Below are 53,164 nucleotides of genomic sequence, written 5' to 3'. Positions count from 1 at the left end.
TGTGCAGCCGAACAGAATTTAAATTAATGAGAGAGTTCCTGCTACTGAAAGTGTCGATGCTCATCCTCCTTGGAGCATCCTGCTTGGATGCCATTCCTTGTCTGGTCCCTGGGTGAGAGCAGCCCTCGGATGCAGCGGGAGGCAGGATGGGGTTTGTGAAGCCCATGGGAACATTTGGGAGCCGGCAGCTGGATCATGGGGGCTCGGAGAGCAAGCGCAGTACCTGCAGCACTGCCACATGCAGATACCCCATGGGAAGGTGACAACGTGGGGAAGGAGGGTCTGAAGCCCGGAGATCTCTCCAGATGAGTGCCAGAGCCAGCATTTTTGTCCCCTAGGGCTACTACAGCACGGATGGCAAAATCTTAGTCTCTGGACCAGGAGATGAATCCAACCAGAATTCCGATCACACGTGTGCCTCCAGGCTGTTTTACCATCAGTTCCTGAAGCTTGAAGCAGGGGCAGTACTCCAAGGATGCCAGCCAGCCACACTCAAAGGTCAGGGCTGGGGTATGCGAGGTCTCAGGGAGCCAAATCGGGGTGTGGGAAGCAAATAATCTATCCCGAGTCCCCGTGGAGAGCCTAACAAGATGTAAAACACCCTCCAAAGCACCCATCAGAGCAGTAGCATCATCACCTCTGAGCTAGTTTGACAGCTGCAAATCACCTGAACAAAAGAGTTTCCAAGCTTTTGGTCCAGATTTGGTTTGATGAACAGTTCCCTATGACATCGGTCAGCCGGTGAGGTGACTCCAGTGTGACCTGGGAGGGGAGAGCCGCTGGGGAGAGGTTGCTGTGACAGTACAGGTGGCTCGTCCTCATCCCTGCTTCAAATAAGCCAGCGAGCTGCTGGCCAGGGCTGAGCCCTGCAGCTGGAAGGAGCTCCCACAGAATTTATTCCTGTGAAAGCAGCATAATCACGGCACTGGTCTCCCAGCCTGGCACGAGTGGAGGGCTCAGGGAAGGTGGGAAGGGAGAAGGGCGTGGCGTGGCTGGCACCCAGCGATTAGATTGCACCATCCTGTGTCAGAGAGAGGGCTGGGGACATAGCAGGGCAGGGGGGACATGCCAAGGGCTGCCGGAAGGAAGGAAGGAAGGAAGGAAGGAAGGAAGGAAGGAAGGAAGGAAGGAAGGAAGGAAGGAAGGAAGGAAGGAAGGAAGGAAGGAAGGAAGGAAGGAAGATGACTATGCCCTCGCAGGATCACTCTCCCAGATGTTTTACGTACCATTTCCTTGGAGGACAGGTTCAGCCCAGATGTTCACGGAGCTGCAAGGCCCAGCGTGGTAAATGAGTATAACCAAGGGCATGATCTTGCCCTTGGGGCTGTTTGTTCCTGCCTGAGGGCAGTCTCCTGCAGGCACGGCGGGTCTGGTGCAGCACTGCTCCTGCTTTTCCATCCAGCAGCTCCTTATGGGGTCATGTCAGGGAATGGCTCCTCCTGGGGTGCTGCTGGGGGTGACTCTGGCTGGGCTGAAGGACACTCACATCTGCCCTCCTCCCTCATGCTTTTCAGCCTCAGCTGTTGTCTTGCTGTCTCTTCTGACTTTGGTTTTAGCCAAACGGAAGTTTTCCGTCCCTTTGGAAAAGGAGATCAAAGCCTCTTGTGATGCAGCCAGCAGCCCTTGTCTGGTGTTCTCCTGCCAGGAGCCGGATTGCAGACTGAGACCCTTAAAACACCCGCTTTTTTTGTGCCATGGTATTCCCAATCATCCACAATGGGATTGACACTGGAGCGTGTTCCCATTCCCAGGTTTTTTTGATCAAGTTTCTGTGAGAGGAAAGAAGAAGAATAAAACCAGCGAGTGGCTTTGCTAACAGACGCTCACACCGTAGAATGAAGTTCCTGAGCCTCTACCAAGAGCTTTTTTTTTTTAAAAAAAATGAAGTTGGCAGAAACAGATAAATCCTTTTAGAGGCATTAGGATGTTATAATATTTATTGATCAGTGGGCACCAACCCTGGTTTGTGCACTCTGATACACTTTGCCAATTGAGTCAAGCGTGGTAATAAATGCCATGTCCAGCAAGTGGATTAATAATGGAGATGTGATGTGAGGGAAATTGGAAGAGTGTGGTACCTTCAGAGAGAAAGCAGGATGGCTGTTGCATAATTTACGCCCAAAGTGAGGTGTTCTACCACCGACAAAAGGCCAGCAGCCCTCTGCTCTGCACAGTAATGGCCTAGCGGGTCTCTGCTTCAGCTCTCTGCCCATTCCAAAAATCCCTAAGGGCAACTCCCGTGTAACTACAGCTGGCAGCAGGGAGACCTGGAAACATTTGAGTACATGGAAATAAAGTACTTGTTTGTCCCTTTCTGTAGGAGCCTGAGATGGCAAAAACTTTCCCTGGCCCAAGCCCAGAGTTAGAGAGTATTGAATTAATCATCACTGCCAAATTGGGTTGGATCATATTGTAAAGTGTCATGCTGATTGTGTCAAATCATTTTAATTTCTATCACATTTAAAGAGATATATAACCATATTCAAAATTCAAATGCTGCTTCTAAAGTAATATTTGTTTTGAGTTGGAGGGAAAATGTTTGCATAGAAAATGTCAGATTTGTAAAAATTTGGATATTTTTAATTCACCCACTTCACCATTTTTCTTTTTAGTTTCAATACTCATTAAAAGTCACTTCTTCCTGCCAGAACCCCAGTTTGAAAGAAATGCCAGAAAGCCCTGAATCACTGGAAAATCCCAAAGTAACTCCACCAATTACAGCAATGGACAAATGTCATAGCTACTAATAAGAACCCAGACCTGTAAAGTTGTGGTCAGTAAGAGCTGGCAGTTCCCATAAATCAGGTGGTTCTGATTCGGGTACCGGGATCAAGTTACAAATGCCCGATGTTTGACTGCCCCCACCCCTCTGTTTACATTTATTTGTAAACATTTGTTTCTTGTCAGACCGATGTTACCATTCATGGCCATAAAGTGGAGTTTTCCCGAAAGAAGGGAAGCAGCTGCAGCATTTCCCAGCTCTGGTGCAGCATGAGACAAAATGCTCTGTGCTTTACCCTCAGCCCACCGTGGGGTGTGGAGGTAAATAAGGTGGTGAGGACACCCTAAACCCAACCAACCACTGTGTTCCTACACAAATAAAGGTCGTTGTAAGCCTTTTGTTCCTCCCTTGGTCCTTAAGGATATTTGCTGTATTACAGCACTTCATGACTCAGATGTGAATTACTCTTTACTCGGAGGCTATTTGGAAGTAAAATACATTTAGGACTATAAACATAGATTCGAAAGTCTATTTTCAAAAAACGTGCCTGGCTCATTATTGGTGCAGGGCTGCTCTTCCAAGGTGCTAATGCAAGAAAGAAGATGGTTTAGTCTGAGTGCTGGAGCTTTGGGGAGTTGAACATCTTCATTTGTGTGTTTCCTCTTGAAGGAGGCAAACCATTTTGATATAAAACCCGCACCAGTGTAAAAGCAGCATGGCTGTCTGAGATTCCTGAGCCACCAAAACTAGCTTGTGAAAGAGGCAGAAATCCTCAAGTAGAGGAATAGGTGTGGGTACATTGCGTGCTCATCAGCTGGATCACAACTGTATCATTTAACAGAGGGTTTTTCCTACTTTGTGTGTTGCAAGTGTGTTTCATGTTTGTGTGAATACCAGCAGACCTGTCTGGTTTTCTGGTTGGTGGCATCCCTCCTTCATCCCACTTAGGTCCGTGCTGGACTGGCTGGGCAGAGCTCCAGACTCCTGAGCCAGAGCCCAGAGCCCAAATCTCAAGGATTAGTAGATGCTTAAGCACTGACCTTGCCAGGTGCTAGAGGTGCTGTATGAGCCAAAAAGTCCCACAACACTTAAGAAAAGCAGAAACTACTCATCCCCAGGGAAATTTATTCCGCTCTGGGATGGGTCATTAGAGCAGGATCAACAAACCCACCAAGACACCAGGGAAAAACCGGCCCACGGAAGATTTTCACTCCCCCCGAGACAACCAATGCCAGCACACGGCACTTACCAACTTCAGAGTGAGTATTTAACCTGTGAAATAGAGTCCTTTTGTTCACACACAGAACTCTCAATGTTTACTGAGGTTTTCTGGGTTTCCAGCAGGCTGTGGGTGGCTGAGCTAATTATGGAACGTTTTCTGCAACTCATCCTCTCCTCGAAGCTTAATGGTCTTTCAACAGTCCCAGCGTCCCTCCTGGGCATTGTGTCAGGTTTAATTTTGTTTGATTTCCATTTGAAAAGCAGCACTGGTAGCGCGGGTGTAATGTTTGCGTTACCTCTAATCATTCATCCTTAGCCACCCCTGGACTGATAAGGAGGGAGGAGCGGGCAGGAAAACCGGAGCGGTTTTCCATAGTAGCCATGGAGTCGGTAAACACGGCGGCACTGCGGGCTCTCAGTCCTGACCAGTGCATGAGGAATGTGCTCACCTGCCAGCAGGCAGGGCTGCCTTAAACCCAGAGGAGGACGGAAAACACTCTTGCCTGCAGCAGCAGGGTAGGATTAGGGATTAATGACACTGCCGTGACTGGGAAGGGCAGACAAGGAAGACAGGTGCTTCGTTTTCCCGGCTGAAGAGCCTGGAGCAGGTGCAGCCTTCGGGCTGGTGGAGGAGACTCCTGCTGAGGGGTCCCATGGCCATGTCCTGCCCTGTGACACCGCAGTGACCGCGTTTTCCCCGAAGCTGCTCGGGGCTCACCCACCGCAGGCGGCTCCTCCGAGAGCAGCGGCCATTGGGAGCTCCCATCAGCGCTGCAGTTTTGCTTTCCCTGGCTCTAGAGAGAAAATAACAACCAATCTGGAGTAGGTTAACCAGAATAAGATGAACCTAAAATTAAGTGAAGTGAAAACAGCAGAGCTGTGCGCAGTGGTAGCGGTGTTTTGGGGGTGGTGTGAATGCCGTGAGCAGGTGTGTAGAAATAGCTTCCTCCTGCTGCTGAGGACTCCAGGACGGTGTAGATAAATGTAGACGAGAGATCTCTGAAGTTAGGTTTTAGAAGATGAGGTTTATTGTAAGGGATGTGGGGGCCTTGCTCTGAGCTGCCAGGCTGCAGCTCATGGCAAGGCCTAGGAAAGTGGGGGAAGGGAGAAGTAGGGAGAGGAAATTCCAAGAGAGGAAAGTCCTCAGGGAAGGGTGCAAGCAAAAAGAGAGCAAAGAGCAAAGAGACCGTCCAGCCCCTCTGGGACCCCTTATCAGGGGTCTTCAAGGTGGGCTGGAACAGGACTTGGGCCAATGGGGTTACAGATACCTGATACTTCAGGGGAGGGGTACAGGTGTGGGATGAACCATACATTGAGGGGTGAGACAGAACATTCCATTTGACCTCTGGGTCTGGCTGCAGGTAACTTTCAGATGGTCACATAACTGTTTTCCCAGAGATACAGTATCTAATACATCTCAAACATCAAAACTTACTTTCAATTCTATCTCACTTACAGGTTTCTCATTCTCAGAATAGAGGCAATCATATTTATAGGGTTTTTTGGCTTCTTCCTCCCCAACACAGGTGAAGTCCAAAGAATCTTTCCCAAGCTGTGGTTGCGATTTCCAAGTAAAGCACAGAAACTCAAACACCGCCTCCCCCAGTTTCCATCAAATGAGTCTAAGGTGGCAAGTACCAGGATAAGCAGGGGCCACACCTTCGATTTTGTCTCTGGGAGCAGCAACAGTGGGGACTTTCCTGCAGTGCGTCAGCACTAACAGCCCAGATCTGCCCCCTGAAGCCGTCCCTTGCTGAAGGCAGAGCCCCTGTGCCAGCCTCTTTCCAGCCCTTGTACTCTGTGAGTAAAGGCACCTCTAAAAGGCAGCTCCAGCTCCTTCCAGAGTGCCTGAGCTGGGAACACTCCCAGTGTGGATAGCAGGCAGCTGCAGCATGGCCAGGCTGGTTTCTCCCGGTACATCCTCCCCCTGTCCTCCCTGCGCCCTAAACACTTCCAGTGCTGCCCTTTTCCAACCAGAAACACCACAGGTTCTGGGCAAAGCCTCTCCTGTGTTTTACAGCCCTTCTGCTCTGTTCAGCTCCAGGGCCAACCTTGTGACCAGGCATTGCTCACTGCCCTGGGCTGGCATTCCTGCCCAGGGCACTGCCACCCCACTGCTCCTACAGCTGGAAATGGCCCTACCAGCATCCCTGGGGAGGGAGAACCATCCAAACCCCGCGGTGCTGCTGCTGCTGCACAGGTAACCACGAGGGCACCGGGGTAAACAATGGCACAGAGAGCCGCAGGGAAGCGATGGACAATGGCACAGAGAGCCGCAGGGAAGCGATGGACAATGGCACAGAGAGCCGCAGGGAAGCGATGGACAATGGCACAGAGAGCCGCAGGGAAGCGAGGCTTTGCCGAGGGCAGGGCGCAGGGTCCGCAGCTGCCCCCAGCAGCTGCCCTCACACGCGGGTTACCTGCTGCCAGCCCTTCTGTTCGCCACGCAGGGAGCTGCAGACCCCGGGGAAACAGCTCCCAAAAGAGAAGGGAATTAAAGCAAGCAAGGGCTGACCTGGGGCAGCCTCTCAACATGCCAGGCTGTGTACCATGACAGCTCCAAAGGGGCTTCCCAGCGCTCTCCCTGGAGTGGCTGCCAGCGTGTCAGGAGCAGGGGCCAGTGCTCGCAGCAGTCACGGTCACTGAGCCCAGAGGTGCTCTGACATGCTCCACTAATCTGTAAAAATAACAGTGGAGACCCCTCCTGCCCTCCTGGGGCCTTGAGGACCCCTGAGACATTTCAGGCATGGGGATATCTTTGGTTTGGAGATGTTAGCTTCCAAATTTTAGACACTAAGGATTTCTCTCAGGCACTGATGGCTCAGTGCTGGATGCAGGTTTGTGTCCCAGCTGGAGGTCTAGATGTGTGATCTCAGCCACCCTGAGGCATTTACTTGTTTCCTCCTATTGCCTCACCTTCTGGTTTTTTCCCCCAATAAATCAACCAATCAACAGGATTATTACAGTGCAAAAGAATATATGCTTGGATTTGCACAGCATATTTGGATAATCTGGCCAGGGTTTGGCCTGTGTGTGCCCTGAGTTCCTGTGGTCAGCACAAAGATGCACCTGCACTATGCACCTGGCTAATTCTGCTTGTTCTTTTCCGCTCCAGAACCCAGCTCTCCTCACTGCTCCAACAGGATTCTGTGGGGTAACACCACCCATAGGAGTCTGCTTAGGAGGTTGATCCGGTTGCTCTGCACCCCATGATCCCTGCAAGAGCACCTCCTCCTCAGCATCCCTGTGTGTCCAGAGGGTGTCCCAGGTGCCGGGACAGGACATCTCCTTGCACGCATCTTGATCCTGCACAGGACACTGCCCCTCAGCCCTTCCTGCAGCTCCCAGCTCTGCAGCTCCAGTTGTCACCTTTGTCCCACCCCGTAGGAATGTCACAGGGCTCCTAGGGAATGCAGCCAAGGAGTTCCATGGCATGGCCAAGGTGATCCTGCCTGTCCTGCCACAGAAGGCTGATCACTTCACCTGCAAGACTTAATGGCAGCCAATGGCAGCCAGTGGACCATCATGGCACGGTCCACTGGCTGCCTGGGCAGGCTGTCCCTCCCAAAGGCCTTGGAAAAACACAGGGTGTTTGGAACAGCAGTGGTGACTTCAAATGCCTGCCTTGAATAGCTCTTTGTGGTGAAACAAGTGTGAGAAATTAAAACAAAACAAAACAAAACCAAAAAACCCCAGAACCCCAACATAATAAGGAACTGCAGCAAAGTTTTCAGTCTCTTAATCCTCAGATCTTTCCCCCACTTAAAAGAAAAAGCTTTTTTTTTTTTTTCCTGAAGTAAAATGAAGGAAAGGCTGAGGGGCAAAATGCAGGAAAGAAAAGTCACTGGCTCCTGTGTGCCTGAGAGTTTTCTTACAGGATGTGGATTTTGAGGGATGCTGTGTCTCAACCTGGGAATCACAACAAGGTGCAGGGATTTGGCTCTTCCTGCTTTGTCCAGAGACCAGGGAGGGACATGCTATTATTTTAAGGTCACTTGCACAATGATGTGTGGGCTTGCACATCCCATTTTTTTTCTTCTCCTAATGATGCCGGGGGATCACCTCACCCAGGAACATGAGACCATCTGGAAAATATCATCCAGTGCATTATTCCCTGTGCTAGAGGGATATTTATAGATAAAGTAAATCATGTTGCCACGGTCCAAACAAATAAGGAGAGGCTGCAAGGCAGTGGAGTGTCTCCTCCCCCATCTCTGTGTGTGGATTTGCCCCAGGAGGGGCCACTGGGATCTTTAAAGTCCTTTCCAACCCAAACCATTCTGATTCCATGACCCTTCCAAGTTCAGCAAGTTTTGGAGAGCAGGTGGCAGCAGTCGAACCAGTCCCTCACAGGACCAGGCTCCCCCTAAGCCCCTTGCCCAAATCTGCTCCATGAAACCATATAAAATGCTCAAAAGCGTGTATATTTTTTGACACAAAATGGTCATTTCAAAGGAGTTTCTCACAAGAAGTGAAACCCTTCCCCTCAGCTGAGCAGTTCAGGCTTCTATTCACTGTTTGGATTTAGCCCATTGAACAAAATACTGCCTTTGTCTTTGAAAAGGAAAATCCATTGAGTGAGTTCAGGCCAGCTCTCATTACAGGCTTCCTAAATTTATTAATGTAAAATTACATATTCTCTTTAGATAGGCAGATAGGTACATATCTGTGTCTCCAACGTGGTTTCAGGCTCTCAGTTTGTAAACTAACGGATATAATTCTCTTTGCAGCACTACCTAGAGTGGCTCCAGGGTGTGATGTTATTATGGTAATGGAAACTAAATGAAGAGCACCTGGCTGACCTTTCCCAGCTCAGGTCTGTCTTCCCAAAGGAAGAGTGTAGAATACCAACCATTTGGTTTATCCTGTGTTTCCTTCCCATTGGAGGTTTATCTCATCATTCCCAGGAGTGCAGGAAGTCCTGTTGCAACAAAACCTGTGCTGGAATCACAGAACAGAATATTCCCAGCTGGAAGGGACCCATAGGGATCATCAAGTCCAGTTGAGGGAGGGAAGTTTTGTGTTTGGGGCCCTTGGGATGTGGTACTTTGCAAATGGCAAAGAAACAGTGATGAACCCTGTGCTGGGGGACATAAAGCAGGTAGCAGAGCGGAGAGGTGGGCAAAATGTTCTCTGACAGTTTTGAAGTTTAAGCAGGCAACAGAATTCTGTAATATGGATGTCCTCACGTTTGTTTGTGTTTTGGTTTGGGTTTTTTGTCCCCTCTATTCTGTACTGCTCTTCCAGAGTAGGACAGTACCTTCAACTGGAGAATAACAAAACTGTTGTTTTTACTTCATCTTCTAAAACAAGGCCTGCATCTTTCATGTGCTTTGGGCTGACTGTTCAGATGCAGCAGTTTTGGACTGTAAGAAGGAAGATGCTGGAATTGAGAATAAAGGATTTACTCCTTGGTGCTCAGTTGTCTGCAGTTAGAGAGAGGAGAAGCGATTATGAGCGATTCCAGTGCCTGACCAGTGCACAAAGCCAGTCCATCTCCCTGGGCTCCACATTCTGTTCTGCTGACCTGTAGCTAGCTGTCAGATTCAAGAAGCTGGAGTCTTTGTTCTTTCTGGCAAAACACTGGACTTTCCATAGGAACATCCAGCACCTTGTATTTCTGCTGGGTGACGAAATGACAGAAGATTCTTTCTGCAGGATGTTGTATAAAATTCCATCTCCTCCTCCTCTGCAAATGAACTTGGTCCAGGCTCAATGTATGGATGCAGGAAGATGCGGGGGAGCAGGGAAGAGCTGTCACCAGGTGTGTCCAGGTCTTCTCCTGCTGTTGTCTCTTTCAAAAGAGAGCCTCATATCAGTAGATCCCACCAGTTCCAGGATGTGCTTGGCACAAATTCAAGCATTTTGCTGTCTGCTCAGAATGTCAGTTTTCTCTCTTCTCTCTCTGAGTCTTGCAGTCCTGAAATGGAGCAGCTTCCCAGCAACCAGCATGGAACAACACCTGTAGCTCCAGTCATCTTTCTCCTACGGAGCCAGGGGGTGGTCATGGCATTTGTGTGCTGCAGTCTCACAGCCTTGCCAGCTTTTGGGCCCTGGTAGTCTTTCCACATTCCCCAAATGGATGGAAAAGTAAAAACTCATGTATTTTGATGATGATTAGGTGCATCTTTCTGATACTACATAAATAATTTTGATACTTAGTCTATGAGTTACAGGCATTTGTAAAAAACTTCAGCCTTTCATTCCAGCAATCCTCCCATCTCAAAGCACGTGCATCTCCAAACAGGTCTTCTGTGTGGCAGCTACATTAAAAATTAAGACTAGCGTGTTCTGCCTTATCTAGCTTTTTTTTTTTTTTCCTTCCTACAAGTGCTTCAAACCAGGTAACAAAAATGGTTTAGTTCTATTCAGTCAGGTTCAGTCTCATTTTTAAAATCCTATTTCAGAGCTTCAGTGTTTCAGGCTGCATGGTATCAAGAAATACTTTGTTAGACAGGAGTGCTCTTTGGAATTTCAGTCATTGAAACGTTCTTCTCAGTCCTAGCTTTCAACAGCTTGTTTCTATGAAATGTAAACTTCTACCACTGGGATTTAACATGCTTAATTTGTTTAGCATATTAACCATAGGCACCAGCTCTGTCAATAAACGATTCTTTTTCACTGTAATTTTTCCCACCTTCTTAAATCTTACTGCATTTTAGTCTTTAATTCCAGCTAATTTTTCTTTTCAAACAAACAGCAAAACTGCATTTCCTTGCGGGGCACATTTAGAATGTACCCATGTTATCAGAGTTGTGAGTTTGTGTCAGTTTCTACAGGAGAAAAGATCCAGCTTTTGCCTCAAAATCACATGGATTTATTTGAATGGTGCAGAGTTAATTTTCTTTCTGAATCTCTCTAAAAAACCTGAAGTGCTGTCCTGTGAAACTGGGTTAGCCTGGGCTTAGACGCCAGGCTGCAGTTCACAGGATGGTCATAATATACAGGAATCACCAGGGTGTGTTTCACAGCTGGAGCAGGGAGAGGCCCACATCTTTATCTTTCCTTCTTCCTTCCTCTCCTTTTTCCTTTGTCCTGCACCATGATGGTATTTCTTTGTCCTCTCACTGTCCTTTTGCCTGTTCCTATCTGCATCTGCTGCTCAGTCCTTCTCCCTCATTGTACCCTTCTCTTTACAACCCTCTGTCCTGCTGCCCATCCCTCTCTTTCTCCATCCCCCTGCTGTGCCTTGCCCGTCTTCCCCCCACACCCACCTGCCATGGTCATTTTCTCTCTCTGTCCTTGTTCCCCTCTTTGTATCCCTCTGTCCTTCCTGTGTGTTTACCACTCTGCCTTTTTATTTGTCCTTCTCCATGCTTCACTCATGTTCCTTTTTATTCCCTGTTGCTCTGTCCTGCTCCCTGCGCCATTGTTTCTCACTGGATCCTTCCATCCCGTTCCCTGTCCCTACTCTTCTTTAATCCCTCTCTGTCATGCTGCTCATCCCAGTTGTTTCTATTTCATCTCCATCCTGCACCCTGTTCTTCCTTTTCTTCCTGCGCCCTCTCTGCTCCCGCTCCCGGTTTCTGCCTCTCCTCCTCGTCTGCCCCTGGTGCTCCCATCCCACCGCTGGATGGGTCCGTGAGCACAGATTGGGATCATGGTGCTCCAGCCTGACAGGGAGCAGCAGCAGGGAAGAGAGGACACAACTCCTGCCACTGCCCCGAGCGCAGGAACGGAGCGAAGCCCGAGCGGGAGCATCCCAGGACACGCTGCTCCCGGGCCCTGGGATGGCCACCAGCCTGTGACAGCGAAAATGGACTTCGAGATCCCTTCCAAGCCAGGCCATTCCGTGATCCATGGAAACACTGCAATATCTCCAGGTGAATGTAGCAAAGTTTATAAATATAGGGGTGTTAACACTTGAGTTTTGTTGACATTTCTATTAATGATTGTTAAATGTGAAGAGATAACAGGACGGATAGGGAAATGGAGTTTGTCCCCACCCTTATTTTTATTATTTATGCTTATGTACATGGTTTTCATTTTTATATAGAGATGTGTATTATTATATATATGTATCGTATATATGTTTATTATATATATATAAATATATATGTTTATATATGTGTGTATATATACAAAAACATATATATATGTTTATATATGTGTATTTATTATATATGTTATAAATATATGTTTATATATTATATATATAATCTCTTTGAATCTGCCAGGCTCTGGGGAGATTTACTTTACGATGGTGTAGTGTGGGGTGTTACTGAATATTACCTAAATGGGTGCTTAAAGTGAGATACCTGCTCTTACACCTTGTTAAAAGAGAGCCTAATTCTAAGAAATAAAACTGTTTGTCTGTCCTACATGAGTTGAAAATTTCTCTAGTGTTGTGGTGTCATCCTTTGGTTTAATAAAAGTGAATTTTCTTGTAGTACTGACTTAAATAAAACAACTGCAAACTATTGGCATAATTTAGCTCCACTTTACAGCATTTTAGAGTTGTCATTTTTTGATTTGGTCTCATTTTCTCAAAACAAATCCCATAATAATTACAGCAGCTCTTTTTACAGTATTGAACACTTTTTTCTTGATTCCTGTCAACAGTGACTTCTCTCCTCCTGTACCATCCCTTGTGATGTTTTATGTGGGCTGATTTGGCTTTTTAAAAGAAAATATTTATTACCACTTTTGTCCACAGCGTTTCTGCCTTTTGCTAACATTTTCCAATTAATTAAACCTTAAGTTCATTCTTTTATGTGATATATACATAATTTTTCCTATGCATAATTATCTTTGTTATCCGAAAATTGTATTTCATGTTAAATCCCTCTTGCTCCTTAGAACAGTATGTTTTTCACCTTCAGCCTATGACCTTTTGGCGCCTTATTTTTATTTATTTTTGATCTATTACGTTAATCGCCTTATTTCTTTTCGTATCGCTACATTCTTACTAAACCTGTCCGGAATCTACCGCATCGTCGCGCTCGTGAAACTCTCCCGTGGGTAACGATGGGCTCATTCCGTCAGCAAATCCTTACTCCTGTAGCGATCATTCGGGAGCCGCCGGTGCCCCAGCTCGGCCCCGGGCCGGGAGGTGCCGGCGGCCGCCGGCTCTCTGCCTCTCCCCGCGTGTCCGTGACGATCCGGGCGCGCCGGCAGATGGGGCCGGAGGCTGCGGCGGAGCGCTGCGGCGGAGCGGGGCCCGGGGCGGGCGGGGGAGCCCCGGGTTAACCCCCGCGGCCCGCTGCGTTTTCCAGACGAGGACGCCGCGCCGCAGGAGGAGGCAGGAGGCGGGGAAGAGGCGGCGCAAGCCGTCGATTTGCAGCAGCTGGTGCCCCTGGGCGGCGTGTACCGCATCGAGGCCCTGTGTCGGGGGCTTTCCCCGACATTCAGGTGGTTTTCGAGTCTTTTGCCCTCTGCAAAGCTCTGTGCTAAACGGAAGAAAGAGACGGAGTCTTCACGTTCTGATTTTTCAAGGTTGCATGCTTCGTTTATTTTTTATCTTACAATTTTCTCAGTGCCCCACAAAGGTCTTTGCAGCTGCTCGGGCATCTGGCGACTCTTCGACTCTGACTCCGAATCCTCTCGAGCTGGGCTGTCATCTTTTATACTAATTGCTACGTATTCTTTATTTATCATTACTTGCTAATACCTATCACTTAAACTAAACAGGTCATCTCTGCTTTGACCCAATCTCTTTAAACTACTTTGTGCCACCATCACTGCTGAAATGGAGTGAGGGAAGAAGAAGCAGGAGACAAAGCCCCAAATCCTCCATCTTGCCCCCATTCACCTCAATGCTAGAAACCTAAATCTACTGTTTTTTCACCCTGTGATAAGCTAAACTACTATCTTTCACACTCTTGTGGCCTGCAATCCTTCCCGCAGTGCAGGAAGCCTTTCCCATGGACGGGGATCAAAGCCAATGTCCCTCTGGGCTCTGGGCCAGGGTCCCAGACGCCCCTGTCCAGGTCTCTGACCTTCCAGGGCAGCCAAAGAATGCCCTGGACTCCAACAGCCCCGCAGCCGCCGCCCCGGGCCCGGCGCGTCGGGGACTGGAGCGCGGTGGAGGTGAGCGAGGAGCGGGATCGGCCCCGGCCGCCCTGAGGAGCTGCTCCTGGGGGCTGCCGCTGCCCTCACCCGCACCGGACGCGACTTCCTGGGCAGCAGACTAACGGGGCGAGGCTTGCAAAGCCTCGGGCTTTCGTGTGTGAAAGGTAAAAGCGCCGTGGTACCAAAAACCACCGCTGCTTCGGCTCCGGGCCCCTCAGGCTGGCTGAGGGCTGTGGTCGCTGTGCTCTGGCTTCCTCTAGTGCTGACCTACCCACAAATCGCACTGTGAAGCTGGGAACCTTTAGTAAGCAAAATTCCCAAAAAGCCGAACTCAGAGAGCAGAGCTGTGGGCAGGGGAAGAGCCTGGGATGTTCATTCCCAGCCCCTGTGACCTCTCTTCCTCTGACACTGTGGGACAGGGTGGAATTACAGCCGCCTCTGCCTCCCAGCTGCTCCCGGGTTCCGAGGCTGTGGCTCTGCTGGCAGTGGCTGTGCCCAGGGCGTGGCCCTGCCTTGAGGCTGCCTTCGGCAGCACGGGAAGGGCTCCAAGGCCTCGTGGTGGCTGCTCTTCTGCTGCCCTCAAAGGTGCAGCTGGAAATGTGCACTGTTAGCAAACCATTTTAAATGGCGCCTTAAAAACTTTGCAGTGGTTGGATCAACTCAAAGAAAAAACCCAAACCCTTCATTTTCTTATAAACCCCTTATCTGTCCTTTTCCTCTCTTGCCAAAGCTGCTGGATGTTGGATTGGAGGTGTATCCATATTCCCCAGAAGAAGCCGAAGATGGTACACAGGCAGCAGTACAGATCACCTTGAGGCTCCCTGATAATGTGATTTATTTTCAAGTGCCTGTGATTGCCCGATGGGATCCTGAAGGTTAGGATCAAACTTCGGACATAAAGTTATTTTAAGTTTCAGTAGTGGAATTTATAACTGAGTTGTACTGTTGTCACAATCCAGCTGTAAAGATAAGGGCCAGTTTGGAGCCTAGAAATAGTTGGGGGAACTTAAATTTTAGACCCCAAATGAGTTAACACTTATTTTATTACTGCTGTTTTGGTTTTGTTTTACTTCAGCATTACTGCTAGAAGCCTTCCGTGTTCATCATTGTATCTTTCCATCCTCTTTGTCCAGGCCAGCAGTGGAGAGCTGATGGCATCAGCAACATAACTTACGAAGCAGAAGAAAAGAGCATCACCTTTGGGATGGGTGCCTTTTACACAGTAGCTCTGCTCCAGGATGCTCACCTGAATCTGCCCTATCAGGCCTGGGAATTGCAGCCAACTGGTGTGGATGAAGGACTCTTCACAGTTACTGCAGCCTTTGCATCCAGCAGAGTACTCCCCCAGGTATATCCCTGTGCCCACAAAGGTGAGTGCCAGAGAGTTTCCTGGTGGTTTTCCCCATTTTTCACTCAGGTCACCCTTTCCTGCACTGGGAGCTGCTGTGCTGCAGTAAAGCAGGCCCTGCCCTTGCCGTAACACAGGGAAATAGAGTGAGATCTGTTCTGTCTGATTTGTACTTGTGCACTGCAGGCTGCCCTGGCAGAAGTGAAGGCCTATGAACAGATGGCTCTGCTTGCAGCTGCTTTTGCTCACAGCAAGTGGAATAGAGAAGCAGGACCAGAGCAGGTTGTGTTCAAGGTTTGTGGAGTCAGACCAAACTTCCAGAGCAGATCAGCACTGACCCCTGCCCCAGTCAGACAGAAACAACTCAGCCATGAGAGCTTCAGCCCTTGCTCCAGTTCAGTGCCACACACGGCACTTGAGAGAACTCTCAGGGACACAAGTCTCAGCAACAAAGACACTTGCTAAGGAAAATGGAACTGGTAAGTCACCAAGGGAGGTTTTAGCCAGAGCTTCATGCTCTTCAGAGGCCCCTTGAAAATCAGCGATCTGCTCTGCCAGCTTTTTAAAGAACAGCTGGGACTCTCTTCCTGCCTGTAGGGTTTCTTTTGCTCCCTACTGCAAAGGAGGGAAATAAGCAACTTCAGTGTTGATCTGTCTCCACCTGTGACCTAAAGCACACGGTTAAAACTTCTCCCAGGCAGCCAAACACTCCCACGTGTGGCTGGAGAAAGGTAACACACCCCACTGCTGAAAGCTGGAGTGGCTCTCACTCTCAGGTTAAATGCAGGTGACACACAAATCTTAGAATTCGGACTCTGACAGTGGCACAGGCTTCAGCTCATGGTGCATTTTCTCCTGCAACAGGTAAGTGAACATCTTACAGCAGGCTCTGCCAAAGACAACGACTGGTCTCTTTATGTGTTCAGTGGTGAGAAAGTACAAAACCTCCAGCTCACTGAAACCAGTGAAGCTTTTTCAGAAGAGCTGGGAGAAGAGTCTGAATTTCACTCCACACTCTACCATATGCTCAAGGATTCTGCCAGCAACGAAGCCATGGATAAAGTGGAAAGAGCTGGCTTCTTGTTTATTGATTCTGTGTATCAGCTGCTCCTTGCTACCAGAGTTTTAGCATACTCTTAGATACTGCATGCTTTCCTTTAAAACTTTATTATCAAAAGCTTTCAATAAAGTTACATTTCAAGTCTTAAATCCTTTTCTAGTCAAAACATTGAAACAGGTTCTAAAACACAAACATTTTATCTTCGTTCAAGCAAAATAAATTCTTTATTCTCTTGTGGCTAGACCACCTAGACATGTTTATTATTAGCTACATTCAAAATCACTATTCTGTTGTAAACTTCAACAGAACTGAGACCCTTTCAGCTACTTTTAAAGATGACTTTTTTTGGAGTGGGAAAAAAAATACCTTTTTTTTTTTTTTCACTTCAAGTCATGCTTTAAAGAAAAGAAGTTCTTCTCTCCCCTAAAAATACCCACAACCCAACAAAACATATAACCTTCAATAAATCCCAGCTTCATCTCCCGTCCTGCCCGGCAGCGGGGCCGGGGTTATACCGGGGGAGGGCCGTTGTGTTGCAGTCCTGTGTAGGGCCACAGCAGCTGCTGCACTGACGTCCAGGAGTCCCCGGTGCCCACGGGGGCTGCATCCGCCGGCCTCTGCAGGGACAGCCCCGTCAGGAAGCTCGTGAGAGCAGCCAGCAGGACCAGGATGGACACGGACACCCAGAGGGTTTTGTTGGCGTTGCAAAAGGAAGCCTTGAAGTGGGATGTCCACACTGACATCAAACTGTACCTGGGCAGAGCAGGAAAGCACAGAGTCCTTCAGTGTTCCTTCAAAATATGCAACTCTTCCCACTCCACCAAGCCTTAGGGCAAACGAGACCCCACAAACATCAGAAGTGACAGATTGTTACTGAGCTGTGCAGGGGGAGCTTTGGCTCCAGGTATAGAACACAGCCCAGGAAGCAAATTCTTGCTAAGCTGGCCCAGCTCACCAGCCCACCTGTGCTCCCTGTACCTCACACTGGTTCTGAAGAGGATGCAGAAAAGCTGCCTTGCAAGAGTGGCAAGAAATCTTGCTTGTTAGAAAGCTCTGAATATCCTGGCCTTTTTTTTGAACCCCTCTTCCCATGTACACCTTCCAAGCGTGGCTTTAACTTGTGAAAAACACTTACATTGACTCCAGGGTCCATTTAGATGAGTATTTTCCTTTTTCAGAGACGCTTTCCTTCCTAGTTGGCTGTTCCTGTACTTCAGCAGGTGATTCCAACTGCTCATTTCTGTAAACAGAAATCAACAGTTCCAAAGCTTTGCCAAATTCACAACAGCTTGGCTTTATAGCCCTGACCAGGTGGTGAATTAAAAGCTCATTAAAAACCAAACCAGCACACCTGGGAGGAGGCTGCTGCTGAACTTACTTGGTTTCAAAATGCTCCTCTTCATACTCTGCCCAGGAATAGGTGCTGAGGAACCTCTGCAGCGAGGGACGCTTCTCGTTCTGCTTCACCCCTAGCCTGCCCCTACCATGTGTTAAACAAATTTGTCTGATTTTTCCCCAGCAGATAGAGAGCAGAAAATCAGAAATTTATCAGCAGCCTACTCATTTGGCTGACCTCAGACAAATAACTTACAAATTTAATTGCTTGAAATTAGGATCATTTAAAAAAAGCAAACCTAAATGAAACCAAACAAAACTACAGATCCATCCACTGTAGATATTTAGGTTTCACATTTTAGTTCTAAAAAGAAAAGAAATAAAGAAATGCCTCAAGAAAGTTGAGGGATTTTTTTTTAAAGCTGTCAATGCTCAATAAATAAAAAAGGTGAGCTCATAAGGCTCATTTACACATTATAGCTCATAAAACTAATGTGAAAGGTATAGCCTAAATATTATTATACCCCATGATCCTCCATAAACTGCTTGCTACATGCACAGTTAGAGTAAAAAAAATATTTCCCCCATTCAAAGACAAACCCAGGTGACTCTACCAACTGCTTGATCTCCTGCTGAATCTGTCACTCCGTTCATCCCCATCAGGTTCATGGAGCTGGGCCTGGAGGGGAAATTTGTCACACTTACTGCACTGGCATTCTGATGCTCCATCCCAGCCAGTTTTGGGGAGGTGAAGCACCTCAGCATCCCTCCAGCAGCCCCTACTTACCAGTGGCACCCCAGTCCCTGCATTCCCAGCACTCCTGGGCACTGTTGCAATGCTAACTCTCCGCAGGGCTGATGAGGGCTACACAAATAAGAGGCATTACTGGCTCTTAGCAAGGCACAACTGGGTTACCCACTGAGCACACAGAATACCATCTGGTTTATACAAGCTCTATTTAAAAAAGGGATGTAGACACCTAGCTTGAAGTGACACACAAAGAATCCAATCTCAAGTGCAGATCAAATCAGATTTTTAAAGCGGCATCTTTCCACAGTAAGTGCTTTCTGCCCACCTGAGCAAGGCTGGCTACACAGCTTCCAGCAAAACACCAAAATTGAATGTAACTAAATTCCCCATACCTCACTCACAGGAATTCTTACACTCAGTTTGAGCTACTCCCATCTCATATTTTTGTGCTAAAACCTCCTTAACTCCAAGAGAACCATACATGAACAATATTTCTTAACCAGTGAGTGAGAGCCTGACAATTTCACCTACATCTTCTAAGGGGGGCCGCTTAGAAGGTTGGTGGGGTGCCTGAAAAGTAGATCCTCCTGTTTGATGACACCAGCCCGTATTTGTGAGAGAAAAGCACCAAGCAGCAGAGCACCAGCACACAACAAAGCAAAGAAAAACACACACACACTTAAAAAATTTGAAATTTCGCGTAAGGACCATTACCTTAAAGTTAAAAGGACTTGGTAGCTTCTTGTTCATAGATTCATCTGTGAAGAGATCAAACATCAGAGATGAAGAGATCAAACATTCCTGCTTACAGGAATGCAGTGAGTGTAATTTGCAGCCTAAGGTCTGGCTTTCTGTTTGTTTAAGCAAAGCATTCTCAGAAAGCAGAAATGAGATATCAGAAAAAAGTTTCCTATTTCATTAAATAAGTTCATAACATTCAGACATTACCTTCCTCTGCAAGCATCAACTTCTGTCACTGTCATCAAATGCATTCTATTATCGAAGCAGTGTCCTCTTACAGCACTATCTTTCAGAGTCAGGACTCTGATTCAAAAGGCTCCTGCAAGGATTTTATAGTGTGGAAGGCTTCCCTTTTGGTGTTCAAAAAACACATCCTATTTTTCAGGAGAATTTAATACTTCTCTGGCGAAGCCACAAGTACACAGCACTGGCTGCAAACCTGCCTGCTGAGAAGGGGAAATTGAGGCCCCCCTGCACTTAAGGGGTTTGTAATTCTCATGTAGGAAAGGGCAGGGTGCATCTGTAGAGAGCAGCCAAAGCTCAGCTACCTAGAAATAGCTACTGTGAGCAAGCCAAGCACCCAAATTTACTGCTCACAAGGAATAAGATTGTCACCAACACATGCCATGCACTTTGCTGAAAGCCAGAACATTCCTGTGTACTTGCAGTGGTCCCACACACACAGCCTGAGAGCCATAACAGTTTAGGTAAAACTTTGCTTTTAACAGTGTTAATAAATTGCTATTCCCCCCCTCCATTTTTAGAAGAGGCAATAAAACAACCATATAATTCTATCACCTAAGATGCGGAAGGATTATATCACTATTTTGCAGCTCTAAGGGTCTCTCTGGCAGGTGCCAGCAAGGGGAAAGAGGCTTTTCCTGGTTACCTCTGTCTCCAAGGCAGCTGAAGGACCTCTCGTTCTGGAGCAGGACCTGCTTGAGCTCCTCGAGCTCCGCGTGCTCTTTGGCGTACATGCGCTTCAGGTTCTCCACATGCTGGATCATCACCTCCACGGCCTTGCTCACCCGGCTCTCCTGAGGGAGCAGGGAAAGCAGCAGCTTCAGGAACTGCCTCATGTTTGGAGAGTTCCCCCTCAAGCATCTGCTCTCCTCTGGTATCTCACTTTTATCCTCCCTTTCAAAGCTTCACTACAACCCCTGTTCCGGCACATGCTACACAGCTTTCATTTCTCTAGGGATTGCTCTTGTAAAATAAATAAATCAGTCTTCAGTTTTCCAAGCCCTTACAACTCCTCCTCATCATCTCCTCTGATCTACAAGTCTCAGCTGCCACCATGCATCTGCTGGTATTGCCAAGTCGTGTTTGCCTGCTGCTCTGGGGTACTATACACAACTACACCTTACAAAGCCCTGCTCAAATGTTATTTTCCATAGATGCAGCTGATTAGCTGCCCTTCCCATAAGGCACAGAACCATCTTTGCAGCATCAAGGCCATTGTTACCTCCCTGCTTGGTATTTTGTACATCCCACTGCTGCAAAGTCTTTGGTTGGTTGGGGTTTTTTCTGTTGGTTTTTTTTTTGGTTTTTTTTTGTTTTTTTTTTTTTTTTTTTTTTTTGTTTGTTTGGTTTTTTTTTTTTTTTTTTTAACCAGAACCTTATTATTTCTCTTGTTGGTTTTTGCAAAATTCTAGCTGCTCTCAGTACCTGGGATTCTTTATAACACCACAGAGTGAGAAGGCCAGGACTAAGCTGTACTGGCCAGTCTACACTACAAAAACCAGGTTCCCAAATCCAATCCTGGAACCAGCAGCCCAGCAAGCAGATGTGGCTATCATCCTTTTGCAGCTAGAAGACTTCAGCTTTGTACAAAGTGCTTTTAGATGGAAAGTGTTACCTGATTAATAGCTCCCAACATCTCTGCTCTGCTGGCAACTCGAGCTGCATATTGGCTGAGGAACTGCAGGCTTTTCTGCAGCTTCTTAATGATCTCCTGTGCTTGGTTATCTTCTTCACACAAAGGAACTAATGCCTAAGAGCACACATTGGTAAGAAAACTGGTGTGAGTTATTAAAAGAGAATGAAGGGTTGAGCTGATGACACTGAGGAGCTGTGTTCAGGCCCACATCAGTGTGAAAAAGCTATTTTAAGAGAGGCACTCACATTACTTATCCCATCCACCCCACCAGCCCTGGCCAATACTGACCTCTAACATGTTCACAGCATTTGTGATCTCCTTTTTCAAGTTTTCTTCTGCCAGGTCTCGGGACCTCTCTTCAAGCTTCACTCTCTTGTCCAAGGTGAACAAGTCACACTTAAAACCTAAAGACAGCCTCAGAAATTCAGCCTGTTGTGGGAAAATAAAAGACTTCAGAGGAATCCAAGTGATGCAGATGTAGATTTGGACACTGATATGACATTTGGGACTGTACCCCATGACCAAAGTTTAGGAGAGATACAGAAGAATAAGTGAACATGACCCACTTCCTTAAAGCAGGCTTTCCCATCTGCAGTGATGGGGAGAATGTTCTGCAGCCAGAAGAGGTGACATCCTGGCAGCACACTGTGCCATCTGTGCCTTTTGACAAAACTGTCTTAAATCAGCACATCCTGCCTGGGAGGAGGTCACAGCAATGCTCCCTCAAGCTTGCAAACAAATATTGCGGTAGTGACATATCTTTGTTTGGTTTTAAAGATTCCCAGATTTCTCCATCTCCTCTCTTGCAAAAATTTCCATTAGGCTTGGAAAGAGATTTCACAAGTTAACCTACACATCTAGTTTAAGCTGGATCATTCTTTTTATGTAAAAGAGGAGATTGATTAATCAGAGATCAAAGTTTATCTACAGGATCTGTTATCTGAAACACTCCAGGATACAAGAAGTTGAGACTTACCTCCACTTCCTTCTCATTTGGGGAGTCACTGCAGGAGAAGAAAAAGAACCATGAAACAGGCTGTGGCTTTAAATTCATACCTGCAGGTGATCACTGAAAGTCAAAACACTTACGGCTCATTTTGCTTGGTTTTATCTCCTTTAATGCCACCTGCAGTGGGTGAACTCCCTGAAAAGAGATCAAAAAAAAACCCGTTTTCAGACCAAAGTGAAAAAACAGCCTCTCCAAACCAACTTGTGAGAATCTTTTAAGTTTCCACAGAAGCCACTGTTCAAGATTTCCAGCGTTAAGCTCTCACCACTGAAAATATCTTGTGCGCCTCAGGTTCTATCCATTGTGAGGCGCCACAGCACTGTCACTTGTAAAAAACCCCAACAGTCCGTTCTGGGGACTTCAGCTGGCATCTCATCAGCAAAGAAATGGTTAATTGCAGGTTTTGGCTTTAGGCTATTATGTGATTTACTACCTCCCCAGCTTTTAGTGATCTCCAAAGGCAAAAGAGGAGGTGATTTGGAAAGTAAGGAGAAACAACCCCCTGCTCCTCTATATAATGGATAGCACAGAGATGCTTCTTTTACAAATCTTTGGGGAGAGCAGGAGTGCCATAACTATTTCAAATATCCCAACACTTTGCAGCTAAGAATTTTCTTCCTGTCTAGAGGAATGTGAAGCTGATTAGATTCAGTATCTGCAGAAATCAGAACAGCAGATTTTGCATGACACCACTGTTGTTCTCTTCATTTTGATCTCCCTAAAACAAAAGCCTCTGATCACGCTTGGTGTGGGTCAGGCAGCTCCCTGCACCTCTCTACACAGCTCTAGACTCAGCTTGTGCTCCTGTAATATGAAGGTGTCCAGCAAAACCCCCTTACCTTTCCTGCTGGGAACCACAGCTGGTGCTTCCTCACTCTGCTCTTTATTACTTTTCTTTTCCTGGCCCAGCTCCTAAAGGCACATCAGATCAATTACAGCAAGGGAGCAGCCACACCACCCCAGGGGTGTCCCCTCCTGTGTCACTGCTCCAACCCAGCTGGGCTTCTTGCTGTCACGAGCACTCTTACCTGGTCTTCTCTTACCTGGTCTTGCTTCAAAACACTTTGAAACACTGGCTCGTGTTCTTCCATCACCAGGCAGGATTCCTTCTTGATCTGACCTGGGCCTGTGGAGAAACATTCCCAAATCCAAAAGTAACAATAAAACACACCGAGCTTCCAACACCCACCATTTCAGCCGTGGGCCAACTGGGCTAAAAAACTGCCCTGAATGCCTTGAAAGATCACTGAGAAAAAGAGGAGGCAGCAAGGAACACTATAAAGACACATAGGAAGAAGTGTGATGATAATTATGATTGGAAAAAATCCCCATAATAAGAGTTACATGTCTACAGCTGAGAACAGAATGTACTTCCTGTAATTGAAGTCATATTCCCTTGGATAAATAAATTTTATTATTTTGCTACCGGCATGGCAGTTTTGCTGTTGTTATGTTTGCGGTTTAAAAAGGCAGATTTTAACTAATATCTATACCTTTAAGGACATCTAGAATATTTTGGGTTTGCCCCTGTTTATGCAGTCACATACAGCTGTAAGCCAAAGAAACAGCACAGGGAAAAACAAAAAGGAAAACAAAAACCAAGAAGAACTCTAGCTTCAGGTTAGAAGCCTCAAGGGGAGATTTATCAGTTCTAATATTAGGAACATTTTCTTTTCAGAGATGCACAACAGGCAGCTGGATTCTCAGACTTTAAAGCTATTGGGACTCTTTTTAATTTGTTCTGCATATCTGTTTCCTCTTAGCCAAAGGCACCTGGAGCACATATGAAAATTAACAGTAGAGGGAAATTAGTAGAAAGAAAATGCTTTTAAATGAAGGGACAGAATTAGATTTCAGGAAGATAGTACTGAGGAAAGAAACAAAACCAAACAAGAAACTGTAGTCTTATTTTGAGGTAAAGATGAAAAGATGCACAGGTATTCTGTGCTGCTTGTTCAGATCAGCTTTGCAAAACCAACTTAAATATAGTATGGACACGTGCTCCAGTTTTGGCTTGGTTTTATAGTTTTTCAGTGGAAGAAAATCATGAGATCTGGTAAGAATTATGGCTCTAGCAAAGACAGAGCAAAACACAAATGCCTCTACCCTCATCTTTCCTCTTGACCCATCCCAGCTTCCTGTACAAGAGCCTTGAAAGAGAGGAAAGCGTCTGGTGGCACTACTGAACTAAATAACTGTTTAAACCCATAAAAAACGTGTTTTCTCTTGTCAAAATTATCTGAGATTTTGTCCCCACTCAGTGTTTTGCCAGCTGAGCAAGCCCCAAGGTCTCACCAAGTTGTTTCATGCTCCCTGCCTGCAGTGCTGTGGGTAAAAAACTTTATTCCTACTCAGCTTCAGGGAGGCTTGAGAGCAGTGGCTGCTAAAAATACTTGCAAAAATAGAAATTCTCATGTTGTTGCTCTTACTCAGCTTCCTCACTTCAAAGATGTGCTGGAAGGAAACCATTTCCTCAGTGGGCAGTGCAGCAGCCACTGTACCTGACACGGGAGCAGCTGGGTCCTTATCGCTGTTTGTCTCTGTTGCTGCAGAAGTTGACACATCTTCCCCTCTCTCATGTAAGCCCTTGGATGTTCTTTGCTCCATAACAAGGCAGCCTGCAACGTCAGACAGCAGAAAACACAGCTTTTATTCTTCAGTAAACACACAGGCTTGGGCACATCCAGGACTTCCAGCGCCCCAAATTAAGGACTCACCCGGTACTGGTGCTGTGCTTTCCACTGAGGGTGCAAGAGCTTCTCGGGCTGATGTTAAGTGATCACTGCCAAAACAAAACCCTTTCAGATACTCATCCACATGATACAGATTCTTGATAAAGGATTTTGAATTTACACAAGATCTGACCTGGATGGGATCGGAGAAGCTGGTGGTCTCGACTCCCCACGGTCAATCTTCTGAGAGAAAAGAGTCTGCATCAGAGTGATAACTGCCAGTGTAAAACTTGTGTGTCAAAACTTGAATTTTCCTGGCTGTGCCTAAACTATTCCAGCAGTGAAGAACTAGCTGGTAAGTGCACAGTTTCACCCACTAGTCTAAAGCCATCTCAGGAATGTCCCACTCAGACATGTTTTGGTTCCTGACTCCATGGTTTGCTCCTAACATAGATTTTCAATGGCCAACAAGCATGTTACGGCACCACCACTGTTCCATCTGTGCATCAGGAGAGATCCATTTTCAAGGTCTGACACTCAAAACCTACAAGGAGGTGCACAGAGCTTCACTTGGCTGTAGGGATCAGACTCATTAGGTAAATAAAAGTGTTAATAGTCACAGGACGAGCAAGCAGGTGGTTCAGAACACAGAAAACTTGTGTGCTGTGTTGTACATCTTAGTGACCACCTTTGAAAGGACCCAGTTCTACAATATTATGTGTTACAATTACCCAGCCCCTTCAGAGGCCTCAAGCCTCCCTGGTGTGCAAGCAGCAGAGGAACAAAGCAATTAAAAGCTGGCAGTTTTTCTCGTGTTCCTCCAGCTGCCACAGTGCGGTTTTGGACCTGAGTCTTATCACATCGCAGACAAAACCAATATCCTCTTGAGGTTTTTAATTTCGAGGGAGGCGTTGTATGTGCAATATCCCTCTTCCTCTTTTCACCCTGGAAAGCTCCATGCAGCTTGCTCATTCGGCTGTTAGGTTGAACCCCCTTTATGGGTGGAAAATACAAGGGGGAACTGATGAGGTTTAAAGGGTTAAGTTGGCTATAACTTGTGCTGCATTATACCCACTGTTGAAGAAAATTGTCAAAAAGAACCAAACTAACCCAAACCCACTCCTCTCTCCAAGAAGAGGAGGAATGAGGCCGGACAGCTCCCGACACAGCAAGCACCCAAGAGCACTGTTGAAGAGTGTGTGGAGAAACAACAGGCAAACCACATCAGCAAGTGATTGCCTGTGTTATGGTATCTTTCCTACTGCCATAAATGGCCTCAGAGCACACAGGAAACCCAGGAAACGAGAAGAGGAGGTAGCCAAGGGCCCTGGCTACTCCTAAGAGTGACCAATTGCTCCCAGCGTCAGGAAGTGCCTTTTCCCTCCTCCCCGCCCTGTCAGAGCTGGGCTGGCTCTTGCACAGCCCTGCCTCAGCCAGGTGGATGCTTCCTCTAATGCAAATTCAGGCCATTTTTATTATTATTATTTGAAGTCTCTCGTAAGCTTGAGGAAGTGCAGCAACGCAATTGCCCTGTTCAGGCCTTTGGGTCTGCAGGAGTATTGGGGAGGGAGAATAATGTCATGTTGGAAAGAAAAGAAATCTACAGGGCTTTTAAAACTAACACACAACACCCAAATAAACAGAAAAGCCCTTGCATCACCTAGAACTGACTGAGATGTTACATTATGCTATATGACCAGTCCCTGCCCAGATTGGCCCGTGGTCAGTGGTTTTTTTTTTTTTGCAAAGATCCTCAACTCAGTTTTTTAAAACCCTAAGCTGTCTACCAGGGTTGCACACTCCCCCGTATTCCACATAAAGGGGATAAAAAAAATCCCAATAAAAGAGAAACATCACATTCTAGACTTCTTAACAAAACAGAATTACACAATGGTTTGGGTTGGAAGGGACCATAAAGATCAAAGTTCCAACCAGTGGAAGGGACATCTTCCACTCATCCAGGTTGCTCAGAACCCATCCAGCCTGGCCTTGGACACTGCCAGGGAAGGGGCAGCCACAGCTCTTCTGGGCAACCTGTGCCAGGGCCTCAGCACCCTCACAGGAAAACCTGTTTGTGCAGGGCATTAGAGAATGGCACAGTCCTTTTATGAGGAAGAACAGCCAAAGAAGACCCTGAAGCACATCCCTAATCTCTTCCCCCCAACATCCATCCTTCTGATTTGCATAATGATCCAAGGGTTCTCTATCTCAGCCCGCAAATTCTGGCCACAGTCTGACACAATTCCTCTGGAACAATCATTAACATTTGGAAGACCTCTCTGGTTTTCAGACTGTGGTACAACCGCCACATTTATAAATCCAAGCAATAACAAAAAGCCCAGGCCTCACTTGGCTCTCACGAGTGCTCCTTTATTGAGTAGCCCCTGAACTTCTATGGTGACAATGATTTGACACAAATAATTTGAGTCACTTACATACTGATCTGCTCAAATACATCTGCAACTCCAATGTAATAAAACTCCAAAGAAAACTAGGGAGACTTTTTATACTGAACAAGGATATTCAATTTTTCCTACATGCTAGTGTTCAGAACAAATACTGGGCACAGCCCATTTGCCTTTTTTCTGGGACAAGCTTTAACATTTTCATTTTTCCCCTTCAGAACATTCATGTGCAAAGCTTATACTAAGAAGTGAGAATAAGACTGGAAAACGACATTTTTGAGGCCAGCTGGAATTACAGAAAGCCCCAGAGCAACAAAGCACAGGTGTTTCACACACCTTTGCACAGCTGTAACTTTCCAGAAGGCCTGGATAAAGTAGGAATCCTTGAGAGGAGTCTCTTTAAGAGGCACTTAAGTAGTAGCAGCACAAGCTGGGAGTTCTTCACCTGCTCTACACCCCAGTGTGCTGAAACCACAGAAAGTCCCCAAAACTCTTACTTTCTACTTTGATTTACCATTACAACCAGACCATGCTGTACTCACAGGTATCACACAACAGCCAAGATCACCCTGAGGTTGGCTGCTCTTTAGTCCCAAAGGTTATTTCTAGGTTCACAGAAACCACTGACCAATATTCTTCCACCATCCTCACCAAAACTGGAGTTTGTAGAGCTCATTAGAAGCTCTGTATGGTGGAGCAGAGAGTCTAGATTTAAATAGTGAGGACTGAGGCACAGCTTAGGTGTGCTGAGCTGCAGTTTCTCTTGCTGTTGCCACAAGAAAACTGCAAGCTCAAGGCATAGATTCAGGGCAGCAGTGAAGGCATAGCTGAGTACATCAGCTGAAGGAAAGCTCCCCTACAGCAAAGATGGCATTTTTCAGCTGTTACATGGTGCCCGTGGGAGAAAGTGCAAAGAGAGGCAGTACTCCCAGCTGAAGCATCCTGTGGCTCCTTGCAGGTGGAGAAAAAGAGCTAAAACACTCAGTTCTTCCCTGGCAGAACCAACTGTTACTGCAGAACCAGCGTTGTCCCCAGCCCTGAAACCGCATTTAAAACACTCCATAGCTAAAAGCACAACCCAGTTGCAGGTGAACACGTTTGGTTTTATAACCAAGGTATTGCAGAACCATGCCCAAACAGAAGGGAACACCCCCCACAGCACCCTGCTGACCGAGGCCAGCTCCATCCACTGTGGAGCAGTGCTGATTTATGGCTGAGCCATCTGAACCTGGGTCTGGGCAAGGCACAAAATGCTCGAGCCCGTTCAAAACCACATCTCGGGCATCAGAGGCAGCACTCACCTCAGCAAGTGAAGAGTCCATCATTGCAATGGAAACAGGAAGGTCTGCATCAGTGTAGTCATCAGCAGAGCATATTTTCCACCTGGCAACACAGGCTTTATTTGCATATTGCCCAAACAACAGAGAGATAGAGTGCCCATTTTCCTTAAGCACATAACAACTGAAGTCACCACACTCTGTGCAGTCAGTCAGCTGGTCTCTCAGGGAAAGACAAATTCATCACCAACACCAATCCCTCCTCCCCCGAACAGCCCTTTTCCCAACCTCCTCCACACTGCACAGTTCTACAGAAAGCCAGTGGCAAAAGCTTTGAGAGCTGCTGAGTCTCTTGCTGCAGACTGCCTGCTTCTGCACCTTCAGGAACATCCTTATCTTTAAAATATTCACTGCAATTCACTTCAGCTTTCATAATCTCAAGCAGTTTAATCTCAATTTTAAAGATCTAAGGAGGCAGCTTGATAGGCAGGGGCCTCAGAATTCCTGCTCCTAGCTCTGCAAAAAAAGAAAAGTGACTCCTCAAAGCCAATAGGATTTTGGCACCTAATGGGAACGCCAATTGTGAGTTAAACATGGAAAACAGAGAAGAATGCCTAAACCATGTCTCAGTTCTCCAGCATGAAATAGAAACCCCCTCGCTGTATTTGCTGGTCACCAGAAGTTCCAGTAAAGAATTTTGGTGAATAGAAGCAAAGTGTTGCCCTGGATCACCAGGAGCTGATCACCAGGTGTTCAGTATTCCCTCTAAGGGTGGCTCCTGCAGCACATGGAATCTGCTAGACCCTGTTGACTCTTCCCCCTTCACCCCAAAAAGGTTACTTGGCCACCTTACCTGCATTCTCCTGATGTCACATCTGAGCTGGACACGTGTCCCACATCACACTTCTCCAAGGTGCATCTGCCAGAGCTCTGCCTGCAAGGCTGGTTCCAGCTGTGCCCAGGAGGGTTATTTGGGCAGGAGGTCTCCAAGGTCAGAGCATCTGTTAAGAAGGAAAAACATGAAGAGAGGTGGCTCCTGGCAAAGTTGGATTTAGTTTCAAGTCAATTTTTTGGCTAATTCTAAAATAATCAAGAAGCAGACCAACCAAGCAGAGATCTATAATAAAGCAACTTCTATCTTGGTAAGAAAAGGTTTGGTCGCATGGCCCCAACTTGTTTTGTAGATGGAAATTTGGCAAAATGAAACAGCCCTCTCAGAGCAGCAAAGCGCTCTGATAAAGAGAAGCAAAGAAAGTTCTACTTCCAGTCCAATCAATATGGCCTGGAATTACACCTAAACATTCATAGTCTGTGTGAGAAGAACCTCTGTGTGGTACCAGCTGGGAAAATGCTTGTGTGGGGAATCCCAAATGCAGCCCCCTGCAATGCATAGCTGTCAGTGGCTGCTTTCAATCCTCCCAAGGCTTGGGAGATGTGGGGAAGTTCAAAAAACTCAGGAATGCAGCAGAAAGTAACAAATAAATCTGCTGGGAAAGGTGGGGCAGTTCAGCCTGGAGAAGATTGAGTGGATGCTGACAGAGGTTGCCCAGAGAAGCTGTGGCCGCCCCATCCCTGGAAGTGTCCAAGGCCAGGTTGGATGTGGCTCTGAACAGCCTGGGCTAGTGGAAGGCGTCCCTGCCCATGGCAGGATGATGGAATTAGCTGATCTCTAAAGTCCCTCCCCAAACCATTCTCCCACTCTATGATTTTATTCTCAGTAGCTCTGTTACTATCGAGGTTGTTAAACTGCCCTCATCTCAGCAGCCAAGGAGCAGGACATCTCAGGGCGTGCCAGTCAGAGGGAATGGGAAGAAGAGAACTCTCACCCTCTGGATCCAGACTGACAACCATCCTGTCAGGAATATACTTGGATATATCATTTATACCAATAGTTCCTTAAGATTTTGGGAACTGTCTGTCAGGTTGACAGACAACCTCCTCTTCAGGCCTTTCACCACCAGCTCTGTAATAATGGTTCAGATTCCTGGATCACATGCATTAATAGGTTCAAGCCCACAGCAAGTTTTCCACACTCTAGCAGCACGCTCAGCACTATTGAGACTGTTCTGTCGACTCTTTCTATATTTCAGGTGAAAGAGAAACGTCCAGCACTATCAGGTCTTACCTAGCAGAGGGGAGCTGTGCCAGTGTGAAACACCCAAGGGCAGCACCCAGGGAAAGTCAGAGTACGAGGTGGGTCCTTCACTCCATGGTCGTTTAGAGCAATGGAGCTGCTAATTGAAAAAATAGAAAGTGCTGCTATTCCACCACACTGAATACATTAATGCCACCAACTCCCCCCACACACTGGTATCTGCATAATGTAACACCAACAGTTACACAAATACGTCTTCTGTGGCTTTTTTGTCTAGAAAAGCAGAAGAGCTCATATCTTCAACAGGCAGAACAGTTACAGGAAGGGGCAGGGTAATTAAACTTTACACTTGCAACGAAATGTTTTGGTTCAAGATAAGTCTGGAAATAAATCCTACATAACCAGGCAAGATGAGCCTGAGAAGAGAACCAAAGAAGCCACTCAAACCCTGTGAAAGGGGTAAAAAGGAGAAAAAAAAAAAAAAAAAAGAAGAAAAATCCAAGACACACTATTTCAGCCAGTCCAAGAGGTGTCATCTGAAGATGGCATCTGAGGAAACTTCTGAAGCGACATGTGCGCAGCTGGTTTTGATCTGATGTTGCTTAAACAATGAAAAATGGAAAACAAAAATGGAAGAAGTGCCATCTTCAGACTGATTTTTTTCTCAAAAATCAATTTATCACAAAGCTGTGTTGTGCTTCAGAGGAAGCTGGAACCTGGCTTTGCAATAGCGTTTGGAATATGCTTTTGTATGCACATAAACACCTGCATGCACATACACACAGATACTGATCTCAAATTACTTTCAGTGAACGTTTAACTCGGCAAAGTTTCTCATGAGGAAAGTTATTTATTTCCCTGAGGTGAAGAAGAAAAAAAAAAACCCCACCCAAATAACCCCAACACCTCATGTTAACAGGCTCAGCAATGATCACAGCAAGCACACTTACCTTCCCTTTTACATGTTCAGCCAACGTGGGCAGCAGAGCGTAGTCAGATTCCAACTCTGCACAGCACTGTTGTAATAGAGAGAGAGTTTAAGGCAGGCAGGCAAGGAAAAAAAACCAATACAAACCAAAGAATAAAAGGAGAAGGAGCACTACCAGTGATTCTGAGCAAAATGCAACTTTATCTTTGAAACTGAACTACTTGAACTACTTGCAGCTATCAGTTGCAAAACTCTGCAGTTGTTTCCCCTTGCTACTTTCAGCCTTTAATTTTCATGCACAAATATAAGTTCTATTCACATGCAGCTGGCCCAGTTTTGACTCTGCTCCTCTGATGCCCCTGTCACAGCCTAGGGGACATTTCAGAACCTTCTGTTTGCTGTTAAATACTTTGTTGGTCTGTGTTGAAGCCAGAGTGCTCAGATCCTCAGCTATAGCATTCCTTACCAGAGCCAGTTGGGAAAAAAAGAGTCTCTCCACAATGTTTCCCCCTCCCTCCCCTCCCCAAGTTGAAGCAAGTTAATTTTATTCAGAGCAAAGCACTCCAGAGTTATGAAATTCCCAACTAATTTCTCCACAGAGGGCCACAAATGCTTAATAACTGTTTTACTGCCTATACCAGAGTCTGGATACTGAAAAAATACTACATTATGAGGTTTTAAACATTTGTTTTCAAGCCTGTCTGCAGAAGTGAGGGCTGGCTGTGGGGCAAAAAATCACACCAACGCATCAAGGGAATGCTTCCCTCAGCCCCTTTTGATACCATCACCAATAATTGCTCACAGTGAAGACCAACACCACACCTGTAAGCCATTTTCCCATAATAATAAGGAAAATAATGGGCAGATTTGTACATAGAGCTTATGTGCATGTTAGAAAAGAAGATACCAGGTGCTGCCAGATCGTTTGCAGCTGGTCTCAGCTGTGCTGTCCTTCCACCAGAGCCCCTCCTGTGCAAGCCCACCTTTCCTGCTCCCAGCAAAGGGCACCATACCTGGCACAGCAATTCGCAGAGTCGCCTCTGCAGCAGCTCCCATCTCAGGGCATTAGCAGTTGCTATGAAGAGACATTTACAGGTCTAACAGGGTTCCTTACAACGTGATAACGAGCAATCCCATGTTACAGCATCTCTAACTACTCCTTATCAGAATTTATTGCAGTTCACATCAGTCTGGTTAAACCTGCAACAGTTTTTTTCCCAGGAAAGAGAAGACACTGGACATCTTCACCTGTAAATCACAGGCAGTACTTCCTCGCATCATTAGTGGCAGGATGCCACAGCTCCCTGTGGAAACACATCCCTTACTTACAGCCTAAGAAAAGAGAAGTGTTTGGCCTTTCCACCTGACATCCTGTACAGAAGTTGTCAAGTCCATGGGCTTGGTATTTAGAAGCATTTTCCCCTCTTACCATGCAGGTGGGAGGAAGCAAGGAGGCTGGAATGGATAGGTGGGGAGGATACCACAGCCCAGCCCTTCAGTAGGAAGAGGCACCAGACCTAGCTGGCTTTCTACAGGAACCAATACCAATATAAAGCATTTTTATTCTTTCCTTCAGTGCCAGCCTTGGTTTCTCAGCCCGGGCCTTCTTAATGCTTTGCAACTTTTTTACACATCTGCCGATTTATTTATCTGCAGAAAGACTTCTGTAAAGCAGCTGGAGTAATTTAAATCCAATGTCTTAGCCACTTTCAGGGTGGTGGTGTTTCTTTTTCTAAATTTTTAAAAATTGTTTTGATTTTTATTTTTTAGTTGCAGTGGCACCAGTCTCACACATCTGGGGTTCTCTCTCAATCTACTCAAGCTCACTTTGCAGAAGAACATCATCTATTCAGAGCAGGAAAATGACAAACTATTTCCACTGCTATGCCTCTAGCTAAGAACAAAATAAAGCAGCTGCACAGTTTGAAGGAAGCATGAAAGCAACACAAACACACACATGAACGCCAAAACACTGGTCAGAGGGGAGCGAGCACAATTTGGGGCTGTTTCTGCCCTGTCAGTGTAAAGTTGTGCCTTAGAGCTAAAGCAAAGGGTCCCAGGGAATTTTTCCTGCGAGACAAACTGTGGTTTCACATGGAGCTGTTCACAATGCAAACGTATATGTTGAGCATATGGGGTAAATTCATGCCTGAGGCCAAAACATTCAGAGGGCTTAAATCAGTCAAATCCCTTTTCTGTAAGAAAGTGATCACACTCCAGAGTTAGGAAAGAAAAAGCTGTGTGTCGCAGACTCAGACCTCTGCATTGTTTAATTGCCCACGTTATTGAGGTGCTGGTGTCAGGAACTGAGTAAGGAAGAGGCAATGTGAAGTTGCCACAGCTCTGTGGCAGAAGTTGCACGTGTACAAGGCAGTGACAGGATTGCTTTCCACTAAAGAGCAGTCTAGCACCACACAGATATTCAAAAACACAGAATGTACGAAAATCAAGTCTATTTGGTTCAGGAAGCTCCAGGAAGAGGGATAGCTTTGTTAGGGATAAGGTGGGGAGCAGCACTTTTGGTAAAGGAGTGCCTGTGCCATCCATGGAGTTACTAATCCCCCTCCTAGGGCTGGGGGTTTTGTTGGGAGCTTCTGAAGCTTTGGTGGGTCCCAACACCCACCCTCTTCTCAGCAGTGAGAGATCTCTTCAAGGAGAAGGAAAAGTAGAAAAAAAAGGGGGAAAGGAAATCCCAAATAACAAGCAAAACTCCACAGAGCATTTTACTGGATGACCTGCAGATCAACCCTGTTTTCCCTTGATGTAACTAAACCCTAAAGTACTTGCCCATGCAAAAAGCGAATGCTGGCACATTTCCAAACGTTACTCACTTTTGTGGTCTTCCACCTTCTCCTGAAGCAACTGGCAAGTGCTTGCTAAAGCTGCATTCACATCCCTGAGCTTCTGCTGCTCAGAAATGGCTTCCTCCAACTTGCTCTTCAGGGATGCTGCTTCCTCACAAGCAGAGTGAAACGCTTCAACTTGATCCTCCGCCTAAGCACAAAAGAATATTTAGGGAAAAAAAGAAAGGAATAAAAAAAATAAAATAAAGCAGCCTGGCTAGCACAAGGAGCCTCTACAGTTCATGTAAATGAAACCAAACTGCATCTGTTCTTTCTCAGGAAGTGATAAAGCTCCCTCTGAACTTCTGCATTTTTACGTTGGGGTGGACTGTGTATGGAAGCTATTTTTGGGCCCTTTTTTTTCCCTCCTCTTTTTTTTTTTTAAGCCACCACAAATATGCAATGCTGCCTCTTTCATCAGCAAACTGTTGTCACCACCCCCTCAAATTTTACTTCCTCTGCTGGTTCCACTTTTGCAGGGAGGCACACCACTCCGAACATGCGATTCCCTTCCCCGCGGGCAGCCGCGCTTCGGACGCGTCCCTTGGCTCCCCACGCAGAGGGAGCTGGGCTGCCCCTTACGTGCTTGCTGGCATCCTCCAGCTGCTTGGTGGCTTTTTGCAGCTCTAAACGCAGGGCTTCAGCCTGGCCAGCAGTTTCTTCTTGTAGCTGTCTGGCAGTTTCCATCTCGCGTTGCCTGTGGGGCGAGAGAGCGCAAACCGCAGCCCCGTTAGCGACGTTCCGGAGCAGGCTGGCCAGGGCAGGTGACACGCACCAAAAGTCAGCTGTCACACACTTCAGCTCCCCAGGGAATCAGACACAGGGGGTTTTTTTACAGCAGGAAGGGGATCAAGGCTTTCTGTGATGTTTCTGGGTACCACAGGGGAATCACCAGAGAACTGTCAAGGAGCAAGAGCTCAGCGGGGCAAGTTTCGCAATTTGGACAACAGAATGCGTTTTCTCAGGGTTTGGGAGGAACAGTGGATGGATAGAGTCAGTCATTCTAGAAAAAGATACCCTGGAGCTACTGCTGCTTCATTGGTTTGATTTCTTCACGTTTGAGAGGGAATTTCACTTGACAGCAAGCAGATGCCATCAGAACCAGTGCTAAAGAGGATGGCTTTCAATGAAACCCTACTTTTGAAAAGTAACCTTTGCCCATTTCCTCCCTAACTCACTTCAGCTCTTTTTTTTTTCATCACAAACAATTTTGACACAGAGACAGCTTTAAGAAACCAAGCCACCAGTATTTTTGTCAACTCTTTTCCAGGTGCGGGGAGAGCACGTAGGATGTGGTTCAGTGAAAGGTAAGTCAGACAAAAGTGTGATACAACTGCTCTGCATCAGCTCTTGGGCCTGCCAAGCCCTAGGGATATCCCAAACTCAGGGACAGGGCTTGGAGCAACCTGGTCTAGTGGAAGGTATCCCTGCCCATGGCAGGAGCTTGGAACTGGATGATCTTTAAAGTCCTTTCCAGCCCAGGCCTCTTTATGATCCTATTTCTAAGATCAGAGCTCATAGAAGGAACCATAGGCCAAAAAAAAAGTTACATTTTCATATTTAATGACGACTCATGGAAGCTGCACCCTTGGGAAATTGAAATATCATCTTCCCTGAGCCTAGCAACTGTCTCCCAAAGTAAAAATACCTGCAGACAGATATTTAACAGCCCTCCTGCTTCACACAAACCCAGCAGTTTTTTTAATGGCTGCACCTGCTGGATAGGCAGTGCCCTTGTGCTTTAACTTCTCAGTCTGTGGTCTCCCTGCTGTTTTCAAAGACACCTCCAAGACTACATCAGCTCAGACACGAACCTTAACTCCCACACAGTATAGACCTTGTGCTAAAACCAGATCCACTCTCCAAAACAGAAGATCATTTCCTCTGTGAAAAGGTTCTTGAGAATTCAGTAGACTTTGTTCCACAAGAAAACCCACCCCAAAATAAGATAACTAAAGAGGAAAGAAACAAAAAAAAAACCCAAAACAAACAAACCCAACCAAAACCTAACCCACCAACCCCTCAAAAACCCAAAACACATGCTTTGAAAGGGTACCTAGCAGAGAGCTCTTTTCTTAGGTGAAGTTGCTCTGTCTTGGTTCTCCTTAGGTTGCCTGCCACTCGAATAAAATCCTTGTCTAAGGACTCCTTGCATTTTTCCAGAAGCTGGAGTTTCTGGGTCCAAAGATGTCTCTTTTCTCCTAGTTCTTGCTTGAGAGCCTGTCAAATTTTGAAGTTGCCATGTGGTTAGAGGAAGAGCAGAGCCAGAACCTTAATTTACATGGTTAGAATTGAGTTCCCTGCTCCACCAATTAATATCATCACCTACATCCCACGCTAGAGTAAGGATAAAAGGTGCCCAGATACAGCAACAAAAACCATAGCTCACAAGAGGAAGTTTTAATAAAGATCATCTTGAAGGAAGCCCTAAAATTGATAATTTGGGCTTCTGTGGCCCTTTCCTCAAAGAACAGCTGAGTCCACTGGTACCAAATTGAGTTTCTATTACAGCAAAATAAATGAAATAACCAAGAACCAATTAAACCATATTTCTCTTTGTCATACACAGCCAGCAGATGACCTGTCTCAGGGATGACCCCCACCAAAAAGTCTTTTAGATTTACCTCTGGTTTGTAGAAAGGAAAAGGGTAAAAATCAAGTGTTAGGTAACACTGAACTCTATTTCTCTGAGCAGTGGCTTGCAGTATAAATTAATGAGAAGAAGAATCCAATGTTCTCTCTCTGACCTTGCTCAACTGAACACATGAAAGAGTGTCCCCAGCTTTTAAAGAATGGTTAATGAGAGTCAAACGAAGGTCAGGAAAGAATGAAGTTTCTATTTCTGGGATTCTTCTGCAATTCTAAGGGGAAAACATCAATCCTACAAGTACAGGGCACATTATCTGCTTGCAAGTTGGAGTCTAATGCTCATGAGCTTCAAAAAAGAAAAAAAATTTAAAAAAAAATCACATCAAGTATCATGCTTTAAAAAAAAAGAAAACAACAAAAAACCCAAAGCAGGTTTTTGCTGATAAGTTTCTTAGGATGACATGGGAGGTGACCATGTGCAACTGCCCACATCCTGAGGATCTGTTTCTCAGCCAAGGCAGGCAGCACTCACTCACAGAAATACCATAATTTTGACACTTAAGTGGTATAGACTTATCAGGGCACATGTACCAGCCTTATCTGCCAGTAGAATGTATTTCACAGGAAATGGTGGGCAAGGCTTCTAGTGACAAATTTTGTTGACAAATTAATTAAAACTTGTACCATGAGCTTTCTCTGAGGCTGGAAGAAGCTACTTTTAATCTCCCTCTTTTTTTGGCTCTACCGTTGTTCAGCTCCATGCACAAAATTTCACACATATCTGGCTCATTTTGTCTAGGTGAAGATCATTTTTGACATGAAGTCATTTCCCATCCCCCACAGGACCCTAAAGGATGGGACTTTTTATTTTTAAAGAATTTTGCTCTTTCTTGATCCCATTAGCTCAGTTTCCAAATGCATCACTCTTTAGAAGCCAGGATAAGACTCATTTGCCACAACCAACCCCAACCCCCACAACAAAAGTTTTTTAGCGTCACATGTTTAACAGGAATATGATCCCAATGTGAATGTAACTTCACAAGTGTTTTTCAGCTCTGACAGCTTTGAAAGAGCAAGTTTTCAGTTAAGATCAAAAAGCTACAGCAATTCATGAGCCAGCAGTTTGCCAGAGTCTACCCAAAATCACATCTGGATGAAGAAGGTGAGATGACTGCACCTTCTCCTAGGGGAGGATTTCAGGATTTACCTGAAGAGAAATTATAAATGATTGCTCCAGCCCCACCCAGGTTACATTAAGAAGTCCAGCTACACCATCCTGCAACACTAGAGGACAAAAAGAAGGGCAATTTTCTGTGCAAAGAACCAACAGCCTCCAGCAGCACATCTTCTGGTGGCACCTGCTGTCACCCAAGGGAGAAGAATTGAGGGGTTTGACATCCATCAGGGAGGATTAAACAGCATTAATGTACAGCTTGGGGTTGTTGGAGCATTCCTAACAGCAGATCAGCAGAAAAGAACAGGTTACAGAAACAGCCACGTCCAATAAAATGGAAATTTCAGAAACTGTGCTGTTATAGGGGAGAGGAGGAGGGAACAAGAGTGTTTGGTTGTGTCCACAGGCACTTGCTACTTCACAGGGAAGATATTTTTACCAGTACCTTGAGCAAAAGACTGTGCTTGCAAGCCTCACTAGAGATATAAGGAGTAGGAGAAGTACATTACGCAAGATTAAGTTGTAAAACAAGGTTTTGTTGAAATTTTTCCTGTGGAATATACCCAGTAAAAGCAGAACTCTTTGCTTTTCACAACAAAATAAGCCCTATGGAGGTTTTGATTTGGAAATTTGGTTATAACTGCTAGTTGACCTGCTTCATCTGCCCTTTCCTTCAGAGTTTTAACAAAGGAAGCTCTTGCACAAGAAAAGCCAGCGAGAGCACAACATGTAAGTGAACAGCCATTGTCCTTTTCCTCCCTCAAAATCCCCAGGAAAAGAAGATACTTCTCTCCATGCAGCCATCTCTGACCCACAGATGGGCTCTGACCTCCAGTAATAAACACACACAGCATGCAGCAGCAAGATACCCACCTGAAGTTTTTGCACAACCCCATCATTTCACTAAATGCTTCAGACAAACTCTCACTCACCTCGAGTTTTCTTTCCCAGGCCTGTGGCATGCCCTCATTGGGATCATTTTCCCGTTCTAATGAAGCCGTGACAAGCTCCTCTGCTTCAGAGACTTCCTCTTGCTGAAAAACAAAATAAACCCCCAAACAACCTCCCCAAACTCTGGCATTTTTAGTGCTCCTCTAGAGCAACTCTGCCCAGAATTACCAGGATATAAATTAGCTTTCAAGTAGGTGCCAAGTGATCTTGTTAAACTATGACCACCTCCAATCTCAAACTGTCCTTATCTTTTCAAAAGGAGCAAACATAATCTGATTATCAGTGCCTGGAGAATTCCTAATTAAATTGCTGAGCAAAGACAACACGCTTATCCATGTAGGCTTTGCCACTGACCAGGTTTTGCATGATAGTCTTGAATTTTTCTCCTGCATATTCAGGCCCCTGAAGCAGAAGCAGCACTTCACGGTCCAGTGTTTCATCCAGGGACGTCCATTCAGTCCTGATAATCTTTGAAGAGACAGAAGAGCCAGCTAGTTTGTTTTGACATCCCCTTATTTCAAGCCAGCGTCAGTGATATTTAGATTTTCCCGAAGTACCCCTGCTCCGTATTTTCTGGAAGGTCAGATCTACCGAAACTTGAGGCTTGGAAAAGCGTTTTCAAAACCATCGCATCAACGAGGGTTTAAAAAACAAAAACAAAGCAAGCCAGCCAAGCTGCTTAGTGATCCAGCATAAATATTTGTGTCAGGGTAGGGAAGAGGAAGTCAGTAATTAGTTATCTTTATTCAGAGGAGTCTCTATCAAGTGATGAATAAGCCGAGCCCTTTCCTTACAGGTGACTCGTTGGAATCGTGTCTCACTGCAGTGTTTGAAGGGCAAACACAGTGATTCACTGGGACTCTGGGGAGCTGAAATATGGGATGATGCCTTAACTCTTCTACTAAGCTGTCTATTCGAGCCTCTCTCTCCTTTCTGGGCCTGAGGTTTTAGTCCGTTTGAACATTTTTGTTGTCGCTGTATGTGCTAGCTCTTTGCAAGTACACCTTGTACAAAAATAAGCAGAATTCACTCAGGAGCATTTCTCTGCTGTCAGCTGTGCTGCACAGCTTGTATCTGAAAGGAAAACAGCACTTAGGGAAGGAAAGGACTCCATGGATTGTCTAAGGAACTGGGAACAGAATAGCTCAGCTTAAAAGGAGAATCAAAGCCATAATGGTAGCAGGATGCTCTGCCTAAACTGGTATAAAACAGCTTCAGCAATACCCTAACTTGCAAAGATTATCAGTGATGGATTGATAAGGGGGTAACATGCTGCTGTTGGCATTGGAGAAGGCAAAGACCAGCCTGATTCCTCAACCCCAAAATCAAAAATTCTGAGGATGTGAAGAACAATGTTTCCCAACAGAAACCAGCACCAGTGAGGAAGTGGCAGGCAAAGCTCCTGACAAAGGACACAACTGAGCTGGAAAGATCAACAGTTGATCACTTTACGCCATAAAAACCTAGCCCTACTTCTTAAAGTCAGGGGCTTCTGCCACACCCCTCTAGCAGGAAGTGCATGGAGATCCCTCCCTCAGTTGGGGATACCCCTCAAAGTTACTCCTCAAAGATGAAAAAAAGATTTGCCCGTGGTGATCAATATGGGTGAGTAACAACGGACTCTATTTAACAATTATTAGCTGAGAAATTATTGGTTTAATAGCTAGTGCACTGTACAAGTGGCTGTAAGTAAATATTTCTGAAAGTCTTTTAGTCTAATCTTTATCTTCTATTTACATAAATAGCTTATTTTATATAATATAAAATATATTTGGTTTGCCATCAGAGGTGCTATCAGAGTTTCTTAACAATACATTGGATTAAGACCCAACAACTTTATCAAGATGCTCACTCTAATGCTGAATTTCCTTTCTCACTACAGGCAATTTCAAAGAAAGAAGTCTCCTCTTTCACAACTGAAAAAATTATTGTTCATGTCTGGCGTAGGCAGCACAAGAAGCAGACTGTCAGTTACTTTCCACAGCATAAAAGCCTTTATGTATTGGAAAACTGATATCTTCTCCCATCAGTCTGTTCTTCTGCCAGCTAAATGCATGACCCAAGCCCCTCCAGATTTACTTTGTAGAGCAGAGGGGAGCTGGAACTGGATGATCTTTAAGGTTCCTTCCAACCCAGGCCACTCTGGAATACTATGAGCTAGTTTTTTTACATCTACAAGTGTTTTGTTTGCTCCTCTTTGGACTTTCTCCAAGGTGCTTGGAACAATATTGCAACCTTCTCATTCTGTGCTTACATGCTAGGATTAATGGCTTCAGATTACAGTTATCTAATCATCTACAGGGAATGAGTTTTATTCTGCCTCTACTTATACAAGACAACTGGGAAGAGATTAAGGTTTAATTCATACCTCAGAAGATTGTGCAAGCTCCAGTTCACAGTGCAGTGAATCCATCCCTTCAGGAATATTACTGTTAAATTTATACAACAGTGGGAAACTCAACCCATTCCTAAAAGAAGCAGTAAAAAAATATGTATCAGTCTTTTTTGGATTTCTGATGAACTGCCTTTCCTGGGATTTACCCACAATACTCACGAGATCAGCTCTTGCTGCATGTGTTGGATATTCTCCAGCAGTTTATTTTTTTCAGCCCGCAGAGTCTAAAACATCCGTGGGGTTTGGTTAGAGGCTGACTTTACCATGAAGAATCAGCAGAGCCCAAATCAAACCAAATCCCTACCTCTATTACGGAGGAGCACTCCACAATGGTTAATCTGAGTTCCTTGATGTCCTGCTCCTTCTGCAGAGATTGTGGAGAAAAGAACAATTACAAAAAAAATTATATTCTATCCTCCATCACTGCAGTAAGATTTAGCTTGAGCAGCGACCTGATTATGACATAAAAATAGTCGTGAACTCAAAAGAATACAGTGAGATATCTTGCATGTTAACTCATAGATGGCACTCAGATGGCCCTTCCTACCTAAATTCTGAAATTAAGGAGACAAATCCTCTTTTCCACATGACGTACTTTTTTATTCACCTGGCTTCAGGTCCACTCTAGTGGATAGAAGCACTCTAGTTTTACCTTGAAACATGGTCTGTATTATATGCCAGCATGAGTTTTAATCCCTACTGACCCTTTGAACAAGTTACAATGTTCCAAGTTTACTTGTTTTTCATTATTAGAGTGAAGCGCTCTGTAGATTAAATATGACCTAAAAGAAAGATTAAAAAAGAGTCAGCCCTCATGGCAGGACTGAGGAATTGCTAGAAGGACAACCTTTCTTAGCAACTAGCAATGAGCTCCAGTCAGGTTATGCCATTCCAACAAAAGACACTGCACAGACAGCAGAGCATTTATAAAAACTGAAATTTCAAGTAGGAGCTCTTGTCCTCTCACACTTTTATGAGTCCTTCCTACTCTTTCTTTAAAAATCATTGAAGTTTTTGAAAGAAAGGGAGTTCACAGAAAGCTAAGCCGGAAAAGCGATATTATAGATATGACAGAACCCAGTTATCCTAATTCTGGCAAGTCAAATCAGTTTCGCACACCAGTTTCTTCAAAATTATACCAACCACTCACATTTATCCACATGTAATCTAGCAGTCTGCTTTCAAAACTCCCATTTAGTCAATAGACTAAAAGAGTCTTGTTGAAATAAAATTATACTACTCACAAAAGCCTTGAATCATTCGAATAGGAGAAAGTGAAAGCTACTTAAAAAAAAAAATAATAAATTTGTTTCCTTAAGCTGCTTCTGAAAAAACAAGCAACCAAACCAAAACTATTAAAGCACTCAGCTACAAAGTTATCACCTGGATCACACCAGAGTTCAGTTCTCTTATTCACTATTCGAATTTATCTGCAATCACTTTGCAGGGAGAACAACAGCCAAATATTTAATCAGGAGATTTATAACACATTCTGCTAAGTAGAAACTCCACGGGCATAGAAGGCTCTTTGCATAATTCATGACTCCAGAGAGTACCAGCACGTTTGTACAGTCTTATATCATTTCTACTATAAAATACATGTTTAAACATCAGAAACACTCGCTCCTCAGCAAAGCCTAGAAAAGTGCACCTCAACAATAAAAGGACAAATTTCCTTTTCCGTTGGGCTCCAAGTCACTATTGGGCTTCTAGTGCCAAACAATTTCAGTGAAAGACATGAAGGGAAAGAACTTCTGTAGGTCCCTCATGAAGAAAGTAGCTTTTAGAAGTTTCTGGACGTTTTGTCGGAAGTTTACAAGTTTGTTTTAGTAGGCTGTGATTTAAAGGGAAAAAAATAAAAAATATACCCCAAGCAGCAAGATCCTGAAACCTTTAATTGTGCTGACTCATAACCAGGTCCTAAAGTAGAGCTCGCCTACTTTGAAGCCATTTATAGCATCAGGTTCTGCAGTGTGAGAAGAGTAGAAATAAAAGTGCCACAGTGAATACTACTGCCTCGCCTTTTTACAAACCATTCCACCAATACAGACCAGGAACGCGGGCCAGTGGAAACTGTCCCTGCTCATGGCAGGGGGTTGGAACAAGGTATCATTAGGGTCCCTTTCAACCCAAATTATTGTGTGATTGTGTGTTTTTCAGATGGTAATGAAGTAAAAGCAACTAACCTGGATCAGGCTTGCCTCTTTATTCACCACAGTGCTCTCATAGATATGGGCTTGGATCTGAAGAATTAAAAGATTAGAAAAAAAAAAAACAACCCACCCATCAGTACAGACTATGATAAAAGTCTGTTCCTATTTCCTACTAAGAAGGGAAAAAGGGCATCAATGTTCCTTGCTTAGAAAAATCAAATTCTTCTTTCAATACCTTGTATGGTGTTTGTTTTAAAGTACAGACCTTTTACCCAACAAAGAGTGAAAGCCTTCTCAACTTTCACTCACCTTTTGTTTCCTCTCATCTGTCCAGGCCAATATTTTCAGCAACATCTCTCAAAGCATGATCTTAATGTATTTTCTTGAATAGCAAGGGAAAGGTATCAAAAAAAAGAGTTTAACTTGGAGGGAAGAATGAAACTGTGGATTGTTTTTATCAGCCTAGGTTTTTTTAGCCTCCAGACAGCAACTTCTTTGGTGAAAGCTGTCACACTCTCCAAACTACTATTTCACTGCAGTCCTTCAACACAGAGAGGTTCAGGGCTGTTTGCCTTCCAGCAGCAGAATTTCCCCTTTCACTAGACCCAAATAAAATCCAGGTTAACTTTTTATTCCTCTCAGCTTTGAAATGCTTACTTGAAGCTGTGCTGCGTTTTTAGACAGCTCCAAAATCTTCTTTTGCAGCCCGTTGGTGTCCATGCTATTCCTAATAATCTAAACAAGACACAGAGTGTTTAGGCACAGCTGAATGGATTGACAGCTTCTCCTTGAAGAAACCAGGCAAAAATGACATCTCCACCCCCAAGCTGCTGCCTACTCCCAAGCACCACCAGCATTTTTGTACATACATCACGTGTGTTTGCCCCACCAAAACTGCTTCTGCTCCTTTTCCCACCCAAAGCACTGGTAAAAGAGAAAACCCCTCAAAATGTGACTTATAAACATTACCAGACCTGGAAAGTTAAAGAAAAGTCAGCCCTGAAGCTTGAGAATTGTTTTCAGAAAGATGTGGTTTAATAGCTATTTAGACTAAGGAGCTTTGCAGGAAGACTGGTCTTAAGGTTCTTTTCTTTACTAAGTTTGATTTAACCTGTTTCTCCATTTCCCCATGAATTGTCTGAAATACAGCCTGTAAGCAAGCATTTAAATGTTTTTTCACCAGAAAAAAACCCTGGTTTATAAAATATTTTCTCCGATGGAGTTAAAAAAACCCCAAACAAACAAACAAGCTCTTCTCTGAATGAAAAACAACCTTAGGGATACTCTGCTGGGGGAGCCACATTCCTTAAACTCCTGTAGGTCCTTGCCCAGTGTCAATGGATCCATCTATGAGTAGAGAACCCACCCACTGCATTTTAGAATAATTTTTGTTATGTATTTTTGATGTCAGAGCTCTATACAAGATTTCTCCTTTGCATCTTAAGGGTGGAAAACAGAAGTGAATATGAAATTGTAAAGTGTTGGATGGAGATTGTTTCAATATAGAGTTTGTGTATTTATAGCTGTGGGAACCAGAAATACATGGAATTTGCCCATAAATCTTGGAAAAAAAGGTGGTGTGGGGAGAGAAGTTTGTCTCCATGCTTCCCTAACCTCGTATCCTTACTTATCCAGCAAGTGGAAAATACGAAGCACAGTGCAACCCTCAAGATATAAAGTTTTAACACAAATCAGCCTTTTAAAATGTTAGATATTTTGATAACCTAATTAGCATGCAAGGCTTCAAAGTCTGACAAAGATTTCATTCCTTAATGGCAAATTTTAGCTAGGCAAGAACATGTCAAATCATGATTTATTTTACCTCTTCCTGGAGAGAAGTAACTTTGATGTTGAGAGACTGATTTTCTTTTTGCTGATCAAGTTTATGGGGGGAAAAAAATAGAGAAAGAAAAAAAAAAAAGAAGAGTTTTAGTAAACTTAGTTAGTTTTACGTGAACTTCAACAGTCAAAAAGCAGCAGACCACAAACACATTCAGAGCTGTGGTGTTGAATCCCTTTGTTTCAGGGAGCGCACAAAAAAGGGAGAGCTGAGGCTGGTGCAGCTCGTGAGCCTTCGCTGAAGGTCCAGGGAAGGTCTTCCTGCGGAATTTTACCAGCCTGAGCAGCCACACCACTGTCACAGCAAGGTGTGAGGTGCTGTACAAGGGAAACAAGAAGGAAGAGCACCTACTAGCTGTTTGTTCTGCCAAAGAATCTGCTCTCTCTTCTCTTCTGACAGGTTCAGGTTGTTCCTTGCTTCCTCTAGCTCTTCTTCCAAGGATTTGGCTTTCAACACAGAGTGCTGGATGCTGCACAGGGGGAAGCCAATCCAGAGAAACTTTAGCCAGTTAATGTTGGTTGTTTAGATAGGCTGGAAATAGAGTATTTTTAGAAGCCACCAGGGACTTATTTTTTGGCACAGACACTTAGCAGAAGAGCAACAACCAAGTTCGAGCCCAGTGTTTCTGTCCAGGAAGCAAAAGCTCATGGTTGTACTTCCTATTTATCACTCCCTTCCACTCTTACAGTGAGGGATGAAACCCCATCCAAGACAGGTGGATGCAAACAAAGTTATGTGAAATATATTAAAAATTTACCTTTTTAAATACAACAGGTTACCTGAGCACAAATTCATCTTTACAACACTTCATGGTTTACACTTGGGGAAACCATTTCAGTTCAGTGTTCAAGGATGAGCTCTGCACCATTTTCTTACCCTAATCTGATAAACCCCAAACCATGTATTAAAGCAACAGGCAAGGCCCTTTCCCAAGCTAATTTGATCCTGCAGAACACCCCAGAGCAGGTGTTTCCACATAAGGCACACGTCCCATGCCAGCTGCCCTGCAGAACTCTTGCCTTAATCTCCCCTGAAAACTCTGGGGACAGCTTGGCAGCTGACCAAACCATCTCACAGTGCAATTAATTAGGCCAGATGAACACGATGAAAAATGGGCTTGTACTCAGGGCAGTGATATGTCCTCAGGCTACAGAAAAGCTGAACAAAGCAACACAACTCACCTCAGTCCATCAAAGAAGTAGCAAAATAGCTTTTAGACACTCATTTCTGCTTGGCAACAAGAATGTGGTCTAGGATTGGAAGCCTTCCAGTGCTTGGCTCTTTTCTTGGTAATATTATGCCCCTTTTTAATATTTTGTTGTTGTTTTTGCTTTAGCCTGAGATTCTCCCTGTGTGCACCCACACCACCACATGCTGCAGGAACCTGGCTCTGAGATGAATATTTCTATGAGAACCAAGAGGGACAGAGCAGAACAACCAGGCAGGAGGGATAAACTTTACAGATATTGCATAAAGTCAAGAAAGCCACTGTGAAGAAGCAATGGTGAGGAGAAAAGCATGAAAGCAAGGTTGGAAGGTCACAGCTCTGCCCATGGCAGGCCTGGTGCCATCCGGGCCCCCACCTTTTTAATTGCTGATGTAGATGCTCGTTATCTGCCAGGAGCTTGCTGTTGGTCTCATCCACAGCTTCCAGAGTGAGCTTCAGCTTGCTGTTCTCTTCCTGAAGCTTCTGGTTGTTGTACTGCAGGTCCGCAATGCAGGTTATCAAGTCAGAGGTCTCCCTGTCCCGGTAACAAAGCCAGGGAAGAGTGAGAAAGGTGATTTCATCCACTTCAGGCTTTTAAAACATCCTACTGCACTGATTAGAGGTGAGAGGAGAGCCCACAGAGGACTTGTGATGCTGCAGTGTCCAGTCATTTGCTCTGCACAGAGATAATGGAGCATGCCCAAGTCAGTTCTCCAGTTTCATGGGCACCAAGAAGTTTTGGATTTAGCATTTTTTTTGCTCCCTATGACTGAAATTTGATGTCAAAGTTCCACAGCCAGATGTCTGCATGAGAGTGCTTTAATATTTTGCTAATCACCTCTTGGGCCACTAACAATGCTTCTGTATTCATTCTGCAATTTATGAGTCCTTTCTTTTCCCCTAAGCCACCTCCCTCTTTATGCTTTCAACCAAAACTTGAATGAGGATCATTCTCCTGAGATCCTGAGAAATTATAGGGAAGCATTACAGTGCAAATGTTGGATTTCTGACAAGGCATAAACTGGCACACGAAACTTCTGCTCTTTATTAAGTACTTTGCCATTAACAGAGTCCAAATCACAGACACTGCTACTACTAAAAAAAAGAAAAAAAAATCCCTCAACAAACTGCCTATCACAAGAAAAACAACCCCAAACAAAACCCAAGACCAGATTCTCAGGACATGATGCCTTCTTATTGTCAGCCAAGCAAGAATTCGGTGGAGGGAAGGAACCAGTTTAAACAGGGGAAGACAAACATCTGACCACAGATTAAAGAGGCAAATGGACACAGAAGCACCAAGATACCAGTTGGAAAGGATAGCAATTTTAAGTCTGAGCAGAAGCTGCAAGGAGGAAGGTGACAGCATCAAGAGCTCCTGCAGACTGAGGTGAGCATTAAAATTTACAAGGATAATCTTCCAAAATAAAGGTTCATGGAATTTCTGTCAAGTGGTTCAAAGCTAGGAATAGCATATTCTGAGAAGGAATTGCTTAAGTGGACTCACATGTCTCCTTTAGATACATCACCCCCAAAGGCCTCCAGGCTTCCTGATGTAACATTCATCCAGACATGTGTCTTTTTGGCTGAAAGAGGCAAGGGTTTGGTTATAGGGCAAGAAAGTGGAGCTTTCCTGAACAGAAGCAGATTAAAATGTTCTGCACCTTCAGAGATGTTTTTAGGTACTTGAAATTCCAGGTCTTCTGTGCTCACTGATGATTCCTCAGTAGCACCTTCTTCCCTGAAAGAAGGGAGCATCAATGATCACAAAATCAGCAGGACACTGGGCTGCTGATCAGCTCTGGAGCACCTCTAAAACTTGAGCCAAAACCCAATGTTGTGGACATGATGTCCCAATACCACTTTCTTTCCAGAGCCACAGGGGAAGTTTATAATCTCCTGTTTCCACAGAAGATTTATTAAAATGCTGTTACCATTTTCTCTTACAGTCTTCAATCCACTCCCCCATGATGGCATGATACGTTTCCAGGTCCATGGAGATATCTTTGTGCTCCGGGTCAAGCATGTTACACAGCTCTTCAAGACCACTGTCCTCTGATTCCCGGCTGGTTGTATGTCTCAAATAATCAATTATCTTGGACACTGCCACTTTTCCTAAAGCAGAAACAGGGGTCAGACACCAAAGCCTGGCAAGGCACCATAAAAACTGTAAAAGGCCATGCTGCTGCAATGCATTGTACCCAATTGCCCTCAAAAGCTGTAGACAACCAACAGATTCCTGTACTTAGAGTGTGATCTGGAAAAGAAAAGTAGTTTTAGAGCTCATTTTTGTTGGGTTGAGGGGATTTTTTTGTAGTGGTGTTTTTGTGGTGTTTTTTTTTTTTTTCTCTGTGTAAAATCCAGATTACTAGTTTTGTGGGCTTCAGTTTAAGAGGATCAAAAATTGACATGCGATACTAATTCTTGCTCTTAGGGCTGGGCGGGGCTCTGAGAAACCTGGGACAGGGGAAGGCATCCCTGCCCATGGCAGGGGAATGGAATTAGGTGATATTTAAGGGCCCTCCCAACCCAAACCATTCCATGACTCTTCCACTTTTAGTCATGGCGCAACTGGGAGGAATTGTCTCTTGCTCTGAAGTTTCCCAAGTTTCTAATGGGATAAAAGCTGAAAGAATGAAATCATTATTTGCAATAAGGGTAGCTGCTAGAAACGTGTTGCTCCTCTCTTTCCCTTGTGCTAAAGCACTGCAAAGATGGGCAGGAGAAGGGTCAGGCACCATGCAAAAGAGGCACAGGCATTTACACATTCTGCATCTGCCACAGCACAGGCACCTGCACTTCTCAGAGCCTGGCATCTCTTAGGGGCCAGAACATGACCTGACCCTTGGAAATCTGTTGAGAGGAGAACAAAAGAAAGCAATGAAAAACCATGGCGAACCTGTGTGGTGGATGTCACATGCACAGAAGATGGTGGTCAGCAGATCCTCTTCACAGATCAAGCTCACATTGTAGGTATTGTCAGCTTTGTACCCCAGAGTCTGCCTTCTCCCTCCTGGCAAGGATAAATCTGTTATTGCCCATCTGTATTTGCTCATGGCACCTTTCATTCCACATGACTGAAAGAACAAAACCAACTAACCCACTTCCCCTCCAATAAAAACAGAGCTTTTACTGCTAAACAGCAACAGGAACTGGTCATAGCTGGAGCCTCTGAGCTGGGAAGCACTCCATGCATCTACTTTCATACATATGTTTTTGGAAAAACTTGGTTATTCTTTCTATGGAGTGAATTTATGAAACAGGACAGTTTAAGAGGACAGGTATTTCTTCCCTCCCCCTCCAGATATACTGTATAGAAGTTATTAGAGTTAACTTATTAAGAAAACAATCCCTAAAACAAACAAAACCCCCAAACCACAAAAAAACCCAAACTAAGAGCAACACCCAAACTCATGTATCTTTAAAATCAGTCTGATAGAAAAATCATAGGCTAAATTAAGAGCCAAATAAAATTTGGCTATTAATGAAAATGCTATAGTACTTGCCAAATAGTAGTCTCAATCTCTTTAACTGTTAAAAAAATCTTTATCTGTCAAACAAAATATTAATTACCAAATTCAAAAAAAAATTTTGCCTTATCAATTCCTCATTTTTTACACTCACATTAATAATTTTTAGAGAAAATTCAAGATTTGCCTCAGCTCTTTTTGTGGTCCTATAAGATTTGAGTGTTACTAAAATGTGTTGTTACCAGTTTAATAGGTAAAAAAATGTCATCTTCCTAGGCTGAATGCTCAGATGGGTAGGATTCTGAATTAGGGGTTGCTTTCTTCAGGATTTTTACCTCTTTCACTTGAAGGAAATGTTTTTGGCACAGGAGGCTGGACGACAGCACTTTCCACCTTTTTCTCAGACGTGAAGAAATATACATTTGGACTTGATGTCAGATGCTTCTGCTTGGGCCGCACATCTTTGGGTTCAGCATTTGCTAAAGCACATGATTTCTTCTGGGCATTGGCCTCCCTGGGTCCAAAGCAGTATGGAGAAGAGCTCTCCATGGGACAGGGAGGCATCCACGAGCTGCTGGGTCTCTCACTGCTTTTAAGGATTGAAAAGGTGGTTTGTGCAGAGCAGGAGTCAGAGGTGGCCCCGAGACCGGGCGAGTTTGCAGCGAAAACGCTGTCACTGTCAGGGCTGACCAAGGGTGAACAAGTACTCTCCCAGCTTCTGCAGGTCCTCCCTTTCAGTATCTCTTCCAGATTTTTTTTGGTATTGCTCTGGGGGCTGTCGAAGTTCCGGGACTGAAATTTTGGTATCTGCAAAGCCGGGTTGGAGACTTGGTCCATCATTTGGATGGATTTGATCTTCCTGCAGATGCTGTCCACTGGGTTGTGGTGCCTTTTTTTAGCTCCACGTTCCAAAGACTTCACCATTTCCCTTCTCTTGCCAAATATCTGGAAAGAATAGGGATACAAGAGTCAGCGAGATCCACACACACGCGTTTATGCCAATTTTTCCATTCAGCAGACAGCTTGGAGCTTCGGTATCCAGGAGTTTGAAAACCCTTGTTCCACTTACCAGCTGTGACAGAAACCTTCAGCCAGGACATTTTGTTGAGGGAACTGGAAATTGATGGGGAAAAGTTGGGGAAGAAAGACAGAAATACTTTCTGAAATCTCACTGCTTATTCTTAAATACAATAACCATGGCAGGGAGAGGAGGGAGAATGAAAATAAAAACTGAAGAACACCCTGCAAATTAGCAGAGGACTTTTCAAATTAAAGCAAGCACTATACCTATACTGGAGGTGGCAGGGATGGGGCAGAAAAAGGGAGACCCACAAGAGTTCCAGCTTTTTTGTGAGCCTACAAGAACAAAAAAAGCCAAACAATTGGAAACAAGTCCAATTGGAAGTGACATCAAGTCTATGGGGCCGTATTATTAAATAATAATAACATACCAAATGAAGCTGGGTAAAGCTCCCAAGAATCAGATTTTAAGTGATTTTCTAATGTAGAAAAATTAATTCCTTTCCCCCAAAGCAGCAGCATGCTTCACTAGCACTTAACACTTGTATAATCTTTTGAAGCAAGGAGTAAAATTGTATATAAATATTGATTGATCTAGATTAAAATAAACATAAATACTAAGTGTTTCATTTAAACTGAATTATTGCAAGCTGCCTGCATGGCAGCAATTTAGTTTTATATAAGCTGAAGCAAGATCTCTAAGCTTGTTTTTCTAATATTTCTACAAGTAGTAACACTTACTCTAATGACCATGTCCTTAGCCACAGGAATGCTTCAAAGATATAAGAATAAAAAGAAGCAATTTTAGAGAAGAGACTACTTTTTACTATGTCTCTCTTAAAAGATTTAATCCTCAAGTAAATGACAGGTAGTGGAAGCAGTCTTCTATAATAGAGATGCAGGTGTATTATGCCTAAAGAGATAGATGAATTACCTTTAAATTAAAATTCCACTGCAATTAGGATTGTTCTTTGAGTGCACAAGAGCCTTCAAGCACATGTAAGTAACACTCTGTTAAAGGGTATTTGATTTTTTTTTTCTGTAATGTACCAGTTAAAAAAAAAAAAAAAAGCACAGCCCAAGACCTTATACTCACATTAGCACATGGAAAAATAATTTCTCTGAAGGAGACAGCACAGCTATTTTAGCTGTTCCCGTGAAGAGTAAGAGCTGACTGAACTCCAGTGTTTAAATGAGCAGCGGGCTCTTCTGGAAAATCAGCTTTACAAGGTGCAGTTGTTGCCACTCAGCCCTCAGCTGAGAGCTGCCACCAGCTGCAACCAGCTTCTAATCAGGCATCAGGCTCCTGCTTCCTGGCCTTTTTACCTTTTTTCCCCTCACATCTCTCCTGGAGTTGTTAGATTAATTGCTTGTCATTTCAGTGCAACTTGAAGTCTCCCTTTTCTTCTAATTATTGTTTAAAACAACAAAGAACCTTGTGATATAGGTTATGGCTGTGTCAAAGCTCTTTTCCCTGAGATGTTTCTCACTTCAGTTAGCAGTTCTTCCCTGCTTTTCCCACCTACAAGAAAATTTCAAGCAGGAGCAGATCTCTTCTGATTTCTGAGAGTTAGAGCAGGGAATCTGGGAACTGTATACTTTTCACCACTCTCACCACTTTTACAAGGAAGGAAGTGTTGAAGTCTCTCGAGCTGATAGTGTATTAAATAGTATCTCTGTCAACTGTCAGCTCTGCCTTTGTTTCTGTGGGGAAAAAAAAAAAAAGTCATTAGGACCCTTAACTAATTCCTCCTTTTTGTATTAAATTATCAAGATGTGCAGTAGATACTATCTGTCTGCTATAGTACCTCATAAATGTCCATGCTTAGAAGGCCACGTCTCCTTTCCAGCCTGCAAACTGAAGAAAACTGGTTTTCAGCAGGTCTTTTCCCCTGGTGTTTGCCTCAGACTTGTCCTTTGCTGGGAAAAAAAATAAATTAATTGTTGTACCATCCTGTGGTTCACTGAACGTCAGAAGTAACACCTCTTCCTGAGCTGCTTACACCTTCCAAAAATTTGTGGATTTCTACTCCTTCCTGATGCTTTCAAACACCACCCACCCCACATC

The 53,164-nt window shown here is 44.8% G+C and overlaps 1 protein-coding gene across 5 annotated transcripts; it reads right to left on the bottom strand.

Annotated features, from left to right (window-relative positions):
- Positions 1-16,453: 16,453 nt before the first annotated feature.
- IRAG2 (inositol 1,4,5-triphosphate receptor associated 2) lies at positions 16,454-52,283 on the bottom strand. 5 transcript variants are annotated; one of them, XM_040062630.2, is made up of 40 exons: positions 52,193-52,283; positions 50,412-51,021; positions 49,506-49,619; positions 48,541-48,721; positions 48,271-48,347; positions 48,114-48,192; positions 46,983-47,141; positions 45,751-45,868; positions 45,382-45,432; positions 44,217-44,294; positions 43,593-43,649; positions 41,711-41,770; positions 41,566-41,630; positions 41,380-41,479; positions 39,366-39,479; positions 38,993-39,094; positions 36,354-36,517; positions 34,880-34,994; positions 34,286-34,448; positions 32,468-32,529; positions 31,477-31,542; positions 30,557-30,665; positions 29,285-29,432; positions 28,456-28,537; positions 24,943-25,007; positions 24,795-24,859; positions 24,579-24,695; positions 23,121-23,203; positions 22,917-22,989; positions 22,158-22,212; positions 22,045-22,072; positions 21,357-21,497; positions 21,048-21,182; positions 20,079-20,226; positions 19,163-19,206; positions 18,485-18,562; positions 18,312-18,376; positions 17,741-17,842; positions 17,498-17,602; positions 16,454-17,115 (listed from the first exon to the last, which is right to left on the bottom strand). In XM_040062630.2, the coding sequence occupies exons 2-40, from the start codon at positions 50,998-51,000 to the stop codon at positions 16,872-16,874; spliced, it is 4,401 nt and encodes a 1,466-aa protein (XP_039918564.1). In that variant the 5' UTR covers positions 51,001-51,021; positions 52,193-52,283; the 3' UTR covers positions 16,454-16,871. The 5 variants fall into 5 exon arrangements, with proteins under 5 accessions (XP_039918564.1, XP_039918566.1, XP_039918567.1 ...); XM_040062632.1 differs by having other exon boundaries at positions 24,943-24,992; XM_040062633.1 differs by having other exon boundaries at positions 24,943-24,989.
- Positions 52,284-53,164: the final 881 nt, after the last annotated feature.

This window comes from Hirundo rustica, chromosome 4 (genome assembly GCF_015227805.2).
Source record: "Hirundo rustica isolate bHirRus1 chromosome 4, bHirRus1.pri.v3, whole genome shotgun sequence".
NCBI lineage: Eukaryota > Metazoa > Chordata > Aves > Passeriformes > Hirundinidae > Hirundo > Hirundo rustica.
The sequence above is the reverse complement of the archived record's forward strand: the minus strand, read 5'-3'. Positions and strand labels throughout refer to the sequence as shown.

Coding starts and splice junctions, on each gene's coding strand:
- IRAG2 (XM_040062630.2), bottom strand. CDS start 51,000: ATGGTGAAGTCTTTGGAACGTGGAGCTAAAAAAAGGCACCACAACCCA. Junction 41,631..41,710: donor AGTGCTCCTCCGTAATAGAG/GTAGGGATTTGG, acceptor CGGATGTTTTAG/ACTCTGCGGGCTGAAAAAAA. Junction 19,207..20,078: donor CAGCTGCCTTGGAGACAGAG/GTAACCAGGAAA, acceptor ATCTCTTCACAG/ATGAATCTATGAACAAGAAG.